Genomic DNA, 70,623 nt, shown 5'->3' on the forward strand with positions numbered 1-70,623 from the left:
CTGTATTGTTATTGACCACAAAGTTACACATCGAGGCACGGTATATTTTCTGGTGTGGTGATGACAGAGGAGGCACACACTTGTTCTGTAATGACACAGATTTGTCCCACATTAACATGTCAGAATACAAATGCTTTTACCCGCTCTGTGCTAAAAAAAGAATTATTGTTCAAACATGTGTTTACCTGCTGTTTGTGTTTTGTGATGATGAAGATGAAATAGGCCAGCAACACTCCCTGAAGACTCAGTTCAATTCCACCCCCTTGCACAAACACCTCCTCTATGCTGACTCTCTGCCTACACTTACAGTACACATCATCTGAATATCAATGTCTGCAGAGGACACATGGAAATCTGACTGAATTTACAGTCCACCCAAAACATGCCATCTAATGCAAAGTTCTGGCATTTGAACACAATTTCCTATAGAGGCTTTACATGCCACCTTCAGAACCACGACACGTTGCACCAGAGGACCAACATCTCGGACCAAAAGACACGTCTGGCCCAACAACGAGATAAAGTTACCCTTTGTGAACAGTGTCAAGTGACGAGGTAAGTACCCTAGGTAAGCAAGAGGATGTACATCTTGGCTATTCAGGTGGAATAATGATATTTACAGTATAGAGTTATTTCAGTAACATTAGTAAGATATTCAGCTTAGTGAGGAGCGAGTTCTTATATCTTCAGAGTGGCCTGAATCCGTGAAACCTAATTATTAGCTTGCTAGCTGTTGTGCTGAAGCTAGCTACCTAGCTGTCGTGCTGAAGCTAGCTACCTAGCTGTCGTGCTGAAGCTAGCTACCTAGCTGTCGTGCTGAAGCTAGCTACCTAGAACACCGTGTAAAATATGCTTTATAGCTCAAGTTTGATGGTTTCAATGGAATGTTTGAGACACAGCGAGCAAACGGCTATGACCTCAGCAGGCTAAGGCTAGTGATTAAGGTTAGGCATTGACCTCGAATGGTTAACGGTAGGCGTTGAATATGCAATTTAATTTGTTATCTATGTTGTGTGCACAGTAGATTTTGCTGTGTCGATTGGATTTGAAAAAAGACCAACCCTGATAGCAGACAAGAACACTAATATTGCACGATTTAGCAAATCCCCAAAATATGTTAAATGCTTTTATGGCATTTAATAAACTAGTTAAGGGTTGGTTATGGTTAAGCACTTACACACTTGGTTAGGGACAGACCATGATTATGGCTGAGGAACAGACTAGACTAGAATCTCCTTCAGACTGAGCAGTCATCAGAGGTTTGGTCATTTGCTCAGTATCAGAGCCAAACAAACAGAGCTGAGAGAACTTGGCCCAAAGACTGAATCCTGGTCGCCTGCCAAACAGATTGCACCGCAATTTTGATCCAATTACAGTAAGTAAACATTATTCTTGGCAAGCGCAAAATGTGGATACTGTACAGCCGTTAACATGACGCAGCTAGGACAGGAAACGCTCTACAAAAGCAAGTCTTTCAGATAAACTGCATCCATCAGATTTTTAAACTCAGAATACAGTAGAACCTTTGCTTGTAAGTGTTTGTTAACTCTTTGCTACAATACCAAAACCACAGTAAGAATCACAAATGAAACCACATTAAAGAAACAACTATAGTTTAAGCTGAGATTTGGAGCCTCTCATTCAGCCTTTAATGGCAGCTCACCAAGTTGCTCTCAGTGTGAAAATACAAAAATAAACTGCCTTTATTCATGTTGGTCCTGTAGTGGACCAACCGTTCATTGCTAATGCATGCTGGGAGTGTGTAGGAGTGACATGCTGGCAAGGTTTTGTTTCATTCAACAAGACAACTCTCAGTACTGAGGTAAAGATCTGAGCGTTTCATTAAAAGAAGACCTCAGAGGACCCAATGTTGTGAGGTTATCGAATTTCACTCCCTGCTCTGTTGACACTGTGGAGGATGATTGCACACAATACCATCCACACCACTGACGTGTAGAGCGAGAGGGTTAAGCTGTGGTTCATGTAAGGACGGCATCTTTGACACATGGTGCAAAGATCTAAATGGAAAGAAGACAATACAGAGACAGCATCAGATTCATTTTAGCTTCAGGAGTTCTTTATTCAAATCTATCATTTCTGCATTGTTGGTTTCACATTCTTCCTCCTGTAGCGGCTGCTGCTGCAGAATTATGTGATCATCAGCACCACAGACATGAGACATTCATTGACAAAAGAAAAAAAGGCTGGCACACAACTGACACACCTGCAGTGTTGGCGCTACACGGCTACCGGTCGAGCGGTCACATGGAACCGATGGGAAGCAGAGGCGGGACTTTGAAAAGTGCTGCGGGTCACAAACAGGGGTGCAGGTAGAGGGTTTTATTCCAAAGAGAGAACAGACGAGAGAGCTACAAGGATGCACGGAATGCTGTATCGAAATACTGACTGAGAGATGGAGGTTTTCGGCCCTGTTCACACATCTAGGTTGGGCCTTGAAAGCATTCTTTAGTGTTCGATAGGTACACAGCGCAGGTATTCAGCACCAAAATGCAAGAATCCATGGGCATAAGGAGGCAGATGTTGACATTTGATAGCCAGCAGGTTTTGGTTCATTCTCACATCAGTTTAATCTTCATATTCAGCTGCTGTTTTCTGTGTCCTTAACTTAACTGATGTGATCATCAGCGAGGACGTGACGAAAAACAATGAAGCGCACAAAGACGCAGTTCATCGTGTTTAGTCAAACTGTCTCACACTGCCAGGATGTCCACCCAGGACGTCGGAGTTTCTGCACAAAAGCTTTTTTGCGAGTTCATGTCATGTGACTTTTGACGGCGTCGGCCAAATGCTACGGTCACACCATGGAAGAAAAACGTATTTGTTGTAGCCAGTTCCACGTGCTATTTAATGAAAAACATAAAAAGGACCACTAAGAGCACATCGGTCATACTGTTATTCGTTTTTTAAGCGAGGTGGAATGAGACACACACCACCCATGGACAGAAAGCAGCATTTTAGACCAGGGACAATGACACTTCAGCACTAAGTGCATCAGCCATAACACATGCCCAGCGTCCAACACTCTGTTCCCAAAAAGCACATTAGCAGAAAACAGGCAAACTTGTAACGGACCCTGACAGAAATAGCCAAAGTGGAATTGAAACGCACTCACAGTGTGTCTTCACTTGGTGAACCATGAAGCAGAACAACGCAACTGGCAACTGAGTGCGAGTGCACCTTCCACATCATTCGCCCAGAAATACTTTCTTGGATTGAAACAAGACAAATGCGGTTTCGTGGCTCTTTTGACTCTACGACATAAAATGTGGATTCAGTGTATATATATATATTCTTTTCAGCCAAAATGTATTTTTTTTAAAAAAGACTCTTGTGTCGTGTATTGGCTTTTGATTATTATGAGGTACTATTACTTTGTCATGTCAGTGTATTTACAATCGGCAAATTGCTAAAGTTTGAGAAGAAATGTATGCGATAATAAATAGTTTGACTGTCTGTGTGAAAGTAGAGCACATAAAAACAAGATGTAATTTCATTTAATTTTAAACACCCAATAAACTAATCTTCTCCTACTTTAATATCTTAAACATATACAGCACACATTTTCCAGAGACTGCATGGAACACAAGTGATGGTTTTGGCAACATGCATATATGTATGTGTGCAGTTTTATTTTTCAGTATCAGTTAAGATGCAGAGGTCATTGTGAAACAGAGGAGAATCGTTGTTTTCTTTTTGAAAGCACCATATCTGCTCTTTTGCAGAGAAGACCCACGTGTCTCAGAAATAGAAAATGTTTGATTTTGAAGAGAAATGTCCACAAAAGATACAGTATTGAGACACAGAGCAGCTCCAATCTGCCTTACCACGTGTCCATTTTGAATTCAATGTTTTGTTGTAACAGTTTCTTCAGTGAGACTGGTGGATTGGCGGTTTCACTTCACACTCGGTCTCGGGGCGCCCCCTTGTGGTCAGACAAGTGAACGTCGTCTCCCGAAGGAGTGCAACAAGTGTGTGAACCATCCAACCTTGTGTGTGTTATTGTTAATTTGGCTGATCATTTCCCCTCTGCATATTTTACCCAACTCTCTTTAACGGAAATTAACTCTGGCGCTGCCTCTGGAAGTCAGCGTGTCCCTCCGAGCCTCGGGCTCCCGCCGGTGTGGCGATGGTCTCCCGTTAACATGGAAGGGGGCCCGGGGGCTCGTGCCTTTTGCCGTCCAGGATGGCCCTCCAGTCGTCCGCCCAAGACAGGAGCCGTCTCTGGGAGGGGCTGGCGGAAAGATGCTTGTTGTGGCAGGCGGTGAACAGGATGTGCTCCCACGTCGGTTTGGGCTCCACGCCTGATCGGGAGGGGACACACGTACCGCGACACGTTACTGACAACCATGCATGTTTCACTGCGTGCACACACCACTGCTTTAGGCCAACCCCGGCAGGCTCTGACTAACGCTGCGCACGCTGCGGCAGCTGCCTTTAAAAGGTGTGAATGAGGCGCCGGAGGAGACGCACGCAAATAATCACAACACCCACATGACATTACAGGAGCAGGGTTGTGTAACTCTATCTCCCATTCACATGTTCTTACTTGCTTCTCTCTTTCTTCCCTTTCAAATGTTCAGTTATGGATCTGGGAGTTGCATTTGTCATCAATATCAAACAGGATAATATTATTGCAGACTGTCCTTATGTTGATTCCAATCAGCAGGCCTCGTTGTTGTTGTTGCTGTGTTACAAGCTTAAAACGCATAATACAGTCCTCACCCAGAATGTCAGGCTTGTCGTCTATGAGGAGGTCTCCGCTGATCACCGTTTTGTCTCTGGTCAGGATGACCTGCTCCAGAAAGTCATGACCCAGATGCTTCTCTACCCAGGCATACTAGACAAACACACACACACACACACACACACACACACACACAAACACACACACACACACACACGACAAATGAGATCTAATCAGAAAAAGGAAACGGAAAAAGGAAAGGAAAGGAGTCATGTCCAAAGGGAACAGAATACATGTTGATTTGCAGAGGGCCTACCTTCTCATACGGGCAGTGTTGGTAATGTTTAATTGGGCTGGTGCAAATAAAGACATCTGTGCTGCAGAAAGGAAGGGAAAAACATATCAACATTTTTACAGATGCTTGTATCTGACAGACAGACAGACGGAAGGAATAGATTTGTTGGAGACGGGCAGCGGACCCTCCCTGGAAGGAGAAACAAAGTGAGAAATATGAGATAACACCATATGGATTTCCCTGATAAGACAACTCATTAAAAAAAAAGCCATTAATTTCCACCAGGAGAGGAAATGAAAACATGCATGTTTCATAAATATGACGGCTATTTTTAGACGTTATTCCTCTGTGTCGTGTGCCTTTGAGAACGCTCCCGGAAATGGCAAACACAGATGAATGGAAGAAGCCGATATCGATCCAGATGTAGAGGAGCCGATGTTCCTCAATGTTATAGTTGTGGATTAAGCAGCATAGGGCCGCACCGGTTAATCAAAATTGCAATATGTCCGACTACAAATTACAACCTTAAGAAAACATCACGCCTCAATCATTTCTGTTATTTCCAATGAAAATGAGAGTACTGATGTAAAAATGAGCATTCCCTCTCAACTATATCCCAATTGAAATACATAACCCTGCTTATTACACTGCTACTTACTAAATAAACCAGTAATTTGACAAAATATATTGATTTCAAAATGATTCTATTGATTTAAAAATGATTTTGTTTCTTCCGCTAAAAGAAATCGTCCTCTCGCTGTGTCCAGAGATCAGAACTGTGTCCAGAGCAGTGGTCTGTTACTCATCGCAATATTCACTAACAGGCGTGAGCCGTCTTAACCTTAAAACTGTGTTTCTTCCTCACTAGTTTCTCTGCAAATGTTCACCATCTGCATTCAAATCCAGGGATCTACCCAGATTGCTAATTTTCTTTTTCTTTACACCCATTACTCACCCACTACTTTTGAATTTGTGCTGTTTAAAAAGGCCCCAAACTCAGTGTTTTCACGCATCTCACCATGAAGTTGCTCAGAAACGTCACATGTTGCTTTTACAAACCAGTTGATATATTTTTGCGAGTGAACCCGCATCTTCAAGAAAACCTACTCATCCATCTTGGCCATCTCCTTGACCGCCTCCACTCCTCCTGGCAGTGGCTCCAGCTCTATGAAGAAGTCCTTGGACTCCCAGATACTGATGGCTTTCTCCTGGAGGTGGAAACAAACGAGCACACGGCTTAGTATCAGTGCACGTTGATCAGGTGTATGCGTGTATCCACGTGAGTGGACATGTGCTCTGAAGGGTGTTTCAATAATGACAAAGCAGGAAACTGAGATAAACATCTTTGTCCATTTCTTCACGTGTGTTCAAGTTCAACATGGACCTTGTACTCCAGTCGTAGTTCACGACCTCCTGACATTTTAGACATATTCTAAGTAGCTTTTAATGTCTTTAAAAGGTGTAGGTTTTTTCTCGTATGGGATTAAATAATGTGAGGTTCTCTGTCCCCTCAGATATTGAATGAAATTCATAAACAAAATATAAAAATAGTGGCTGAACCACAAGCTTCAACTGCAAACTCCACAGAGTGAGACCTCTGTGTATGTGATGTATTAATTACATTCTGTTAAATGTAACTATTTTAAAGGGGACCCTGGGGAACCAGCTCGTGGGACCTCTGGCTATGTACAGCGGTGGATTCCATGAACCATAACGTTACAATACCACACACGTACAACACGCGTGTATATATATATATATATATATATATATATATAAATAAATATATACATATATATGTCACTCACACACAGGTCACTCCTCAGCTGCCCGTACTGGGCTGACACCCAGAACCCTCTCCTGTCCTCCAGGCTGATGTGGGGATCGTCCGGGTACCGGGCCCGGTACTTCTTCAAGAACCCCCCCTCGAAGTCCGCCAGCACCCCGTCCATGTCGACCAGCACCCGCAGTCTCTTACCCGAGTGAGAGGAGGAGGAGGACGACATGTTTAAGCAAATCCTCGTAAAAGGGTCACGGAGCACGGGTTTCCCTCTTCCGAGTAGGCGTGCAGTGCTGAACAGTAACAACATTGTGTGACTCTCCACCGAGCGGCTGTCTCTACCGTTAACCCTCTCCAGACGACGACGGAAACAGTGGATGAAGTCCGCATGGGAGTCCAAAGTTTCCTAAATAATGCGGCAGTTTTCACCACGTGGCATTGGCTGTGTTAATATTTTGTCTTTTCGTGAAACGTTTTTGTCAGCTCGACTTTATTGATGCAGTTAGCCGCCAGAGCTAACAGTCGGTGGCTAACTTTAGCTGACAGGCTAGCCGCACAGCAGCAGACAGGTCAAATGTGACATGCCTTTGGACACAGTGTAATGGGAGCTGTTCGCGTCGGTTGTCAGTGTGTATTGACTGCCCCCCACCCCCGGGCTACTCAAAGCCTTTCTCGAACTCCCAGCATCTGTAACATCCAGCTGTTGGTGCTACTTGAGCAAAAAACGGGTAGTACATCACTGGTACTGCGGCACCAAGGAGAGAAAAGCTTAGCAGCGAGAACAAACTGTACAACAAGCTTACTCTCATCAAAGATAGCTTAAAGGAGGGAGATGGCTCACTCCGTTGTTTTGTATGAAAGCCATGTGTGGCACAATTTGCAGTGACACACTATTGCAAATTTAGAAAAGGAAAGAAAGAAAACGTTTTACTACCAATAATATTATTAATGTTATGATTATTGTTATTAGTAGTATAGGTGGAGGTTATTTCTGCCTGCATGTGACAAATAGCCTATTCTAAAAAAAGCATTTCTAAAAAAAGCATTCTACAGTGATGCGTTTGGGGACCCGTCCCTTGTACATAAAATGCATGAAGTTTGTAAATTTGACAAAGTAAATGTTTAATTCTATATATTTGAGCTGTTTTTTTTGTCTTTCGTTTGCTCTCCCTCTGTGATTGTGAATTGGTTTCAGATATTTTTATTTGCTATAAATCATAATACAGTACACTTTACTACATCACAGTAACACTACGCAAATGGAGGAAGACATGGTGGTACAGCAACGAAACAAAAAATATCATTGTACATTAAGCATGCAGTAATTATCAGCAAAGATAACCAAATTCATATTTAGTTTATGAAGGTGAAGAACCTAATGGGCTCCCATGTTGAAAGGCTGAATTAATAGCAAAGGCCTTAAGCCACAAATGAATAAGTGTGATGTTGATGGTTATCTATTTAATTTAAATTAGCTGCCAGGACTTCTCAACTTAATGCGTTTAATTTTCTCAACAGTTACATGAAGGAACTTCAAAACAGCAAGGGCGGCAGACTGTCTTAGTATTTTATAGTCTGTTAGGCAGGTGCTCTTACAACTTATAACATCTTTGTTAAAAACACGGTCAAATGTACGTCAGTTCCTGTGTTTTCCTTTTCTCTAAAGGGAGAACTGTAGTCAGAATTATACAACTGCAGCGCCTTGAGTCCCGCATGAGACAAGAACAATAGGTTACAAATTCCTTAAACAGACAAATATTAATAATATAAAAAATGTGATTCAGTACTGCAATACTTTAAGCAAATCGTGTGTCTGTCCCTTTAAGAGTCAAACGGTCGGTTCGTAGATCTCGTTGAAGTCTGTTCAGTTTTTATGATCTCGCGATAGCTTTACTTCAGTGGCGGCTGTGTGGCCCCCTCTCTCAGTCCGGACGGAGTTGTTTCTGACGTTTGAATGAAAAACAGTGCAAATTACCTCCACTTTGGACCCAAGAAATAATGGCTTCAGCCTTGGAGCAGTTTGTGAACAATGTGCGGCAGCTCTCCGCTCAAGGTAGGCTTGCTAAACTCATTCGAGTGGGAAGTGTTAGCTAGCTAGCCAGCATATGCTATCAAATGCCTTCCCGATCGCTAGGCTGCCAAACTGGTCCGAGCCCTCTTTTTGCTTTATCATGTAAACACACCGCAAAAATGACTTTCTCTGGCTGCGAGAGTTCTGTAAAGTACCACTAAAAGATGCGTTAGCACACAGGGATGCCTCGGATATCCGCGAACTTGGTGGTTCATCAAGCAAAATGTCAATATCATACTTTTTGTTTTTGATCTAGGAAATAATTTATCAGGACTGCCTACCGGTAGTCCCGCCCTAGCCTCCACGTGATTGGCTGGCAATCAGAATTAGCGAATACTATTGGTTTAAAGTCATCCGTCAATCACACTTAAATTACCTCTTGCAAGGCCTTGACAGGACACTTGACCGGCCTATTTATTTTGAAATACTAAGCCACAGCACGATGATTGTAAATCATTTTATACGTCAATTAGTTTTCTACATTTGTGAAGAATAGCCCCTTGACAGTCGTAGACTAGAAAATTGCGATTTCTATCATTAACTCGACCCCTAAAACAATGAAGAAAATGCCTTCGCACACTTGCGGGATAAGTGTTGCTGTCGACTCCTTTGTGGATTTTATTAAGTTAACCTCGTCTTTTACAACGACTGATCGGGGGAATGTTGCAATACCATTTCTAGTTTTTTTCAGTGATGCCGTCACATCTTTGTGAATAAATCCCTCTCGTGTGCCGCCACATGTGACAAAACATTTTACATTTAATGACGTTAATTGTCATTACAACAACCCCATTTAATCAGACGTGTATCAGGCCTGCCTTAAAAATTGCCATATTTAAAAGGGATCAGCAGCTGGCATTGCGAAATAAACTGCCTTAAATATGAGATATGTGTCCTTCTAAAGATCGACATGGCCATGCAAGAGGGTCCGAAGTGATTAGATCTCTCTCTCTGTTCTCCTGACCCTTCACCCCCCCCCCCCACCCCACCCCCAGGCCAGATGACTCAGCTGTGTGAGTTGATCAACAAGAGCGGGGAGCTGCTGGCCAAAAACTTGTCCCACCTGGACACAGTGCTGGGGGCCCTGGACATCCAGGAGCACTCCCTCGGCGTGCTGGCTGTGCTGTAAGTAGCCGTCTCCATCCTAATTCTTTCCATCACTGTTTGTTATCACCTGTCAAGAACCCTTTCTTCATGTACATTAAAGTCTGCTGCTGTTTTTTTATTTGTATTCTCATTCCCCCCCCCCCCCCCTTGTTTGCCTTTTAAATTCAGTGTCCAGTCATGTGTTTCTCTACTCTCCTGCTTGTTTCTGCCTCATTTATTTCTGAATTGGGTCAAGAGATTCTGTTGTTGTGTTATTGTGTCTGTTGAAGGTCATATTGTATTTTTGTGAGGATAGAGGTGGTTGAGCCTTTGGAGAAAGACACAGATAATGGGGAACATAACTTTGTTGCCAGTTTTTAGGTTAAGAATCTGTGTTAAAAACCAAAACGCATACATGATCCAGTATTTGCATCTTGAATAACGGCGGCCATCTTACTTCTTCTAAGTCTTATTGTGTTTTTTTTATTACTACAGCCTGTCTGTTGCAGGTAGCATTGCACATTTGATGTAGACACGATGCAGCTAAAAGCTACCTGTGTCATGTACAACCAATAATGTAGGCCTGAACGAACATTGTAACAAAGAAAGTGAGTATGTTGTGAATCAAGAACTGCCAATGCTTAGTTTTTCCTCATTCTTGAACGGTTTACTATAATAAAACACTGAATGCCGTTTGTTCCCCTCTGCGTCACAAACACCAAAGCTGTATTAATAAGGTCTCCTTGGCTCTCTGAAAAGTTTGTGCTCACCTCCTTCTCCGTCCTTGCAGATTTGTGAAGTTCTCAATGCCAAGCATCCCTGACTTTGAGACACTCTTCTCCCAAGTCCAGCTCTTCATCAGTACCTGCAACGGGGAGCACATCAGATATGCAACAGACACTTGTAAGTCCGGACTAAGCAAACGTCTCACTCCTAGACGCTGAGGAAGCATGTTAGTGTCCCGCTGGTGGCGGTTATGTTTTACCAGTTATTAGCTGAAACAAAAACGGATTTCTACGCCGATCGGCATGTACTCCGTGAAAACGTGAACGGTTATGCCCTCTCTTTCTCCTGCACATACTGGCTTTTTTTCAAGCGTCCGCTGGCAGCCACTAAAATGTTTTTTTTTAAGTATCAATCAAAATGAAGAACATGCTGCGTTTGTTGCAACAATGCGTGAGTCCAGGAATATGTTTGTGATGCTTAACTTTCAGTGAAAGCGTAGATGCATCTTGGACTCGTGAGCGGTGCGTTAGACTTAACTAACCACCTGAAGAGTGAATCAATAACTTCCTTCCCTTTCTGTTTCCTCTCACAGTCGCTGGTCTCTGCCACCAGTTGACAAACGCCCTGGTAGAGCGGAAACAGGTAAGACTGTTGATTCTGACTTCGGTGGGAGTGAAATTGCCCGACTAGTTATCGATACAGAGCTTTAGTTTTATATTTTCTACATTTGAAATGAATCAGCAGGAAATGTTGACATTTGACTTTAATACTAATTTAGTGTATTACATGTAAAAACCCAGTGCTGGATGAAATATGACACAGAAAAGTCTTAAGTCGCCATTAAAAAATCATTTTCTTCAGTGGTTCTTCTATAGAGATGATAACATGTATAATGCTATCTATCTGCTGTCTATTTGATTCCATCAAAGACCACATGCACAGTTGGACATAGCATATATTCATTGACAGAGCGCTACTACTAGCTCCAAAAGCTAAAGGAGCCTGGACTCTTTAAACAGTTGATGTTCACACACACATACTTACAGTATATACACACACACACGCGCATACCTTCAGATCGCCCCTACTCTGCATCAGCCCCTCAGCACTTTAGCAGCAGATCTCTCTGGTCCATGTTGTCTAATAGAGACCTGAATACGAGTGTTAGTGTTGGTCTTTTGGTGTGTTGTGTAATGTTTTTTAGCTGTCCGTGATGTTACTGTGACTCGTCCTCGCCAACATGTCCATCAATTGTGTGTAACGTTTCCTGACGACGTAGCCCGTGAGCGAGTGAAACTATTTTTAACGTCGTATGCACTTTGTTGCGAAAGCAATTCCCCCACGGGTGACAGACAAATGCTGATTTTAATCTTCATTGTCGTCTCTGTCCCGAATGAGTCCCCCATACTGCTTGTACGCCGCCGAGTCTCCGCATCCAGGAGTAGCATGTTTTCCTCTTTCTAAATATTTAAATGCATTTTAAAGTGCGGTTGCAGGCCTAGACCGGTCTCAGGAAAGCTCCGGGGGGAATAACTAACTGAATATGTTCTTCCTTCTCCGGCAGCCATTGAGGGGTGTTGTCGTCCTAAAACAGGCAATAGACAAAATGCAGATGAACACAAACCAACTTACCTCAGTTCATGCAGACCTGTGTCAGGTGAGTCGCACGGCTGTAACCCTAAATGGCCCCGTGATTTAACTGCTGCTACACTTAGCACCACTGAGCTGCATTTTTTTTGCGAGCGACGTTATGCCGGTCCTCCTTAAATGTTTCCCATCTCATGCTAGTTGAGTAATTCAAACACGGGCTTGGTCCCGGCACGTGAGACCCTCTTACGTTGTCCTCACCGCGTACCTGTCTCCTTTGCAGCTGTGCTTGTTAGCGAAGTGCTTCAAGCCCGCCCTGCCCTTCTTGGAGTTGGACATGATGGACATCTGTAAGGAGAACGGAGCCTACGACGCAAAGCCCTTTTTATGTTACTACTACTACGGTGGCATGATCTACACGGGCCTCAAAAACTTCGAAAGAGCGCTGTATTTTTATGAACAGGTAACGCTCGCACTTCCTGAAATACTTCGAATACACACTCGAGCGAATGTGCCGACATGTACTTCAATGATCACATGTGTTCTCTTGTTAGGCAATAACCACTCCAGCCATGGCAGTGAGCCACATCATGTTGGAATCCTATAAGAAGTACATCCTGGTGTCCCTCATTCTCCACGGCAAAGTGCAGCCACTGCCCAAATACACCTCCCAAATAGTGGGGAGGTTCATCAAGGTAAGGACAAGATGGAATGAGTAGTGCCGGGGCTTTGCTGTTCTGGCACAGCGCTTGCATTTCCACATGCTGATATTTAAGGAACCTCATTCTAATCTAGAACTTTGTTAGAATAAAGAGCGAGTCGCGAAGTCTACACCTAATTAACATGAATGCAGTCTAGTACAACAGTCCTGTTGTTTTCGCTGTTCGGTGTAGTGATTGAGGAGGCTGTAGTTCGTGGTGCTGTTGTGCTGCATTGTACTGACAGGCGTCTTGATTATTTTGTCCACCCTATTCATATCAATAAGGGCAAGCTTGAGGGGTGTAAATCGCAAGGTTGTGCTGTAATGCACAGCCCTTTGCTGGTTATCTAGGTTTTGTGTAACGAGTCTAGAAAGCAGCAGTCGCTTATTTTCATCATCAACGAGCAACGTCACTTCCACTCTGAAGGCAACGCGGGGACTTAAGTGACTTAATCATTGAGTTGATTGCTACGTGAACGCAGTGTGTGCTCGTGCAGTTGATCCCTTGTTGTGCTCTGGAGTAATTGTTTTTCTCTCTCTCCTCTCTTTTGTTTCTCTCTCGTCGCCGCCCTCAGCCCCTGAGCAACGCGTACCACGAGATGGCTCAGATTTACACCACCAACAACCCGGCCGAGTTGCGCGGCGTGGTCAACAAACACAGCGAGACCTTCACGAGAGACAACAACACGGGCCTGGTCAAGCAGTGCCTCTCCTCGCTCTACAAGAAGAACATCCAGAGGCTAACGAAGGTGTGTGTGTGTGTGTGTGTGTGTGTGTGTGTGTGTGTGTGTGTGTGTGTGTGTGTGTGTGTGTGTGTGTGTGTGTGTGTGTTCCACATTCCTCCTGTGCTCGCTGCTTCACGGGGTTTGAACTGTAGCGTAGAACAGCTGTAGATTTGGGTTCAGCAAAAGAGTATCGAATCGGCTGCGCTGCACGTCATTAGAAGTGACAATCATCCAAATGACGGGAACGTCCCAAAGACATGGGCGAGTGAAGGCGGACGGAGACGTCTGATGGGCCAGCTGTTCAATCGCGTTTTTTAAAAAGCTGAGCACGACAGATGTGAAGCAAGAGCTGGCTGTCTTCTCTGCATTTTGTAACCTTGCTAAGGTGCTATATAATTAAAGTTTATTTTAAAATCTCTTTTAATATCGAGTTCTGTTTTCTTTGCCTCCTGCAGACCTTTCTGACGCTGTCTTTGCAAGACATGGCGAGTCGAGTGCAGCTGTCGGGCCCACTGGAAGCAGAGAAATACGTCTTACACATGGTGAGTCAAATCCATATCTGTGATGTCTCTGCACATTGAGCATGCTAATACATGGTGGTATATTCTGATATCAAATATGTATTATTTACAATATGTTAGTTAGTATTTGATCCGCTTTATAGAACATATTTATTTATCTTTAATTTAATTCCTGGTAGGATCAAAGGTTTTAGTCTCTGACTTTCTACCAAACAGCAGTTTGCTGTTGGTCCACACTAGAGATCCTCCGGTTTAGTTTTCATCACGCTCCTCCTCCTTGTGCCTCTGTGCAGATTGAAGATGGTGAGATCTACGCTAGCATTAACCAAAAGGACGGCATGGTCTGCTTCCACGACAATCCCGAAAAATACAACAACCCAGCGATGCTCCACAAAATTGACCAAGAGGTGAGCATGTCTCTTGTCTACCGTGCTGTCTTGCTTTGCATGAAGTCCCATCATAATGACGCGTACGAACCCTGGAAACGTGTTTGTGCAGTGAAGCTATGTGTTCTGTTCTCCTTTCAGATGTTGAAATGTATAGAGCTGGATGAGAAACTAAAGTCTATGGATCAAGAAATCACAGTAAACCCACAATTTGTGCAGAAGGTGAGGAAATCAAATATATATATATAGGTTTTTTTTTTTTTTTACAAATGCATTCATATATTATGTTTTGTGGTTTCTTCGCAAATTCTCTCCTTGTGAATGCCGTTGTGCCTCAGTGCAGGATTTGCATAATTTATTCATGGTGCAAAGACACTTTTCACGAGGTAGAATTCAATAAAAAAAAAAAAGTACGAATAAATGATACAATAATACAACGAAAGAGTCGTCACTTAAACAACTAGGAGATGTCTAGAGTTCTGACTTGCTTCACTGAAAAGGCACAAGAGATTACAAAACTATCAGCCGTGAGCCTGGTTTTTTTCCGAGTTGTTGTGTGGTCCCGTCGCGTTCTCAACATGTGGCGCTTTGTGTGTTTTTCAGAGTATGGGATCGCAGGAGGACGATGTTGGTAGCAAAACGTCAAGTTATTCCTGAGGGGCCTTGGACAGGGAGAGAACGCTGCAGCCACCCAGTTCTTCCCAGGATGAGTTGGATTTTTTTTAAAGAGGAAAACAAACAAACATTCTATTGCATAAGGACTTTGGTCAAGGAAAATCTAATTGTGTGGAATGATGATAAATTTGGTTATTCTTTCTTCACAGTGTCTTGAGGATAACAAATGGTCCTTACAGAAAAAGGAAAAAAAAAAAAAAGATTACAATTTTGTCAGTGTTTTATTTATCAATGTTCAGGTTGGAGCACCACTGCTACATTAACAGAAACCACAAAAATAAAAACTGGACTTATTTGTTCCAAACGTACGTGTGAATAATCTCACTGTTTGTATTGGTTCTGCTGCATGATGGCCGTAACTAGAGGGCATTACATGAGGCAAAACACCTATGGCTGACGAGGAATAAATCTGACTGATTCTACATTTGCAACGACTGATATGATCGTGTGTCCCTCTCGCACCTTTTGGTTATAATGTAGATATCATCAATAGCAAATCTGTACACATGGACATGCCCTTGACCAAACTCGGCACAATGGAGGTGCACTGTTTTTGTTTTGTTTTTGTTTTTTCCTTTCCTTTTTTGTTTTTTTAGGTTAGATCCACTAGAGGTCGCTAGAGCACTGTATAGAGAACCGTTTTGACAGCTTCAAGAGGTGAAGTCAACAGATGAAACCAAACTGTCATGTCATTTGGGAGCCTGAGCTTTGCGATTGTGGATCTGTTAATAATAAATTGTTTAAGAATATAGTTCTGCGTTTCATGCCTTTTGTGAACTTATTCTCATCCCTTTGGCTCGACGTGTGAGGTGAATTAAATTTCCCATCGACTCTTTATTGCCTCATTATGACCCGAACGTACCTGATTGATACAGTGAAGCCGATTTATGTTCCAGCCAATGAACGTCCTCTTACAGGCGGATGTGGCTTGCCGGAAAAATTGCACCAATCACGACGCAGCACCCACTTCATAGAGGCGGAACTTAATTGCAAAAAAGAAAGTTGGCACACGCCAATCATGCGCTGCACCCGCTCCTCATTGGTCCGCCGTTATGAATGAGGTGGGTCTTCACGACACTCACTGTGTAAGCTACTGTTGAAATTCCAGTGCTAACCAACTTTAGCCGGCTTGCTAACATGTAATTCAGCGAATGTCAAGAGCGACATATACAGCGCCACTGTGGATATAAATGAGTACATGTTATTTTATTTGCAATAGAGCAATATTGGACAAGTCGTATTGATGTTTGCTACTGCGCGTGTCTCCGTGACTGCAGCCATGTCCAGTTAGCCAGAACGCAGCAATCGGTGGATAACGAACCTGGCAAGCTAGCCAGCCAGCCCGTTTCGACTGGGTCTGCGGTGAGGGATTTGAACAGGTTTCATCGCCCAGAGGACAGTAAAGCCGGGTGCCGTGGTACTACCATGAGTCCCGCAGGCTGCCCCCATGTCAGCGGCTTCAAAGTGGACAACTGGAAGCAGAACCTGAGGGTCATTTATCAGTGTTTCGTGTGGAGCGGTTCAGCCGAGACCAGAAAACGCAAGGTAACAAGTGACGGACGGAGCCCTGGGACCTAAACCTAACGTACGCCAGAGTGTGTGTGTGTGTGTGTGTGTGTGTGTGTGTGTGTGTGTGTGTGTGTGTGTGTGTGTGTGTGTGTGTGTGTGTGTGTGTGTGTGTGTGTGTGTGTGTGTGTGTGTGTGTGTGTGTGTGTGTGTGTGTGTGTGTGTGTGTGTGTGTGTGTGTGTGTGTGTGTGTGTGTGTGTGTGTGTGTGTGTGTGTGTGTGTGTTTTTGTTTGTGTGCCGAGCTGTCCCGTGCGCGGACAGTCTGAATGCCGAAGTAGTTTGGTCTCAGTCAAATACTAACCCCGCGCACAGTACAGCTTTTCCTTAATATGTAGCCTAAAAAACCTCAACACATGACAGGCTCGCCACAGCAGCCAAAACTGAAGCAAACTTTCCAGCCTATTACCCGGCGAACCCCGCACGACCGGGACGTTAAGCTGAGTGAAAACGAAGATACCGCATCAGAGAGCTGATGTGCATCTGTTCGCGTTGGCCCTGCGCCTGCAGTGGCTCCACTTCCTCCCACCGGCACACCGCAGGTCAGCATTTCACGGTGGTATTTCCTCGCGGGGGGGGGGGTAAGGGGGTAAAATGATTTAAATCAACTAAGCATAACCTCAACCTGTTATCCTGCAAACCCCCCCCCCCCCCCCCCCCCCCCCCCCAAGCAGCGACAACAGACAGATGCATCACTGCTATCTCTGCGCTGCGTGACAGGATCAATACGGTCTCACTGGTAAAGCTGTGTGTGTGTGTGTGCGCGTGTGTCACCAGTCAGCCTGTCTTTTCACATAGGTACAGTTTGTGTTTTCTGAAGAGAAGAAAGCACATTTTTATTGAGTCATACATATTGCAAAGATCCACAAAACGCGTGGATACAGAGCAGATGTGCACAATATTAGCAGATGTTGTGCTTGTATCTTTAATGTGTGTGTGTGTGTGCACTCTAATGTGCTCTGGGACGACTCCCCGTCCCCTGTCATCTGCCGTGGGATCTGTGGGAGCTGGTAGTCCAGGAGGCATGTTTACTGAAATAAATGGTGTTAAATATTTGCAGGGTCTCCTCCTGGTGTGGCGCTACATTTTTATTGATCGTGGCTCAGTATTTCACAACGATGTGAGCATGCGTCTGACAGGAAGCCCGTTCGATGGGAGACTTCCTCTAAATGTCTCTGCAACTCAGGGTTACAGATCGTTTTGGAGTTGGGTGAGGAGGGGGATCGAGGTTTTCCATCACATTCAGTAGTCCCATGTTCTTTTTCACCAGTCTATCCTCAGCTCCCAGCATTTGTTTGTGTTAGTGTGGAAGCAAAGCTCATTATGCATTATTAGCCTCAAGGGAAATGCCATGGGTTTACCCATCTTCTAATGTAGCTGCTTCCACTATCCGATCCCCCTCTGGTTCACTACACCGAGGGGGGGGGGGGGGGGGACATAACTGCATCTGACCGTTTTCTCCTATCATTTTGAAGGAGACATGTCGTCATTCTCTCTCCACTCCGTGCTGACCGTTTGGCTACGTCTGGTGTCGGCCTCAAATGGTCACCATCGACACTCCGTCTGGATCCGACTGACCTTCGGATGCGCATTGAATTTTAAGCAATCGTTCCCCTTGAGAACTCACAGACTCCACTCTCTGGTCGATCACAGAGGCGTCTGATCACACGGGGATGACCGTCGCGTTGGATTTTATTGGTCCACTGCGAAACCAGAACAGTGACCGGAGCCTCGCAGGGTAATGCGTTCAGATCTCCACTGGAAAATGCTTAATTACCCATCTTCATGTTTCATTTGCAAATAATCCCACTCCATCAGACAGTGGGAGGTTCACTTGTGTATGTGTGCATCAAGGCAACCACACAATACGACCAAAGACCTGCTAAATCATGTGGATCGGTCCCATTCCAACTCCTGAGCCGAGTGGCAGAATCGGCACCACTTTTCCTCTGTAAGTCCTGTAAAGACGGTCTGCTGTTAGACTGCACCACGGCTGCTGCCTCCAAATGGAATCATTGCAGAATAAGCATGTAATATGACTTCAGTTAAAGGTGCAACGTGTAAGATCTGGCAAGAATATTTGTTTTCAACATAAAAAAACCCAACTAATATCAAAAGAGTGAGAAGAAGTAACCGTGTTGACGTTGTGCCAAATACGTCAATGTATTGTGCTGCAATGCAGCCGACCATATCGACTGCCAATGGCACATTCAAGGTCCCTGCGTTTGTTTTTGTGTCCGTTTTATTTCGTTAAATCCAAAGTGGCAGAGTCCCTGCCGCCAGCAGCAGAGTGTGGTGGACGTACCCCAAGTTAGCTCGACTTCATCCAGCGCTATAACCCCAGCACCCCAGCACTGGTTTTGGTCCCGGTGGATTGCCCCGACTCCCCGCCCGGATCAGCAAACTCCCCGTTGCTGTCTCTACACGGGTCAGTCCCAGCGCTCCAACAGCCGGCTGTGACTCCGCCGGGGGGTTGGTTTGTGCGACTGCTGATTGAGGGGCGTCCGTTTTCCCGAAGCTGCCGACTGCTCTCCTCCCGGCGAGGTGGTCTCCCGGGTGTAAGGAGGTCAAGAAGACTGCCACCCAATTAACAAACTATGACCGGCTGTCTTGGTTTGGTACAATTTTGAACCAAACTGCCCCCACTTTGTTTGTTTGTCCAGGTACTGCACATTGCAACGTAATCACCTACATGCATGTACTGTAATTGTCCTATATCACTTTTATTTTGAATTGTTAGGTCCTTCCCATCTCCTACAGTGGCATCCTATTCTTGTCAGGACCGTACAGTATTTGGTAAAAATACCTTTTTTGTTTTGGAGGGGCTGGCCCTTTACTTCCCCCCCTGTGGATGCGGGGCAGGCCGTCGCCTTCAATGGGCAAGACGGAGGTGTTGTGTCCGGCTTGACAGTGGGGATAATGTCCTCACTTACACTTCTAACCGGGATCTTTCCAGCCCATTACCTTCTGCTGCTCTTCTCCCATAACATCCTGCCGGCAGATGGGTTGTCACCGTCATCGCAGCGCTCGCAGAAATATATGACACGGACAGAGCTTGGGCTGTCACAAGGGCCTTACTTTTAGTTTACTACATGGCCGGTGTGCTAAAGCAGAACTGCTGCATGTCCATAAGTACTCCATACATGACAGCAGAGGATGTAAGGATGTGTCGACGGACACTAATTTCTCCATGAATACTGTGTTCTCTTGGGGACCAGAGAGATGCACACTGTGCACACTCTACCACTGATAGTTGGGAGAACGAGTGAGGAGCGATTGATGCCTATTGATGCCTTTTCATAATTCATGTGCTATCTAAGCACTTATGCACGGAGGGGTGCGTGTGACTGGAATAAAAATCAGTGTTTCGGTTTTCTTCTTTTTCCATTTTGCATTTATGTCCATGTTTAGGCTATGCTGAGCAAATGCTAAAATAAATAGCAACAGAGTTTATTTTTATTAACATGTAAACATGAATATTATCTGAATATGGTTAAAGGAATTGTAGATTGTTAAATATGCATATTTGCTTTCTTGCTGAGAGTTAGATGAGAAGATTGATAGCGCTCAGGTAAAATATGAAGCTACAGCCAGGGGAGGGTTAGCTTAGCACAAAGGCAGGAAACCGGGGGAAACAGCTAGCCTGTTTTTGCAGCTTCTGTTCCTTTGGTTTGTGTGTGTGGAGTAAACAAGCAAGATGCAATGTGTTGATCAGTGAGCTGTAGAGGTGCTGGTAGGCGGATTATGTTGCCCTCAGATGGAGCCACGCTAGCCGTTCCCAGTTTTTATGCTAAGCTAAGCTAACCATGTGTTGGTTGTAGCTTCGTACATGAGAGTGGTATTACATTACTAACACACTGACTATGGATAGGTATCTCATACTACTACTACTACTTAAAAAATAAATAAATAATCCGAACCGTGCCTTTAACTATTCCTCTCTGCCTGTTTGTGTCCTCTGGACGCAACTCAATCGTACGTGTTGCACTCCATAGCTATTTCCATCTCCTTTCTTCTTCCCCCTACTCTCTTCTTCCACGCATTGCTCATTTCCTCTCACCTCTTCATATTCATGCGGCTGGCTCGTTGGCACGCCAGCTTCTCATCTGCATGCTTTTGAACCGTTGCCATCAACCCCCCCCCCCCCCCCCCCCCGCCTTTCCATCAAGCAGAGTATATAGGAGGCATGTATCAAATCACGAACGATAATCATCGTATACTGCAGTCTAGGTTGACGCATTTACACTGGATAGAAAATAATATTATTTAGATAGCAGCTGAGGCCAATAAATATGGAGCCATATCAGGGGTTGGCCCTATAAGAAATGATTGCATTTCATTATATTGTAGTTCAAGAGACTTTTTGAGTTGCATCCACCACAACTTGCTACGCAGGTCGGACCTGCCGGTACGCCCATGTGACATACAGTAGTTCCCTGCTGTGGTTGCATGGCCATTTCAATACATGGGGCCTTAGGGTATTGTGCGTTTGGCGCAACAATTCCCATAATAATTTCCTCTGTCCCCCCCCCCCCCCCCTCTCTCTCTCTCTTCCCAGGCCAAGTCGTGTATCTGCCACATGTGCGGCGCCCACCTCAACAGACTCCACTCCTGCCTCTACTGCGTCTTCTTCGCCTGTTTTGCCAAAAAACACATCCACGAACACGCCAAGAGCAAAAGGCACAACCTAGGTATGACACACACACACACACACACACACACACACACACACACACTCTCACAGAGGCATTCACAGCAGCAGACGGAGCAGGTGTGTCTCTCGGGCTGTGTTGTGCACACGGCGCCACACACCAGGCATCCGGACCTGCAATTAGCCCCCTTTTTTGCTTAAATGAGTGGCTTAAACAAAGGCTGCTAAAAGGGCTAATTACACAGCTGAGTGGCTAATGAAGACGTGTGACTGCACGAAGCGCTGACGGTTCACAAACACACCGAGCGCGCGCGCGTCTATAATTAAGCTTTAAGTTGGTTATATGAGGAACCTTTTATTTTTTTCAACCGGCCCGGCTGTGACACAGTTGTGGTTTTGCGATGCATTTAATCAAGCGACAAATAAGTGACAGCAACAGAGAGAGCAATTATCATGCAACCTGGTGCAACTTGATTGCAACACAGTCTGAAAGGCTTGTTCTCACAGGGGGTTTGAATGTCACCTGTGCATTCGGCCTCACGTGGCCCATTAGAGGTAGTAGTATGCTTTAGCGTACTTCCTAAATATTTGCATCAAACGGACGCAATCTGGACGGCTCCCGATTCGAAGACGTGGGCGTTTCGCTGAACACACTCGAGAACGGGTCGGCCTGGCTGTTTTCCCACTTCCTCTCTAACTCCCACAGGGACACGCTGGCCTGCGCTACTCAAAACGCTGCACACAAATCTACCAGATTACGGCGGAGATGATCGCTGTGTGTTACCTGATCCCACACAGTTCAACAGCTGCTGAGAGCGGGCTGTACTTGTGAAGTCTCCTGTGAATGCGAAGCAGTTTGGGGGAGGACAAAAAAAAACACAGTATTCATCTGTAAACTGCCTGTCTGGTTTACTTTGTGCAAAGAATGGGTGGTATTACAGTCGGGTGACAAGTGGAACGCCAAACACGAGTGTCTCAGTCGGGTTCCGTCTAGCCTCGGATCCAGATAAATAATCCTGAGAGCAAGAGAGTGGCACGGAGGCTTTAAAGAGGCTGCAGAACTGTGCTGACGTAATCGCATATATAGCAACGTTTGCTTGGAAAAGCCCTCAAATTAAGCTATTGACATTATTCTGGCAATTCCGTGTCATGCAGGACCTCCCAATACTTTCAATAGAATGAAGAAATTCCTAAGGGATAACACTCAGGTCTGAGCTGCGTAGAGATGTAGTGCACCGACATGTGTTCAACCTTTTGTTGTCCATAAGAACAGAAAGCAGACAAACGGCACCTTATCTTCGACACAACGACTTCATCCTGTCTGAATACATGCTGCGATACCAACTCTACGCCCAGTGGTGCTCTCGTCTTCTTTTCTCCTCGTAATAGAATTAGGCTGCTTAGAGCCGCAAGTGAAGCGCGTTGCACTGCAGTGTTTCTCGGAGGCGAATGCTGCCGCAGAGTTTGTTTTTGTGACGAAGCCTCCGTTATTGCTCAGCTCAGGAAGACCCCCCCCACACACACACCCATACCCTCTGGCGTGTGTGTTTCCCACAGAGTGTAATTGTGTGTTTAATTAGGTTAGCTGCTCAGTCAAATGCTGCAAAAACAAAAACTCGAGTGAGAAACAGAGGGAGAGAGAAAGGGACAGATCTCAGCAGACTGGTGAGGAGGTAATTAAACGTCTTTAACAAACCCTGTGGAATTAGCCTCTATTAAACCCCCGGCCCCCTCCTCCTCCTCTTCCTCCTCCTCCTCCTCCTCCTCCTCCTCTTTTCTTTCTTGTCGTTCCATCTCTTTCATCCCACTGTTTTTTAATGTGTTTCCACTCGCGGCTATTTGGTAAATGCCGTTTGCACCCTCTCGTATTGGGCTCGCCTCTCTCTCCGTCTCTGTCCTCCTCTCTTTTCGCTCTCCTCCTGTTCCCTTGGTTACCTGATGACCCAGTCGATATACTCAGAGTTGTCAAAGTGTTTCATCTGATAACGCTTCTGCCATCAGCCTCGTCTTTCTTGCTTTTCTTTTCTATCTTTTTTTTCCCCCTCCTCTCTCTCTCCATCAGTTCAGTGGAGTTCTGTTCTCTGGTGTCCTTCCCTTCCTCCATCCTGTCCTCCCCCTCTTGCTTCCTTTTTTTTTTTTGTTTCTCCACACCTGCAGAGGATGACGGCCGGGAAATGCCGACAGGCGGGTTGTCATGGCAACAGCAAACAGGTAGCTGCAGGGTAATGGAGCAGGTGAGGAGAGTAGGGAGTGGAAGGAGTTGTGATCTCCCTCCTCCTCCTCACCCTTTGACTCCTCTTGGCTCCCTCCGTCTCTTTTGGGGGGTGTCTCCCCCGTCGTTCCTGGCTGGTGTCAACAGATAAATGATATGTCAGCAGATAAGCCCGGCTACCTGGCATCGCAGCACCATGGCAACGTGGCCCGAGTAGAGAAAAGCAGAGAGACGAAGCAGTTGGCGCACAGACTCTCACCCTCTGTCAAACAATCCCTGCATCGACTCACCGCTTCGTTGTTTGTTTGTTTTTCCTTCTCCTCCTCTCCTTCCAGCTATTGACCTGCTGTATGGAGGGATTTACTGTTTCATGTGCCAAGACTACATCTACGACAAAGACATGGAGCAGATTGCCAAAGAGGAACAGAGGAAAGCCTGGAAAATGCAGGGTATGACACACGCATAGCACACATGTTCTATGTACACACACCATGTGAAAGCTGGATGATGTCGCTGGTGAGTCTGGTGGTCTAAGGGTTAAATTGAAGGATGAAATGTTTTGCGTCTGTGTGTGTGTGTGTGTCTGTGTTCCAGGCATAGGGGAGAAGTACTCAACGTGGGAGCCCACCAAGAGGGAACTGGAGCTGCTCCGCCACAACCCCAAGAGGAGGAGAATCACCTCCAACTGTACTATTGGTCAGTATCGCTTTGTCTCTTGTGCGCACACACACACACACACACACACACACACACACACACACACACACACACACACACACACATATATAAACTAGTGTTGGAGAGGATGATTGAGTAACTGCAAGGAGTTACTCAAAAAAAAAGTTTCCACTTTGTGGAAACCAAACAGAGGAATCTCTGCAATTCATCAGTTGTGCGGCGTAGCGTACGTCCTTTTTTGCCGGATGCCCCGTGTCTCGCTGGTGACGGTTTCCTCTGACCAATCAGTGGTCTTTAGTGTTTTAACTCCACCTTTTAGCATCGGTCCAGCTCGCTTGGAACCTTGACGGAGGTGGTACCAGAAAAAGTACCAGGTTCTATCTCCAACATCTGCTTATTGACAGAAAAACAAAAGAGCAAGTCGACTTGAGTCGTAACCATGTCGTAGCGTTCCATTCAGATAATATTGCAGCAAAATATCCTCAGAAAATGTATTCTTTTAAAGAATTCTTTGTACCTTGACCCACAGGGCGTTCACTTTAAGATTCAGTAAAATGTATCATCTCTGAGTCGTACAGATCATTGTGCCAAGAAACTCTCTCTGCAGCAGGTTTCCAGGCAAAAGACTCATGTTTTATAATGGGTTTAAAACCTTCAAACCTCTTGACAAAGATGTAGCTGGCAGCAACTTTGACACTTTTGATGATTTCAAGTAAAACAATTTCAAAGCTCTGAAAACATGTGATGGACATTTCTCACAAAGGCATCTTATAACGTAGCAAATAGTGAACACTGACATCCTACTGACCGTTTCACGGTCACAAACATTCCAAATGTGTCCCAGGTTGTTTCCCGTTGCAGTGTATGTGAATGACATCGGCTGACATGGACCAACGATGTTGCCTAGCAACGCAACTCCACTGAAACGGCGTACGTGGTGAACTACGGCGATAGCTCGTCAATTAGGCAAATAGTGAAGGGCTGATTTGCTGTCTTTCGGAGAAAAGCAGCAGAATCGAACGAAGCAGCGGTGGGGTGTGTGTGTCTGTCTGTCTGTCTGTCTGTCTGTCTGTCTGTCTGTCTGTCTGTCTGTCTGTCTGTCTGTCTGTCTGTCTGTGTGTGTGGGTGGGTGTGTGTGGGTGTGTGTGGGTGTGTGTGTGTGGGTGTGTGTGGGTGTGTGTGTGTGTGTGTGTGTGTGTGTGTGAGTGAGGAGAGCTGGCATACGTTTAACACCTTGTCGCAGCGGTGTGCTCGAGCACCGTTAACATCCCTGGCACTGTCTGTAGGTGAGGGGGAAATTATGGCCCCGGCTGCTCGTCTGTGAGAACAAGACCTCCAGTCTTCCTCCCTCTCCCTCCACCACTAGTCCTCTTTCCTTTTCCTTCCCCGTCTCCCCTCCCGTTTCTCCTCTCCTCCCTCTCCCCTCGTGTGTGTGTGTGTGGTTTGGTCTGCATTAATCTGACAAGGGTTTCCCCGCATGCGGTCCAACGTCGCCTCGGGAACATCACGGTTTCACTGTGAAGTGTGTGTGTGTGTGTGTGTGTGTGTGTGTGTGTGTGTGTGTGTGTGTGTGTGTGTGTGTGTGTGTGTGTGTGTGTGTGTGTGTGTGTGTGTGTGTGTGTGTGTGTGTGTGTGTGTGTGTGTGTGTGTGTGTTAGTCTTCTACCATTAACAGCATTGCAGCTTAGATGCCCCACTGCAGCAGCAAAGAAGATACGATCCGTCTCTCTTCAGCTCTTTCTCTCTATCCTCCCTCTTTTCCTTATTCCTCCCTCCCTCACCCATCCTTTTCTCTCTGTTGCCCTTCTTATTTCTCTCTCCTCTCCTCTCTCTCCCCTCAGGCCTGCGAGGGCTGATAAACCTGGGCAACACGTGCTTCATGAACTGCATCGTCCAGGCGCTGACGCACACTCCGCTGTTGCGCGACTTCTTCCTGTCCGACCGACACAAATGCGAGATGCAGAGCAACTCCTGTTTGGTGTGCGAGATGTCGCAACTCTTCCAGGAGGTAACTCTTTCCTTTTTAAAAACAAAATAATTAGTTTGGTAGAAGAAGAGGGATTAAGTGGAAGAAAGGGAATGTTCACTTTCTCACGTACACGCCTCGCTTCTCAAGTTCTACTCAGGCCATCGCTCGCCGCACATCCCCTTCCGTCTCCTTCACCTGGTGTGGACCCACGCCCGTCACCTGGCCGGCTACGAGCAGCAGGACGCCCACGAGTTCCTCATCGCAGCGCTGGACGTCCTGCACAGACACTGCAAAGGTCGGACGCCCGTGTACACGGAGACGATGCACACGATTTCAAAAATGGCTTTACACGCGCGGTTCAACATTGTTATCAAACATTTCCCGCAAACTTTTGAAAAAAGACACCCTTCTGAACAGTGTTACATATTGGGTTAAAGTGCTATTCCAACATCATTCTTCGTAAAGCTGTCACACTATTCTTTTCCACCACATTTTCGATCAGGTTAAGTGCAGCTTCTGGTCCATTTTCAGGAAATGATTTCTCTGTTGAATGCTGCACCAACAGAACTCCAAAACATGAGAGATGTAGATGTGAAGGACGCGGGAAGAATGTCACAGAGGAGGCTTTATCAGTGTAGGTGTAGGTGAGACAAGAGGAGAGCTGGTTGAACGAGTGAGATGAGAGGACGAGAAGAGAAGAGAAGCGCTGACTGACGGAGCGATGCAGAGCCACGGTGCTCATGGATCTGCATCTCTCTCTCTCTCTGCAGTGTAGAAGCAGAGTGGCTGTGAAGTTACACAGCATTGCTTTTAGTGACTCTGTGTGTGTGTGTGTGTGTGTGTGTGTGTGTGTGTGTGTGTGTGTGTGTGTGTGTGTGTGTGTGTGTGTATCCACACAGACGACAACGGGAAGAAAGCCAACAACCCCAACCACTGTAACTGCATCATCGACCAAATCTTCACAGGGGGCCTGCAGTCTGACGTCACCTGTCAAGTCTGCCAGTAAGTGCGCTCGTGTGTGTGTGTGTGTGTGTGTGAGGTTCTTCTGAAGAGAAAAAACCACAGCAGAAAAAAAATCTTTCAGACCTCAGAAGAGCCAGAATAAAGAGGTTAAAGCTGAATAGAACAAAGCCTTGGCCGCGTACGCTACGGCGTCGTCTTTCCAGTACAGTTGCATTGTGTCAACAGCAGGCCTCTACTGGTACCGTCTTGACCAATCAGCTGCTCCGGTTCAGAGATCTCGAATTCCCTGCCCTGAGGTGACCCTCCAGCCTCCCCTCTCCTCCAGTCACTGACATATTGCACCGTCAATCACTCTCTCACACACACACACACACACACACACACACACACACACACACACACACACACACACAGGGCTACACTGCAGCAGCAGCAGCAGTGAAACCCTTTAATGGCACACAGCACGTAGAGGTGATCTCTAGTTCCACCTGGTGGTCAATGAAAGCGCCAATTCTTCCATTGAAGACATTTACGGTAGCTGACTCACTGCAATGGAGGTGGAGATTTGTAATTAACAACATAATGACGTCACAAGAACATCCTTTCAGGGTTTTTGTCTTTTTCTAGATTAAGACAACATTATAAATCACATGTGTAGAGATATGTACTGTCGAGATATGTGAGACGGGATAGATTTAAAACCATTTCATCATAAAAAAAATAAGCACACAATTTTATTATTATTATTATTATTATTATTATTATAGCCGAGGACCACCACATTCTTTGTAACAAACGCAGTGATCCACACATTTGCATTGTGATGCTTTGTTGTTGTTTACATCAGGAGAAAGTTCTTCCCTGGACCAGGTCTCTAAAGGAAACCCTCTTGCCACAAGGCTTTTGCTGACTCATGAATTATTCACTCTGCATTCTCCATTTAAAATGTAAGCTGGTGCCAACTCAGCCTTTGCTGTTGACCAAGGAAACCGGACTGCAGATATTCTCGAAGCACAGAGCAGCTTACACCGCACCAGTCGCTATTTTGGGACAGAACGAGTTGAACCACTCAATCTGGGGCATATGGTCAGAGATAGTTGGTGACGAAAGTCTAGTATGTCGACAATAAGCCTCATATTCTATTAGCTTTCAAACCTGGATCAATGCCGTTCCTACGGAAGCCCAGAGAGACAAGTGAGGAAAAAAGAAAAGCGATCCATTTTCTGATAACTTGGCTTCTCTCATGTGTTTATGACTTGAAGCATTCGTGTTTTCCTCCAGGAGAGTTTTCATTTACAGAACTTGGTAACACACAATACATGTACCTTGTGTACGGAGAAATCAAAAACCCACCTGGAAGAAAACGTGAATCCTTTTAGTCCCATAGAGTGGTGTAGAAAAAGTTGCAAGTTTTCCTGATTGTCTAGTCACTTGTTTGTCCTCTACATGTCAAAGTAATAACCTGGAGTGTGTGTAGTGTCTCACCGTGCCTCCTCTGAAGTGGGTAACAGACTAGAAGATGCACACAATTAACGCACGGCAACGCCTCCAATCTGCATGAGATATGTGCAGCGTTTTCCATCCTCTCATGCAGACTCACCGTCTTGTGTGTGTGTGTGTGTGTCTTCCTCCCTAGTGGCGTCTCCACGACCATAGACCCGTTCTGGGACATCAGCCTGGACCTGCCGGGCTCCTCCACCCCGTTCTGGCCCCTCAGCCCCGGTGGGGACGGTTCAGCGCTGAACGGGGAGAGTCACACCACTGGAGCCACGACGCTCACGGACTGCCTGCGCAGGTACCTGATCGTTTTAGAAGAATCACAATCTCTTGGGTCTGAAATCTTCTTTCTCTGCCGTACAGTTCAGAAATGGAAGTCACCAGTGTAGCCCCCAATCCAGAAATAAACACGTGTGTGCAATGACAAACATAAGGCCCAGACGCACTGAAACAACATCAGCAAACTAGCGCCGACAAAGGCCGACTGTGTTTTAGCGAAAGAGTTGCATTTGAAGACATTTTAAAGACGACAGCCAACCAGCACGAAGGTTCTGCGCCTTCGGTTGAAGGAAATAACTTCCGTACCAGCAGGAGGCGGTAATCTCACTCTCTCCATTCCAGGTTCACCAGGCCAGAGCACCTCGGCAGCAGCGCCAAGATCAAGTGCAGCGGCTGCCATAGTTACCAGGAGTCCACCAAGCAGCTGACCATGAAGAAGCTGCCCATCGTGGCCTGCTTTCACGTCAAAGTAAGAGTTCGGTCTTGACTGCTGTTTTCTGGGGGTGCTGGTTATCAGAGCGGCGCTCTCGTCTCCTTGTTCCCTCCCAGAGGTTCGAGCATTCGGCCAAACTGCGGCGGAAGATCACGACTTACGTCTCCTTCCCGTTGGAGCTGGACATGACGCCCTTCATGGCCTCCAGGTGAGCCCAAACTCCAAACATAATGAGGCTCGGTACGTGTTCAGTCACACGGGATGAGGAGCACAGAACGGAACGTCACACTGCTGGAAATGCTTCCTTTGGTTTTGTTGGATTTGTGGAGCAAACGGGCGAGTTTTATAATAAAAAAAGGAATGCTTCCGCCAGCTCTTGCGAGAGCAGTTGTTGACCGAGTTTGTTCTGCGGTGTGTTTCAGTAAGGAAAGCCGGATGAATGGGCAGTACCAGCAGACCGTGGACCCCTTCAACAATGACAACAAGTAAGGCAAACACCCGGAGTCAGCCAGACTCTGACCAACATTCATTCTACCAACACCTCGTGTCTTTCTTTCGTGGGCTTTATTCTAATCAAATGCTGATTATTCATTTGTAAAGTGCCGGCAAACCGAATATCTAAGCTGAGTTGCAGTTGGAATAAATGTAACTTCTCCTGCTGTAATAATTAGAGATGTTAGCTGGTCTTTCCTTACTGCTGCACACAGGTTCTTATCACAACTACAAAAGCACCACGATGTTAATCTTTACCATGTTTATTGCAAACTAAAGGGATTTTTAAGCTCTGTTTTTTAAAATATTTTTCTGCCAAGTGTATCAGTTTGTTTGAAGTTGCAGCACTCGTGCAGAAAGGGTTCTGGCTTGTTGCATCATTGATTTCTCAGCTCTTGTTTTCCCCTCGTTTCAGGTATAGTCTATTTGCAGTGGTGAACCACCAGGGGACACTGGAGAGCGGCCATTACACCACCTTCATCCGCCAACACAAGGACCAGTGGTTCAAATGTGACGACGCCATCATCACGAAGGCCAGCATCAAGGACGTCCTGGATAGCGAAGGGTGAGCGAGACCACTGCGTCCCCTAAATACAGTTTGTGTCTCTAAAAAAGCTCTGTGACGGTGACCGTTCGCCTTATCTCCCCCCAGGTACCTTTTGTTTTATCACAAGCAGTTCCTGGAGTACGAGTAGTTCTCCTCCATCGGCGAGGAGACGAGCGACGGTGCGAGGACCAGTTGCATGGGAAAAGGTAACGGAGTGGTGAGAGAGACACAAGCCTACCTGAATCGCTCTAAACGTGGAACCACCCTTTCTCCATACTAATCTAGTTCCACTGTACGACATTCAAGAAGGAACTGTGCGCCGCGACAGCATAAGCGCAAAAGTGCAAGAACAAAACAAAATGCGAGAAATTCACGAGGGGGATTTTGTATCTCCGCTGACGGGATTGTTGCATAAAAAGTGTTTCAGTTGAATTCAGGGGAAGAAGAAGAAGAAGAAGGCAGCCGTGATAATCTCCTAGTTCAGATACAAACAAAAGGGCAGAAAGGAATTTTTTTGTTTTTTTTGTTAAGGTTTACTCGATCACAAATGCTGTTCTTCACCGTGTTTCGTGCTCGCACAGCTGCATTTACGTGACCACCCGAACATGTGGAGTCGCGGCCTTCCACAGAGGCTCTGCTTTTCCATTCGCTCTCCCTAAAGCGGCAACTTCCTGGACACAAGCACACTCGTCTAACACACCCACACTCCTGCAAATGACCAAATATTTCTCCATCGGAAGTTGTCTTATTATGCATTTATGTTCAAATTGCAAAACTTGTGTGTGTTCATGTGAAGTTGTAGTTGTCAGTCAAATACTCGGAGGAAACTTCAACAAGGAGTACACAAAGGATCTGTTCTCTTCTGCCTCTCATGCTGCTTCCAACCGTCCCGGGGAAATAACTTCCACAGTGAATACTATATTTTTATACATAATGTGATTGAATCGTTTGTTTACAATTTCTCCATAAACTCTCACGTTTTTTCCGACTGTGTTTCATTGCGCCGTCGATAATGTTTTCTTTTGCGCACGCACGTTCGTGAAACTGGCTTCATTTTATTTCATTCTTTTTTTTTTTTCCTGTTTTAAATTTGACTTCAGTCGGTCAAATGTCTTGGCGTTACAGAGGCATATCCTCCACGTTCAATATGCGTTGTCGTGATGCCGTTTCAGGTAAAGGGCAAAAAAATGAATCAAAAGGAGTACGTGTAACGGGTTCGAAGCTCGATCCCGCAGTGTTAATCGCTGGCCGCATGTTGGTCTAATTCGGTGTGTTTGTGTGTGTGTGTGTGTGTGTGTGCGCATGTGTATGTGCCCTCTAAAGGGAAGAAAAGAAAAGCTCAGTGTAGGTGTGTTTGTACAATATGTGTTATTGCGCGTAACAAGAGAGGAGGGGGAAAAAAACCAAGTGCGTATGTGCACCCGTTTGTATGCACAGGTATGTACCGTATGTTCGTGTACTGAATCAGTACTTGCATTCAGCATGCCGTCTGAGCTGGGTATAGCAGTTTGATAGGATTGTCTTTCTTTTTTTTCCACATGTTGATGATGTATGTATAAGTATACATGTACAGTTTGTATGTATAAGAGACAAAGTGGTGAAACCTCAAAGTCGATTTTTGTTCTTCTATATATCGCTGGATCCGGCCGCGGGGTTGTAATCGGAAGAATTATTGTCTTGACCCGGTCAGTCATTCCTCACACACACACACACGTGTAACTGCTGCAAGAACTGGACACAGTGATGGAAAGACACTCGAATAAAGAAAATCTATATCTGTAAACACTTTTGTGCCTCTTTAATTATTGTGTTTGATAATGGATTATGATGATTATTGTATCATTACCTCCGCTTTTCAGTTCGGTTAGTTTGTGTGGATTATGTGAACTACTGGCCCGATTTTCATGAAACTTGGTAGAAGGGTGTATCATGAATTGTATTGCCAGATTCTTGCTAATACACCAACCCGAGTACAATCGAACAGGACCCACCCTCGTAGTCAACTAATCAGTTGGTGTGGTGTAGTCGACTAAGATTTCTTATTAAGTCTTATTTCTATGCTTTTTTTTTTAATGCTGAATTAGTTGTTTACAAGAAATGTACCGACACATCTCTGGCAAACACCAGATTTAAAGCAATGCTTTTGTTTGATTATTTGAGGAGAAACTTCAGTTTTACAGAATTTGTAGATTAAATCGTCAAAATTGTATGAGTGTCAGTCGACGAAGACTTTCTTTGGTTTTCTGTCTTTGAGGACCGCCGCACTGACTACAGACACTTATAAAAACAGATGATCATTTGAACACTTTTGAACAGCTTCTCCCCAGATGTTTCTGATATCAAGGTTTTATTTTTCGTCATTGTGGGCAAAACAAGTACAAAGAGATTCTTAATCTTTCATCACCTCACACATATATAACATTGAACACACAATTAACATGCATACATACATATTTATTCCAGTATTTGCACGTACACATTTTTTTTATACGGAAACGTGATCTGTAGATGACAGTTGGCGTTCGTTCCAATGCTGCTCGGCCCTCATTGATCTCATGTTGGGGACCGTAACCTGTAGTCGCTAGTCTGCCCTTGTCACGGCCATTTGGCGTGTTGAGAGAGCTGTTCAGCCCACTGAAGCAGCGGTTTCAATATTACTAGACCAGACATGCATGCATGGCTTCTAGTCAGCAGCAGTGTTTGTGAAGTGTTCAAGTGAAACTTTTAAGGCAATGTGAAGCAAAGCGTCATTCAATCTTCATCAGTTCTTCGCTGTTGGTTTGTCAAGGCCCCGAAAACCTTTATGAGAGGCCCCTAAACACCCATGGACCCTCACTGTTGAGGATTGAACATGATCATTTTCAGTGATACTCATTACTTGTGCTTTTTTTACTGGCCCGTGACAATACCCGCAGTGTGATTGAGAATCCAATACACTGACCATCTTCTCCTGCGAGCTGAGGACACGTTTTGGCCATTGCAGTTGTCCCGTGAGACGGCAAGTGAGCCTCATCCCACTGCAGCCTCCTCCTGTGCCTCCAGTCCGGAGGTGTACAGGTTCTCCTCAGTCCAGAGAGGCCCTCGCTTTTGGATCGGGGATTTGTGGAGGACGGCCTGCTGGTAGAAGGAGAAAGGTGCTCTCAGTGGCCTGTCGTTGCCCTGGCCGAGCGCTTTCAGATCGGGGAAACAGTGGACACACACGCAGGTCTCAGTGGGGCTGGAGTCATATGATGGCTCGCGGTCTGTGGTGGGGTTTGAATTTGTTACTAAATCTGTAGGAAGACAAGAGAGGGTAGTGGGCACACATTGGAGCAAAACATATGAATCACGCGCCATGATGTTTTTTTTAACAGCAGTTTAGAGACACAAAAGTTTGGAAATATAAGATAATAAGGAAAAAATTATGTGTTTGAAGGGGAACTACTGAACATTGATATGCGGGCAACAGGACAAGTCTTTGGTATTGGAAGCATATTGGAAGTCAGCAGTCTGTCCCGGTGGAGAGCAAAAGAAGCGGTATACTCTGGCCGAAACGCAATCTTGGAACCCACCTGCTATTGTCTGACGATGAGTTGGCTGTTTATTGGTTTTAAATGGTTGTAAGCTGGGCTGCTTGTGAAACGGTCCGTTCGTTAACATCGTCTCCAACTACAGTCTCGCATCTCAAGTTGCTAATTAAACTGTAAACAATGAGCAGTGCACGGAAAAGGAAGTCTGGTCTGGCTATCCACTGGCTTCACTGGAACCCCAGATAGTTAGCTCCTTGCCTCCGGAGGCTTATCCGTCGCCAGACCGATAGCCGATGGGTTCAGAGATTGCAGCTTGACTAACGGATAAACTACTCGCTGATTGTACGGATTGGAGCCTTTTATTTGTGTCCGTGCCACACTAACCTTTGGATCTCTTCCCCGGTTGGCCAACCTCCTGGCCTGGCTGGGGGTGGTTAGCCCCTTTGGGTCCTGGATTGGAGGTTTTGGCCCTGGCTCCCCTCAGGAAGACTGCAAAGGCTAGAGACAAGCTAGAGAACAGCAGCACCATGCTCAGGGCCAGCAGGGAGTAGAGCAGGATAGTGGAGTCTTCCAAGGCTGTCGGCACCAAGAGCCCTCTGGAAGTCAGCACGATTGGGGTAACTTGAACCAGGAGCTTTGTAGTGGTCACAGTGGGTGTTGGAGCTAGAAGGTGGATGGGAAGAATATCTCTTACAGACCTTCATGGCAAAACAGCAGGTATGTTTCGGGCATTTTATTCCTCTATTGGGAAGCTAAAGGTCGGGAGATGACAGGAAACGAAGGTAGAAAGATAAGGAGCGCCATGCAACAATGGTTCCCTGAACATCTGTAACGTTGTGGTTCGTGGTTTGTGCCCTGAAGCCTCTAGGGCACCGAGCTACGTGCATTCTCCCCCAATGTACAACCAACAAGTATCTATCTAAGCACAGAAGTAAGCAGGTTGGGCATTGACCTCGAATGGTGAGGTTAGGGTAGGTCGTCAAACCCTCGATTTGAGAAAATCAGGCGAGATGTGGTTAAGGTTAGGCATTACCCTCGAGTGGTTATGGTTAGGAAAGGTCGTCAAGCAGCGGGTCTTGTGAGAGTTTTAGGGTTAGGGGGTCAGGGTAAATCTAGGGTAACCATTAAGACAAGTAGTGTCCTTCTAGCTATAGCTGCTGTATTTAGGTAAGCTGGTGAGCTAGCTGCTCGCCGTCCACAACAGTCACCGCAATTGGTATGTATTTGTAGTTAGACGACAGTTCCTCCTTTACCTCAACGTGTGCTCTGGAAACGTTGTCCACTGAGGCCTAGCCCAACAGAATATGTATGCCTCCCGGAAACAGAGAGAGTCACTAAATAATGAAAGCTCTAATCCAGGCCAGCGGGGTCAATACTCACTCTGGCAGTGCTGGTAGCACTCTGCTGGATGTCCGCCACAAACGTCAGCGCACCTCACACATGTCTTCAGCAGCATATCATAGTAGTGCCCAGCCTGTGCTTTACAATGTGCAGACTCTAATGCAGGAGAAGAACACGCGATGAATTGTAAAGATTCATTTCTGTCCATTTGAATTTCTTCTTCTTCTAAGGATAATTCTGAAGTTAATGCAGATTGTATAGTGCATCATTTACCAATGTTTTATCAATGGTCAAGGCCCCTAAAACCACTTTATTTCTGTGAACTTTGAATTTCATAAGCACCACCATGCGTGTATTCCTGTACCTCCGGCCTAAATTTATGTATGTATGTATGAGTGTACTCACCACAGTAACCGGTGCATTTGGCGTTGACTTGTGGTTGCCTGCATTCCGCCTGACAACCAATACATTCTCTGAGCAAAGCATCCCAGTACTGACCCGCAGGGCAGTTTGTACCCTGATGACCCATCAACCCTGATGACCCTCACACTGACGAACACAAAGGACAACACAGAGGTACATAGAAAGATAAGTGGGGAGAAAATAGCAGGTGACGTGTGAACGAGTAACTTTAGATATTGTAGTGTAGCGTTTATATATATATATATATATATGATATATATGTGTAACAACCTCCTGCAGTAAAGGAAGTGGGTGGGAAGGTACTGTTTACCCAACTTCCAGTCCACTATAAAGTACAGTGTATGTATACATGGGATGTGTATATGTACAGTAGCTTTCATGTACTGTATACATCCCACAAGAGGCTGCATAGAGATTGTCAGACGTTACCAAGATGATGTAGAAAGCCAGTTTGTGCTGTACTAAAGCAGGATGTCTAGGATACGTCCTTTCTGCCTCTGATTTACTTTTCTTTTGAGCAAACCTTGCAAAGTCCAGTGAATCAGAGATAAAGGGCCATCAGCAACATGCCAGCCTTGCTGTTGCTACAAAACACAAACGTCCATCCTTTCAGAAATCATGTCTTTGTTCTCGAACACAGCTCCTCTCCGCTCCGTTGAGCACCGAGTCAGCGAACTGTGAAAGACTCACAGATTTGAACGTCCTCCGCCCTTCACTGCAGTACACCACAGTGTATTTGTCACACCCTGATAATCAGCGCAACATAGAATTATCACAAACACATACTACATTTTTTACTATTATTCGAACAAAAGTGCTTATTTCCATATGGACCGTAATGATAACGGTCTCCTTTTTTCTCATGTATTTATCTATTTTTGTGCTTTCGTTATTGAATCCCCGTTACTTGAGAAAGCGTCTCATGATTGGTCTCACCGGTTATGTCTGTTATGATGTGTGGGTAAATGTAAGTAGAGACAGTCCACAGCCAAGTAAAGGCCTTCCTGGTGATCTAAGTGGGCTCACCGTGAGCCGCAGAGCCGCCACAAACTTCAACTCTTGCGCTCACACCACTCAACCATAATCATAACTGTCTTTGACAAAACTGGCTGAAGTTGAGGGTTCGATTCTCACCACGGCAAATTCAGTTGTCTGATATGACCCACTATGGGTTGAAAACATTGTTTTAGAGGCATCACTCACCTGGGGAGATGAAGATGCGTTGGGAGAATCCGTGGTTTGACGATGAGAGTGAGCTTGGCCGGTATTTCAGCATGGTAGCTCATTTGGGTACGAAGCCACTGCCTGACGTGGGACTTCCCCCTGTGTGTGAGGAGAATCCCCCCCCCCCCATCAGAACACACATACACACACACACACACAAGGTTAGACCAATATAGTGTCTAAGGAAAGTAATCACACCCCCTTGGACTGTTGTGTTTTAACACTGACTCACTGCGGATGTTCAGTATTTAGGACATTTTCAATATACTGAACTGTCAAATTGAAAAACAAATTTCTACAAATGATCTGTCAAGTGGGCCCTGTGAGTTGAACTGCAAAGAAATGTACCTTAAGGTCCACATACTTGTTATGGCCACATTTGACCTTCCCCTCGGCAATACTGTAAGTCAACAAATGTACAAATTTTCAATACAAAACGTTTTTGTATTGAAGTCCTTCCTGTGTTTACGCTCGCTTTATGTTTGAGGTCGTGGCCTAACGGAGATGCAAATCTTCTCCCAACATCATGTAAATATCAATAGAATACTTCTAGAATATCCTGCCTCCTGAGTCGCCACCTTCTACCTCGAGAGGAAGGTAACACTACCAGGCTCCATGCAAGGTGTGTGTTTGTCTTGTGCCGAATAAAGTGTATGTATGGTGGCCAAAAAGCTCCACTACTGTGAGATCCAGACATGGAACCTCCCACTTTGTATTCTACATGAATGTATTTCTCTTTACCAATTTGCTGAAACTATGGCTGACTGAGCATCCAGTCAAATATTTGTTCCCTTGTTCTCATGATGACTCTTATTTCTGTATTTTACCCTTTTCACTGAGTTTTGTCACGTCATAGCAGGAAGCATGTAATTAATCATTTGAACAACAGCTGCATTCCATTTAGGTTTGCCGGTTGTGCACGCACCAGCAGTCTTTACTGTGGTACTTAACATGTGTGCTTTTTTAAAAGTCCTATTGACTGCAAAGCTTTTCACATAGCGGTGTATTTTGAATTAAATTCACTGTCGCCACTTGATTTTCACACAGTTGACGTCCACCACCATATCATTCCTCCTCAAAAAGTGGAGGGAAATGTGATTCTGCTTATATTTTTAGATTTTTTTTTTGTTCAGTTTTATTGAAATCTTTTTACACAAATTAGCCTAAATATAATGATAACTACTATGTTTGTATCCGTCTTCAAAAAGTCCATGCTGGTAGAGCCTTAACGTACTGTGAACACAAACAGAGACCACAGTGGCTCGTTGTTACCAGTTATTAATGCGCTGGTGAGTGTGTCAAACAGTATTTTATTGACAGTTTATTGTTTCAGTTCCACACCACGGGTTTTACTTCCACACTGAGCACAAGAGTGTTTCATCTCAGCTTCAGTTCTCATGTGAACCAGGATCTTCCTGGCCATGTGCAGCTTCCTTTTTTTTTAAACAGAGCATGAACACCTGAAAAAGATTTATTTTTGTCTAATTATAGGCGCTAATCTTTTTTTCCCCCCCACTAAGCCCTGCAGTTTTATTTTCAATTCCATGAATCAGTTCAAAGTGTTCTCTGTAGCATTCATTTAAAGTGGCAGCCACATATAAAACCATTAAAGAAGTGACACACGCACTAAACCTACTGTAATTACGCAATGTGTTTTTTTTTTATGAAGTAAAGAGAGGAAATCAGAAAAGTAGATGTAAAGCTTCAGGTTTCAAACAATGCACTGAATTTGTCACTCTGAGAGTTTCGCGGAGGGCTGGCTGTGCAGCTGTTAGAAGATACCGGAAACAAGTAATTAAAGGTGTTAAGTTGTGTTTCACACCTTACGAATTTGGTTCTGCTTTGTAACATTGAAAACCATTCGCAGCAGGTGCAGTTGTGCTGTGAGTATTGAAGAAGAGATAAAATGGTCACAGAGTTACGGACATTAACGATGGAACATGCACATGCATGAACCATTCACTACTTTGACAGCTGGCATCCATTTATGGTTACAAAATGTAGTTACACTTATGCTGCAAGTCTGATGCATCAAGTCATCAAACAGTAACCTCAACCACCACATATACGTGCGCACAACATATAAAAAGTAGTCAACCATCTTTGACTTTTCTGATCAATGAGTAGTAGTTACTAATGCATTGATAGGGACATGATCCCTCACTGGCTTCCCACCCACGAGCAAGTTTAGAGATACAGCTCTCGAGAACTGGCCCTGGGTCTCTGCAGTCAACCCTGACTCCTAAAAGTCACGTTCGCGTACAAAACGCAACCCAAGAGAAACGTATTTTCTCCCGGTTTATGTGTTTCAGTGTTAAACACGTGGTTTAGCGTTGTGAATTGAACCAAAACAAACGCGCAACAAAGCTAGTCGTTGAGGTTTAGTAAAAGATCTTAGGTCAGCTTGAAATATCTATTTTTGTTACGTAACTGAAGTTGCGTACATAATGTAGAGCGCAGCGTTTAAAATGGGTCTATGGTGACTCCTGGGTGTAAGTCCTGTGTTTGTTTGACTCATCCATCCACCCTGACCTATGCGGACCTCCGCAGACTTTGCTTCAAACCGTATTTGTGACATGACGAAGAAAATAAATGTAATGCCCGGGGGGGAAATACATTTCCCTCTAAATGTAATTGACAATGCAGTTCCGTTGTTCCTGGGAACATCACTTTATAGCCACCAGGCTGCTGCAGTAACTCTATTCTAAAACCCAACGCGTCAAGTAGCCAGGAGCTCCTCCACCGTGGCATTACAGGCAGAGTAGCTGACGTAGTTTAAACAGAGAGGGAGTCCACACAGGGCCGGCGGGATTGGAGGTGGGTGGGTCAAACAAACACTGGACTTCTGTCCTGGAGACGGCTGTTTGTTTCGCGAGCGAAATTGACAGTAAACATTTCGATTTTGTCACGTCAATTGTTAGTCACACGGTAGTCACGTGCGTCGTCAATTTAACATCAACCATGCTCTTTTCTCATAGCTAACGAGGTGTTTTTGTTGCCTAAAACTAACTCATTTAATACTTAACTTTATTTTGAAGAGAAGGTATGCATGTAACAAGCGTGTATTGACACGCTGAGCCACTGACACGTGCAGAACTTGCCAAGGAAGTTCTAAAAAGTCTTTCTCCAATACACTGAAGAATAAGTAAACAATCGCGATTTGAACACTTAACCTCTGAAATGGGATGATACTAACAGATCATTATTCTGAGCAAATAAAAAAAACCTCTGAATTACTCTCAAAATAGAGCGGCCAAGAGCGACTAGCTACCATGTGAGTTGCAACAACGATCTGGCTGGGAGGAGACCAGGTAGGATCCCCCCCCCCCACACACACACACACACACACACACGCACACAGGACAAGCAGGGGGCACGTGACACTTCTACTATCACAGGACAAATTATTAGATTATTACTACATCTGGTAACTTCATCGCACATATAGGCACTTGTGAGTCTGCAGGCCTCGGGCCTCTCTTCTTACCTGGAGACACAGAGGTGAAATCTGATTGGATAAAAGCTCAACTTAAAACAAGCTGTACTGGAAGCAGAGCAACTGAGGAGCACAGTAGCTGTTATGATACATGTAGTGTATTTAAGAAAGATTATTAAATTATAAAATAGCTATAACTTTGTGATTCTGTTTAGGCTAGCAGAGAAGGCCTTGCAGGCCCTGACGGCCCACCACTGTTAGATTATTACAACGTCTGGTAACTTCTACTATCACAGCAGAAGTTATTATATTATTACTACATCTGGTAACTTCTACTATCACAGGAGAAGTTATTCGATTATTACAACGTCTTCCTGTGCACCTGGCCAAGGTTCAGCAAGTGCGTCCTCATATACTGAGCCTTCATCAGTTGAACACTCCCCCTCAAGTGCGTCCTCATATACTGAGCCTTCATCAGTTGAACACTCCCCCTCAAGTGCGTCTTCATATACTGAGCCTTCATCAGTTGAACACTCCCCCTCAAGTGCGTCTTCATATACTGAGCCTTCATCAGTTGAACACTCATTTATTCCCCTGAGAGGGCTGACAGCACATCTGTCCATCACCACCTCCTCCTCTGTCTGTGATGTTTCTGGGCTATCCGTGGAGATTGTTTCCTGAACCCCCTTTCCACATCTGAAGATGGCTTCGCCCACAGACGAGAAGCACTTGGAGATGATGTTGCACTTTTTGGGTTGTGTCAGGTGATATTCGACACGGGAGGCAATGCAGTTCGCAAGTTCTCGTTCCTCTAATTCCATGGACAACTGCACCTTTCTTGAACCGCCCCACTTCTCACACAGGTCCTTGAAAATGGACTTGTCAAGTTTTTTTTTAATGTTTGAGGATCAAAATCGACATCCTGGACTTCGATCCACGTTCTTTCAAACAGACGCATAGTGATAGCCTCGGGGTCTGCAGTGCTCCAGTTCAGATGTGGTTTTTTTAATACCCGCGAAACCACTGCCTCCACCAATACCTGAACTGACCTATTCTTTAGTTCTTCCTGTGCTGTTGCACCTGGCCAAGGTTCAGCATGTGCGTCCACATATACTAAGCCAGTTTTTGAATATTCGTTATTGAACCAGAAGAACGGATGATACTTGGGGTACATTTTGTGTGAGAAGATCTTAAAGTTCATCTCTTTTATGAAAGACCACATGTTGATCAGTATCTCAGCGTACGTGTCAGCGTGTGACTGACTACAAGATGTCCTGCTTCTGATCGCTTCTGGGAAGATAATGTGCGTCATCTTATCTGGGAAGGGACAGAGGAGGTAATCCTGAACTGATTTTGTGATTTTTACATCTGACAATGTTTGGGCAATAATCACTCTCCTTCTGATCAATGTATGACATGATTTCAACAGATTTGCAATCTGAGATGTCCATTCCTGTTGGATATATCTTCTTATATCTCTTCTGATCCATCAGAATCAGCCAAACAAAGATTTGGGCAAGAGCCTCAACCTCCTGAGAGATTTCATTTTTTGACAGATCACGCTTAATGCCCGTCATCTTCTCAATCATCTCGAGCATTAAATCCTTGACTTCCTCAACGATAATGTCAATATATTCAACCTTCCATACCATGGATGCTGAGGTCAAAATCTTTCATGCCTTTCAATTTACTTGGCCTACCCGTGTTTTCCAGCCAGTACGTCATCATGTCCCTGAAAGTATGACATTTGCCTTTGAAATCTGAATACATTTGAATTTCTGATAGATTAGGCCGTTGGGAAATGATCTCCAGTTCGCGGTCCAGTGGGGATCTGTCCGGAGATTTAGTTTCTTTTGGCCCTTCAAAGCATTCATATGACTTTGGCCTAAAAAGGATTTCAGTCCTTTCTTCCAGCTCGCGATAGGTCTCGTAATGTTTGAGATCATATTCAAACTTAGATACTTGACCCTGGAGAGACTTAAAGTACTCACTCAGCATTTCAAGTTCTTCATTCACAGGATGAAGTTTTAAATGTGACTCAGAGCCTTCATCAGGAGTGATGTCCAGATTAATTACAGGCTCTTCAGCGATAAAGGAGACTGCACATCTGTCCATCAGCACCTCTGTCTGTGATCTTTCTAGTCTATCCATGGTTTTATTCTAATCTTCAATGCAGTAAAGATTTCACGTATCTGCTCTGTGAGTGTAACACTGAACGAATGAAACCTGTTCGAAAAGTTGTCTACTTGGCTGTAGGGTAGGTACAATAACGCGCCACTGTCTATCAAAGGCGTCACAGGGTCAAAGGCGATCACGTGACGTCACAAAGGCTCGAAACAGGACGCAAACTACGGACGCAGCTGATCGTTCTGTTTCGAGCCTTTGTGACGTCACATGGGCTGCAAATTCCTGCTTCACGAGGCTTGACAGGATTCTTCTTCGTGAGTCTTTTGCGGCTTCTTCTTCTTCTTCTTTTGATTTCCCGGTAGATTGGTTGCTGTGAGACACTATGCTGTCAAAATGTTGACATGCACTCCTCCTTTGTGGACTCAAAGACCTCTTCAGACAATTTAAGGCATCACCTTGTAACCTGTGTTGGGAATTTATCCCTATTCAAAAAAATAATTGTAAGTTGCTAGACCAAACCGAGACAAACTCCTTCATGAGTACTGTTTTTGATGGATTAAGTACTTCAGGTGCAGTTATCACAAAGTTTGAACGGTCCAGACCATCCAGGACACCAACACAACGTGAGCTTGATGGAGGAGAAGCATCAGAGTGATTTGAGGAAGTACAGATACAATTATGACTTGGCTCCATGTTGAGTCACAGCGATACCAAAAGCTTCTTCACATAATGCATGTGCTCTAACCTCTGCTGAAATACTGCAGATTAACTATACATCTTTAATGATGAAATCTATGGGCGGTTGGAGGAACGTATACAGAAAGACAAATACGCATAAACATATATAGGCATAAGCAAATAACATTCATATTGTGAATCAAATATTTTGTGTTAAAAGATATACAAGAAAAGAGAAAGGTTAGGTATACACACAGATACAGTTAATTTGTTTGCGTTGCATTTCATGTTCCAATATATTTGATGGGTGGACAACATGGCAGCCCACCCCCACAGACTGCCGGGCATAGCAACCAACAGGCATGTAGAAAAGACACGTCATATGTCTGCAGTTGATGTCATATGACGTGTCAGAATATGCCTATTTGAATATGCACATTACTGCTCAAACTAAATGATCAGGGTAAAAAATCTCAAAGAGGAAGGATCGTCATCATCTGCTCTGATGACTGGATCACACCACAAGCAGCTTCAGAAACCTGAACACCCAGAATAGACTCACTGCAGATGGGTAGTCAAATTCAGAAAAGGGAAAAAGGGAAGCCGGTTCATCTGAGTAAAAAGAACAAAAGAACAAAGAATGGCCAAATCATCACAAAATGAGTCATTTGACAACCTATGCAAAACCTCTCAAAAGCCATGACTCACGTCAACAAGGATCAATGTTGATAGTTTTTATTTACACCAAATGGTAAATTATAGGGAATGATCATTTATTGTTGTTGGTTTTGGAAACTCAAGAGCTCTAGTATGTAGGCTAACTCATGTTACCCACCGGAGGACACAAAGTGAGCTTCGGGTCTGAGAGTGCGAGCCACAAAACTATTTTGTGTTAAATCGTTTTTTTCTGGCATCATTTTATTTAGAACAAGAACGATAGTCAGACTCGTCTGTACATCACAATCAGTCCAGCAGTATTAGGATTGCACCAGTAGATGGAGACAGCCTATAGTATTTGAAAAGACAATCTGTTCGGCGCAGGATCAACAATTGAGACCAACCTAATCTCTGTGTACTTGCTTTGAAATAAGCTTTCGTGCACCATTTTCCACTTCTGAATACTAATTCTGCTGCTCTACGCAGGGAGGCAGAGCCTTGGCAAGAATCTAAATGTTCTGACTTTGGTAACGTGAAGATCAAGTGCGAAAGATAAAGGGCGTTGGGCTGAGACTAGTCCCAGGGAAAGCATTGACAAGTGCATGAACATGTTTGATCATAGGATGAGAGCCCACATGCTGTGCAACAATGTTTTCCACCCACGAGGGCGTCTTTGTTAGATCAATTAGACCGTGATGTCATACAGCTATTGAGTGAATTATAGCAGCTGGTCAAGACGCATCTATTTGTTCCTTGTCATGAATTTTGTCATTCTTCCTGCGGTGTAGAGATTCTGTTTTCACCAATAGCATTCAATATGTTACTGCAACAACTTCACCTGATCAAATTTATTTGCTCCAACTAAATCTGATTCGGATTTGAAAACCACATGAAAAGTCCACGATTTTACTTTGTCAGTTAAAACTAATAGTAATTAAATCAGCTATGATCACATTTTTTTTTTTTTAATTAACGGATCACATGACTACTTACGTATGTAAAAGTGGTCGCTCATAGTGATGAACCCATAGAGAATTATCCCCCAATTCTGCATTTCCACTCGGCTCTACAGAGTGTTTTAGCGTCCTTTGTCTTCTTTTGGGGGTTTTTTCGGAGCGAGATATTTCTCTCCAGAGTTAGTGAGGATCAAAACAGAGGAAAGAGCAGAGTCAATATCAACATTGATATTCATCGGGTCGCCACAAACTCCACATGAATGATAATGCTTTGTATCTGCCAGGCGGCAAGCTCCTGGTCTAAAAAGTGAAGCCAATGCTAAAGTGCCTTCAACCTGCATTCTTTCTAATTGCCATCAGGGGGCGACTCCTCTGGTTGTATAGAAGTCTATGAGAAAATGACTACTTCTCTCTTGATTTATTACCTCAGTAAACATTGAAAACATGAGTTTGTGGTCTCAATCTCTAGTTTCAAGTCTTCTTCAATACAGCATGATGTTCATTTAGTAAATGATGGTCCATTTAGACTAAAATAGATCATGAAGTAGGTTATGCTTTAGGGCGGGGCTACCTTGTGATTGACAAGTCCGAATTGTCCATGTTTTCGTCTCACAACATTAACATTCACAGTGTGTTTCCAGTTCATGAAAGTTAATCATAACATTTGGGTCGCCTATGAATGTCTCCTTTATCGTTCGGTTGTACTTAGCTCCACCCTCTCGTGACACTTCTGGTTGCAAAAAAACAAGATGGCGACAGCCCAAAATGCCAAACCTTAGGCTTCAGAACCAAAGTCCACAAACCAATGGGTGACCACTTCTTCTATATGGTATCTGAATGTGTAAATAGGCAGCTGTTTACTAACCCCTTAGATATATCAAGCTGATAATATGTCAGTGTTCACATCTACTTTGTGCCACTGCAAGTTTAATGAAGGGAATTAACGTCCATTATGTAAATAATGGACGCCCACACTGCTAAAATTACCAATAGTGGGATTAAAACGTGAGCTTTAACCAAATTATTTCTGTGTAAGGTTCAAGTGCTGCATGAATATCCATCACGAGAACTAAGCCTTGTAACGCCAGCCTTGTTGATGTTCATTTTTCAAATTGCGCTTTGGGTGTATGAAGACCTTTTAAAGAACAAATGTGATGGTCAAGCTGAAAAACATGACTTTGTCTTTGCTTGGAGGGGTTTCAGTTTAACATTTGTGCTTTCCCATCCTGTTAAGTACAATTACCTCATGCTGTACACGTCACGTGAGCTGTGCTGCATTCAGTTTTTCCACACAAAGATGCTCGTCTGGCCCACTTGCCCTAACTTGGGTCCATGTTGTTGAGCAACAGTTTTTCAGGAGTAGTTTGATGAGTCATTTTTCTCTCTAGTTATTGAATAGGTCATAAAAACAGAGGCTTGGTGACTGACCTGGGGCGACTGTGGCTCAGTGGTAGGCCAGGGCCGTCCTTCAATCAGAGGATCGGCGGTTAGATCCCCGGCTCCGCTATAGTCCATGTCACTTAACCCCAAATTGCTCCTGCAAGCTGTGCCTGCGGTGTATGAATGGGTCTGAACGAATAGATAGTCCTGATGGGCAGGTGGTGGCACCTTGTATGATAGCCCCTGTCATCGGTGTATGAATGGTTTTGAATTGATGAATGACATGTAGTATTAGAGCACGGTCCATTTACCATTCATAATAAATCTATTGTTGACCTTACTTAGTGAGCAAAGGGCAGCGTTCGCTGACATTTATTTCCATTGACATTCAAACCTGACTCTCCCGAAAGTCTTATTTTTCTGGCTAGAAGTAGACACATTTTCCACTTTGTGCATTTAATCCTCACTGCCGTCCTCTCACCTGCGGCAGCCGCCGCCACCGCCACGATGAGACACCCCCAAAGCACGACATTCATTACAGAATGCATTTCTTGTTCTCACAGTGGGACTGAATCCTCAGCAGGGCAGATTGGCACAGCGTTCGCTTCGTGAGTCATATTGGAGGCGACTCAGGTGGGAGAGAAAATGAGAGGTGACATGAGGCATTGTTGCGAGTAGGCTCACTCGTGTGTGGAAGGTATTGGATTGAACGTTCTACTTCTACAATGTCAGGGGAATGTCTAAACAAGTTCACATTAAACCAAAGAAAACATGTATTTGATGTGATTTTGTCACTCAGGTTTTGGGAGATTATTTAGATGTTTACTTGACATGACGCATGATGAAAGTACTCAAAGACATCTACGTTCTAGCAGAATTGTGGTGTCAACCTCTCATATTTGTGGCCATTCTGATTCTGGGTTATAATATCTTTGTGTTTCCGTTGAACAGACTAAAAGTCTTTCAAAGAAATCCAATTTTATTTCGATCATTTCAAATGTTTGTCTCTTGCGTGCGTCAGAAAATACTCTCAGAAAAAAAGCCCCCTGCATTAGCTGTTAAAGCTAGCTGCTGTTTACATGTGAAGCCGTGGGTTGAAGTGTAAAGCTATCATAACACATAGCCAGAATGTAGACAGTTATGAGAACAACGTTTCTCTTTAAACAAGCTGTGACTGTTAGAGTTAGGTACAGTGGTGGTTTGAGTAAATTGCTCGGGTCCGCCTGCTAACATGTTTACGTGGCTGCTAATTTTTTGCAGATTCATATTTGCTTATTCAAGACATTCTCGCTCCGGACTCGTCAAATACTGACACTTGTGCAGTGGCCCCCACGCTTCAAACTATGAGGCTCCACATACCTCTAGCATCAGTTTTGGACACGTCATTAGTTAGTTTGGGCGTTAGTTTCCACTTCGTGTCTTTTCAAAATAAACTGCTGTGTTCACTGTAAACGTAGAGTTTACTCTGCTTTTAGGTTTACTCGCTCAACAAAACCGCTTAGATTCGGGCCACGAAAGAAATCGGTGAAGTTTGGGTTAAAATAAGAAATGTGTGGATTATTGCAATTCACGCTGTGGAAACCATGAAATGTCTGTGCCAAATGTCGTGACAAGCAATCTATTGACATGGTTCAGTCTGGACCAAAGTGGTGTGGGAACAGACCGACGTTGCCATTTTTAGAGATGTGCTGCTGACATAGCTGACAAAAGGGACTACTTTTGGACAAGGTTGTGTAACTGTTGTTTAAACAGCATGTATGTTACCATGTTTCAGTTCTTAACTATAGTAAATATTGATATGCAGTTATATGCAGCTATTAGACTACACAACCTTTGATTTGCTATTCAGCAACTCAATGCTTACAATATGAGTTAACAGTATTTAATTGCAGTAAAAGTAAATATGTGAACAGTCAAGAGACTTTTTCTTATCATAACTTTTGTGATATGAAATGGGAAGAACCTTCCTAAACAGGACTACTTGACTCCCAGGCGGCAAAGTAAAGCCAATGGGAAAGTGCCTTAAACATGCATTCTCTCTGATGAGTTCTGCTCATGAGAGTTAATTGTAACGATTTGCTCGCTGAGAATTGTCTTATTCAAAGTTCAAAAACGTCACAGTGACAGCATCCCTTTTTATACATATGTTCTATCTCTCAACCTCAGCGCAAAACGACCCTCAACACACATGTCCTCTCGCTACCCTTTTCACCCTTTTGGTTTCCTTTATTTGTGGCCTTTTTCTTTTTTTTTTGGTAAACTCATGTGTGGTCTCCCCTCTTTGTGCAACCTCGAGCTATGTTGTTACAGAATAATTGATGAGATTTAACCGTTCTTGTGTTTGGGAGTTCACAGCCCCTTGAGAAATGCTGGAATTCACAAAATCCCCTTGAGTACCATCTGTATACAACATAGTGTATTCTGCGCGATGTGTTCAGGGATCAAGGAAACATTTGGACTTCCTCCAAGGATCGCATTCCTGGGGGAAATACACAGTGAAAAAGACGTTCAAGTTGCACATCATACACATTACTCACAAATGCTACACATGCGCACCCATTGACACACAAACACACAGGTTTGACCATGGGAGCAGAAACTTGCCTGCATTTTAATTGCAGAGACAAGGACATTGGCCTGTCCATTACAATCAATGATCACATTATATTCTATGCAACAGTCACAAATAAACATCTGCTTCTGACATTATATCACACAAACATAAGCTATATAAGCTGGGGAAATATAGAACGAAAGATGATATACTCTGTTATGTTTTAGTTACCAACATGTCTGTACAGTACAAAGGCCTTTGGTTGTTTGGCTTTTGGGAGAAACCGGTCAAAATGTTGTTTTGCTGTCTATTGATTAAAGTTCCAAGGCACATAGATAAAAGTCACTGCACAGGAAAGTACATATCCTTGGCTGTACACTGTCAGAAACAAGCTTGTAAGTTACGACCAGCTTGGCTAAAATGTGGCTTAGTTAATTAAGATTATGTGACATATGTATTTTTGAAAACCCATACATAATTGTATTTCTTTGACCAAATAGAATGACTCATTTGCAGCTAATCACAACAACAAAAAGTCTAAAAAGTTGCATCCGTCGTTGCTAAAGCTGAACCCAAACTCAAGTACGTCTTTGTACCTTTTTTTCTGAGAGTATATCTTGCAAAGAAAAAGGTGCCCCCCCCCAGTAAGTGTGTAACACTGGTTTTGGTTAGTGAGAGGATACAGAAGGTGGGATACGCAGCCCTCCCCATGCACAAACAAGCAGAGGATACCACAAAAATAGTTAACATTGAACGGTGCATCCTCAGGAGTGCACGTTCTAGCCCTTCGCAAATGAACTTGTGTTTCCGAAAAAAAGAAACAAGAGCGCAAGAAGGCAGAGGTTTCCCCATTCCTCCGCTTCTTCCTCTCTTCTGTACACTATACAGTGGCAGGAACCAGACAATCCAGACAAATGCCACATTTGGCGCTGAATTGTGCCCACAGACAAAGAGCCATGAACCCTTTTTTTTTTTCAGAATACGACTTAATTTCAGAGAGATAATTAGGTCTTGATTTCACAAAATGACAAAGGAAGCAGCGACTACGGGCCCCGCCTCATTGCCTCGGCTGTCCTTTTAGCGCTACATTTACACTGTTTTTGGCACAAACCGCCTTATCAACATCTACTAAAAATCAGAATGGTCCATTAAGTCCATTAAGTATGCCCAAGTGGCCAGCGGCAATGGCAGGCATGGTTTGTTTCCTTCAGCGTGGTTCAGTTCATTTCAGCTCGTTGAGTTTGGGTGGGTGTAAAACGTGTGTCAGCTCATATTATTCTTCACCAGCCGTGCAAGCGAGAGAAAGAGAGAGAGAGAGAGAGAGAGAGAGAGAGAGAGAGACACAGCATAGGACAGAGCAAAAGTAATTATCTGTGGATGATTTGAGAATAGTCATTGCACTTCAGGCTTGAAGGCGCTTATAGTTGCAGACAAATAAAAGCTACACAGAAAGATATCGTGTATATAGTTTCTGCTTGTGGGTTTCACCCTTAAAGCCTTTGGTATTGTGATGTGACACATTATTACGCACAATCCACTGGGTCAGTATGACTCCTTGATGCAGTTACTCATAAAAGGCTGCGAGGAGCTATGGATGGCTGGGAGAGTGACTTTTGTCTTTGTATAAATTACTTGGAATTGTACCTACACGCATGCCACAAATGTCTGTGAGCGTGTGTCCCTATTGTGACCGGTGAGTGAAGATGGGATTGACCCTGCTAGCAGTGACGTCACGGAGAGAATGCCACGACAGATTATTTTCTGCAGTAGCCTCCCGGGACAAGCCCTGCGCTCCTCATTTCTTTCGATAGCCCTGATTGATGGCTTCTAAATTGACCGATACACTGGGATGAAGTGAATCTGACCCCGCAGCACATGGTGGATGACCTTTTTGCTATATAGGCGTTTGCAGTTGTTTGACAACTCTCCTGGCAACAAGATGTGGCTCCATCATGGAGGTCCGTTGGAAAAGTCACTGTGCACAAACAGCCTGAGAGCTAAAAACGGAAATGGATACAAAGCTCATTCAGTCAACGTTAACGGAGTGATAAGGTTTCCAAATTCAGGTTATTGTGACATGGTCTGTTGTTGTAGCTCCTTTTGGCTCAGGAAACACATTTTCACCATGTCCACTGTCTTTGTTCAGCCTATTAGCATGCTAACATTTCCTAATTAGCACTTTTAACACAACGTGCATGCTGAGGCTGATGGGAATATCAAGAGTTTTGCATGTCTTTGGTCTTAAAGTGCTGAACAATTCTGAGCCGATTATGGTTCAGTTAAGGGATCACTAAAAGTTATTTACAGTTCATCCTCTGGGGATCATGAATGTCTGTACTAGTTTAATTGACAATAGTTGTTGAGATATTTCTATCGGGACCAAAGTGAACTTGCCTGACTGACATAGCCACGCCGCTAGCATGGCTAAAAGACAACAACATGGTCACCTTTAGGATGTTCCACTGATTGATTGATAATTCCGCTCATCAATCTGGCATCCTAACAGCAATTAATTAGAAAGAGCACAGGGATATAGGCTACTGGAGATGTACGCACAATTAACGATGCCTGCTTATTGTTTTCACTATAAATCCAGTGTAATGAATGTCACAGAGAGACGCGAGATACATCGAGTAAAGGTCACCCGACAGGTTAATAGTAAGCTTTTTTTGTGGAATTTGGTATGAGCATACACTTACATACTTACATACACAATAAGTGCCCTTGGTTTTACTGTGTGATTAGCCTGACTATGAGGAATAGGTTGACACTAATTATTTGCTTGAGTTAGTACAGTATATGTAAAAGTACCACGGGTGTGGCGTTTGAAAGACGTCTGCATTTAACAGACTGGGAGGGGGTGATAAAAGATGCTATCCAGGTGCATTTTGGGAAATATAGGACCCATTGTCTTTGGAGCTTGACCCTGCCTGCTGCTTCGATTTTGACCACTTTTTAAAATCTATAACAATTAACGGACCGTATGTTTGGTCTAATGATGCGAATGGAGTTATTTGTTTTCATGTGTTGTGTTCTCAGTTGATACTTTACACGTTTATCTCCTTCTCTCTCTCTCCCTCTTTGACTATATGACACATATTTCTTCCTGAAATTTAGGCCATTTTTTTTTTCAAGCACCGGCGGACTGAACCAAGTGAAGCTGAGTGCAGTAACCACATTTCAACATGTATTCAAAACACAGCACTTTACAAGTAGAAATGGGCTCCTTACTATGGCACCGCTGGCATAGGGAGCAATTACTGTTAAGACCAGGACACAGTGAAGTACAAAGTACATATGATGGCTTTCACAAACATAGTTTGATGCATCACAATAATACAGAATTTTTTCACAACAGGAAATCCCGTAGAAATCTTAATTGGAGTCGTCCATGTCAGGATCTTTCCCCCCAGGAGAACCATTTTATAGGCTATATACAAAGTTAAGCTGTTTTAAAAGGGAGAAAGGTCAGAGCGGCCGCCAAGATGTTTTCCCATCCTTCCACCTCAATCAATAATCCAGGATGTTCAATTCAAGAGTTTACGGATCAATGCAGCTCCTCCCGCGGAGATGCCAGCAAGAGGGAGAAAAAAGAGCATCCTCCGTTTGTTGTGTTGGGAGGGCTTTGCCATTTTGTTGCCTGGTTGATCATGTAACACCAGGCTAATCACCTGGAATGAATAAAACATGACCACGACGCTTTTCACCTTTTGGCTTGAGGCTTCTGATTTTTTATCTTTCAGAGTCTCCATAGATAATACAGTGCTTGCTGTTTTCCACTGCATTGTTTGGCCGACTTCTTCAGCAGTATTTCCACATTCAGAGAAATCAATGCCGACCCCTTCACAGCTCTCAAAACTCCATCAAGGAGAGCGCGGATGGTGCTCGATCCCCTCAGATTTCTCTCTCTCTCTTTCTACCATGGATGAACTAGCCCCGCGGTATTTCTGCGGTGGATCCACAGCAGTCCGTTTCTCCGGTCCTGCGTCTTGCCTCGTTTTTGTCTGCGTGACAACTTGATGGAAACCTCGAGCTGGCAAGCACGTACAAAATTCGTATTTATGTTTGATTTAACATCACTCAGCCAAGAATCATTTTTTGCACCGCCTCAGGGCGAAACAGTTTGAGTTGCCTCATTAACCCATATATCTAGAGGTTTGGGCGTGTACCTTTGCTGACCTCTGAAACCCCTTCGGAATTTTCTTAGTCTTCACTTAGACTTTGTTCATGTGTCAATGTCCATGAGCTGCAGCTCATACGTCATCCTCCTGCCCCCCCGCGTCTTTGAACAGGGAGTCACTAGCAGTGTACTGCCAGCTCATCAGTCTGGAAGCCACAAGCGCCACTGCTCTGTCCCTCTGGCCTCCCTGGGTGGTGTCTGCCGCGCCTCAGATGCTGGTCTGCAGCTCGCCATTGAGCAGGGCAGCATTGTGAGTCTCCAAGTTGGCGATCATAGCGTCGTTCACCATCCTGCTCCTGTCTGCCCTGCTGTCGCTGCGCTCGATCTCGTCCAGGCCCGCCACCTTTTTCAGGCACAGGACGTTCTGAAAGCTCTTCTTGAAGTTGTCCGACAGGAAGGCGTACAGGATGGGGTTGGCGCAGCTGTTGGCGTAGCCGAGCACCACCACAAAGTCGAAGATGCTCTTCATGGCAGAGGTGGGGTTGATGGAGCTGGCGACGGAGGTGACGTTGAATATGTAGAAAGGCAGCCAACAGAGGACGAACACCGCCACCACGATGGACACCATCCGTGTCACCTTTCGCTCAGAACGCTTGCGTTTGGTGGAACCCACCCGCATCCCAGAGGACTTTACCTGGCAAAGAAATGCACTGTCAGTGGCTTGAAATCTCCCAAATATAAAAGCAAATTGTTCACATTAGGAGACACAGATATATCTTAAAGTAAACGTTTGACATTTTGGGAAATCTGCTTGTTTGCTATTTTTTGCCAAGATACATGTGGAGATTAATACCACTTTAATATCTGTCCGTCAACATGAGCTACAACCAGGAGACTGTTATCTTAGCTTAGCATGACGACAGGAAGCAGCTAGGCTGGCTCTGTCAAAGGGTAAAACTCTTTACGTAAGGTTTTTAGCTGACAGGTATGTTAGTGGTTTTCTTATCTAACGCTCTGGCATGAAAGCTAATAAGTGTGTTGTAACCAAAATGTCAAACTATTCCTTTAAGAGCTTTGAAAACAGGCTATAAAACCCCCAAACATTAAGATTTTAAAGCTTGAATGTTAGAACTGTAAGTAACATTTAAGTGCTAGCTAGCTCATAGCTCTTTTCCAGGGCCAAGCCAAATGGCTGTCAGAGGAAATGCAAACATTTTAGTCACTCAGGCACAGAGGAGAAATGTTGAAAATACGAACTCACCAGAGACATGCTTTCAATGACTAATGAGGTGGCAAAACAAATGTTGTCAGCTTCAATAAAACATTAGTTATTGCTTCTGGCAATGACACTCTGTCAGGGTAAATCATGTTTTTGTCCCTTTAAACCCACCACTCTAAATCTCTATGAAAGATAACTCCCTACCATCCACTGTATTTTCAACATTATCCCAATAACAGTTTCAACCAATGCCTGGGAAATTAAGATGTTCAAATTTCCCTAGCTAGCCTGGATAGCCTTCCAGGGCCCGTGTTCAAACACACAGCTACCCGGGCGTGCTACTGTAAAAGTCAATATTAATTCAAAAGTTTAAAGTAAGCAGTTCATCTGAATTTCATGACTTGAAAAGGGGCACAAATAGTTCCACAATCTTGTCAACGATTGGATATTTGATCAACATTCTAGTCTTATAGCCAGAAATAAAAAATATCTTGTTACCATATTGTAATGCCTCACGTGGAGGCAGACTCTCACCTTGACTATAATGAGCAGATAGCACATACATATGACTGCCAGTGGCAAGAAGAACCCTATGAAGAAGGTGTAGATTATGAAGGCCGTGGAATAGACATCCTGGGGCTCCGGCCACACGATCCCACATACGGGCACCTTGTTAAGGCCGCTAAAGATCAAAGTAGGTAGGACGACTAACAGGGACACACCCCATACGGTCAGGTTAATGAGCTTGGCCACGCGGGGCTTCCGCCATCTTGTAGACTTAATAGGGTGGACCACAGCCAAGTACCGATCGATGCTCATCACCGTCAGACAGAAGATGCTGGTGAACTGATTGAGAGAGTCTGGCAGGGGAGAGAGTGGAGAGAGAAAAGTCAAATGAGGATGTGTATAAAGTAACACTTGCAGTCATTGCTAATGCTTGTTCTTTTTATTGAAACAAGAGGTGTATTACGTGTGATAAAGGCTGTTATCAACACAGCTAGGATGGCCAACACTGTTTGAATTGCAGCTGAAGTCTAAAGATCCATAATCTTCCCTTCGGTGTTGTCGTACTCGAGATCGGTCTTTGTCTTGAGACCGGTCTCAAGACCACTTTTTCAAGGTCTCAGTCTCGTCTCAGAATCGACCACATTTTTGCTTGGTCTTGCATTGGTCTCCGAAAAAGAGGACTCGTTTGCTATCGTCATTACTGTGATAGCCCATTGAAAACAAAGGAAAATTCTCCTCTGCGATGCCTTTTGATTCATTTATCAAGACATCTCTCATGGTACACTTATACAGACACACGTGTGCAGTGTATGTGGAGATACAAGAGGTGGAATCTTTATTTGTTTTCTGAGGGTGTTTTTTATTGAAATGTAGATCTTTCAGATTGAATCAATTATGGTTTGCATGTTCCATATTTTATCACAAGTCTTGGTCTTGTCTCTGTCTCGATACAGTCTGGTCCTGATCATGACCTGGTCTCGGATTAGGTGGTCTTCAATTCAACACTGGTACACTTAATGAAACAGTTAAACATTGTGGGAGAACATGCTTATTTAAAGATGAAGCCACAGTCTGGAGAACATGGTTAGGTAAGAGTATTTCCCAAAATGTGAAACTGTGAAACTTTGTTTTAAAATTGAGACCACAGCAGTTCGTGAATTCATGATCATTTCCCTTTTGAGGAAGCCAAACGTATTTCTTTGCTCCTGTAGAACTGCTGCCTCTTTCTCAGGTTGCACCTTTAGCTCCTCTGCTTGACACTTACCAACAGTCATGATCAGCCTGCACAGCACCTCTCCAAAGGGCCAGTGCACCAGGGCCAGCTGCAGGGCGATGAACGGCAGGCTCATCATGCACAGGACATCCGCCACCGCCAGGTTCAGGATGTAGATGTTGGTCACCGTCTTCATCTTGGCGTAGCGCAGGATGACATATATGACCAGGGCGTTGCCGCACAGCCCCACGCCGCACACTATGAAGTAGATGAAGGTGATGACCACGGAGCTGGTCTTGTCCTGGTGAGACTCCCTGGTCTTGGAGATGTTCAGGTCCAGGTCGGACTCATTGCCCTGGATGTAGCTGTCATACAGGAGGGGCTCGGGGATGGAGATGTTTGGGGGGGTCGGGAGAAAGGGCCACTGATCCAAGGCCATGATGGCTGAGAAGGGGTTTAGGCTATCAAAGGGTTCCAAGTGTCTAAAGATGACAACGGGTGAAGATGTAAATCATAAAGGAGTTGGGAGAAGGTAGAGATTATTGGGTTTGAGATTACATGCTTAAAAGCATTGATGTTACCATGCAAGACTGTTGAAAAGAGGGCAAAGGGACTTCAAGTTGTTCGATTAAACGGAGGAATTTGACACTTTGGGGTCTAAGGGTTTGGGGCTCTGGGGATCGGGATGACTGGGGATTTTCATTAACGTGGAACCACAAGTATCACATCCCAGCGTAGAGAAACAGAAAAAGAGCAAGAGAGATCTATGGAGAGAGAGAGAGAGAGAGAGAGAGAAGGAGAGAGAGAGAGAGAACAGTAAGTTCGGATGACAAACAAATTATTGCTTCGACAAATATTAATAGCCCTTTAAGATCCATGGCAACAGTCGCAAGGTGACTAACTGCATTCACGTCTTCAACATGTCTTCTAACATGTGAAATATTGTCTCTAGAGAATACTCCAGACATGTCCTCTTTACATGTTTAGTTATTGTTATCCTCAATACTACTACTTCCTTTCACGACAAGCATTCGGCAGACAGAGACACGGAGGAGAGGCCAAGATGCCATTCCAGCCATGTCCAAATTGTACATGAAGTGCAGCCGTCTTTTTTTGACAACGCTTTTGCACGGAGTACGATGTCTGGATTAGAAATTTCACAAAAAATGTACGACAGAACTCAGCACGACTAGCAGATATTGTGTCTGAGGTCAATGACAAACTATCAGCTGGCTCTCGACTGGTCATGATGCTCTTATCATGCTTTCTAACAGTGCGAGACTATAAATCCTACTAATGCTATACGCAGAGCCAAGTAGTCCAGGTCAGGCGTGTGCATACGTGTGTGTGTGTGTGTATGCGTGTGTGTGTGTGTGCGTGCGTGCATGCTTGCCTCCCCCACGTATGCATACATGCAAAAAAAAAAAGTACGCCTGAGCGAGAGCATGATCAGGGCACCACGCTGAAGACAAATGTTGACTTTGGACGGTCCACTCTGTGCTATACTGAGGGATATCATTGGGTACTCGTAGTTGTTGAAGATGATGCACAATATGTCTATATGTGGTGAATGTGTGTGCACGCGGAGGTTAGACAACTGAGGATTGTTGTCATTTTTATCAAAAAAACGAATCAAAAAACGGCCATCGGTAATACCAGAGTCAAAGGGGAAGCGTTTGAAATGTGTTTCATCTGCCCATTAGTCAAAATAAAAATAAAAAGATATTCAATGACAAGACTAAAACACTCAAATATAATAATTGTCACCAATTGGGTTTGTTTCAGCACTGTCAAGATAGATAAGTCTGGCAATGTAGATTCTTCCATCTCGACATGCATGGTTGCACACATTAACCATCTGTTTGCTGCGGCAGTGTTTTGCAATCTGCAAAATCTGCAACAGAGCCTGATTTGTTGAGCTGCCAACTAACCTAAAATGTAGTTATTCCAAGATTCTGCGCCGAATTATAGAGGCAAAAATGATCTCCACGCTGTTTTACGTTTTCCCACCTACATCCTCGGGATTTAAAGGAATTCAATTGGACGCAAATTACGTCGGTTTTTTTTAAAGTTACAATCAGTGAAAACTACTGACTGTAATAAAAAAGAAAAACGAATTTAAAAATTCCAAATCCGCAAAGAAATTCTCCTTTAAACACATTCCGGTCGAGCTCAATTATAGACTAATGCACTGTGTGTGTGTGTGTGTGTGTGTGTGTGTGTGTGTGTGTGTGTGTGTGTGTGTAGGGGTGTGTGTGTGTGTGTGTGTGTGTGTGTGTGTGTGTGTGTGTGTGCCGGAGACCTACAGACAGACCGAATTCAATCTCCACTAATGAATGATGAAAAGGGTTCGTAGTGTTATTTCCTAGCAGGGGGGGGACATGCTCATTACTGTGCCAGTGTGGGTATTATTTGATAACATCTTGGAGTTTAATTATCAAGCAAGGTAATTGCATTATTAAAGTGTAAATTGGGGATTTGCTGCTCTATTAAAACTCTTGTGGGAAAGTCTAGGCTCACAGAGACTCGCATAAAAACATGAACTGCAGGATGGGTGTCAGGAGCTGCATCTGATCTCAGCGCCGACTGCGCGAGTAGATGAAGTGCTGCCAGGGAAACAACAGCAGCAGCAGCAGCAGCCTCACGCTGACCTGCAGGTTTTGTGTGATGCATGTCCAGCTCAACAGGAGACTTGCTTTCATTCACAGCAAAGTGGAAACCCCAACAGATAATGTCTTCAGCGGGTGTCGAACTTTTAACCTCTTGTTTGAATGGCAAATCCCCTTACTCACTATTAATTCAACTCTCCCTGTCAATCCGCGTGGTTCTCTACTGTGGTTTATTTCCTGGGATGAAGGAGTATACATCTACCCTCCTCTGATACTGACAGGCAGGACTAGATCCCAGAGAGCGCATGTTGGGGGTTTTGAGGTCCTTTTGAATCCGTTAATTGAATGTGGGTGGAAAAAAACGAAATAACCGCTGCGCCATAAATGAACGTGTAGCCTACTTCTTTGCAAACCAAAAAAATGTGTAACTTTTATCAGATGAAATAGACATGACTATGTATCAAAGTGCGCAACAGCAAAGGTCCACACAGAAATGCCAATAGATGAGGACACATTTGATGAACACAAAATGTGCAGAAAATGACAATAGCATCACTTACTTTTAAATTGAAAACAGAAAACTTCCTTTTCATATCAAGTCCATCGTGGCAAAGAGTCATTCGACAGAGAACACGGAGTCCACCCGCTCCGGTGCGGCGCTGACCTGCTGGAAAGCTGCATTCCGCGCCAGCCTCTCCATCCACCTGCTCCCCGGGTATTACGCACGGCGCCGGCGTTCAACCGCCCACTCGTCACCTTCGTCAGAGCTTCGTGGTTGTACTACGTCTCTCAGGTCATTTTTTTCCCCCCCCAACCTCCAAGAAATAATCCGCGTTTGTAAACCGAAACTTTGAAAATCGTGTGTAAGAAAGAAAACGGTAAAGCCGCGGTGCGCTCTCAGCGCGTTGCGTCCACGGAGAAAGTCTTGGCAGCGAATCCCCTGTGACGAGTCATCAGTCAGAGCAGCAAGACGGACGACCGCACCAGCGAGAGAGAGAGAGAGAGAGACAGACAGACAGACAGAAAGAGAGAGAGAGAGAGAAACAGATCACTAACGTTGAGCGCGTCACCCTGTGTGAGTCGGTGTCCGCGAATTGCTGATTTGGAGTCATGCAGAGTTGTTTCTTTTTCTGGTGCCATGTGTCATAAACAGAGCTTTTTAATTTCGCCACAAACTGTGCTCGCCAAGCAGCAGACCGTTTTTTAAATGTGCGAGGTTATTAAACCAAGTTAGAGGTGGAATGTTCACATATGCTTACCTGGACTTTCACAGCAGCTCTGCATCAAAAGACGTTGTTTTCATGGCAGTTTGAGATGCAAACTAAATATTTGCTGTATTCTTGCAGAGCAAATGCAGAGAGATTTTTAAAAAAAAAGAAAAAAGGACGCCACACAGAATGACATCCAGGCCTTCCACTTGCAGATCACAGTCAGTAAGGCACGTTCTTGTCAGCCAAAAGCAATTACACTGGTATCTGAAAGATGAAGCCAATTCAACAGCCCCCTTTTTTACCGTCTTTATAGAGGAGGAGTAATGAAGCAAGTGCAGATGGCGGGTATCTTCCACGACCTCTCCGTGAGAAAAATGTCATGCCACTTCTCTCATGGCAGCACAAAAGTGCTGCTATTATTACGACCAGCTGTTGTGTCAAAGATTAATAGTTCTGTTTATGTCCTAAATGAGTACTGAAGCTGCTCAGAGGGGTAAACAAGGCTTTGTGATATCAGTCAGTATTTCTTTGCAGAAATCGCCATCTTTGTAAACCGGTGGACAGTCGGGAGGGCTCAGGTGTGTGTTTGCTGTGGTTTGAGGTCAACAAGTTCTCTGGGCGAGTTCACTGTGGTGTGTCACTGAGGACCACATCAGACCTGCAAGCGTTTCAGGTCAATTTTTAAAACGATCAGCGAGGCCAAAGTGGTTAAAGGAGCGATGTCAGCATTGTAGCATTTTAGCGTTATCAAAGGGTTGGCTTGACATTTTTGGTTTCTGGTTGGCTCCGCTGGTTGCTGCGGTCTCCTGCTCTCCTGCAGCCCACGTTCGTTTGTGGTGTGAAAGCGAACGAACCACACCAGAGTACGCTTGAAAGGAGACCGAGACCCACCTTTTCAAGTGGGCTTGGTTGTGATATTTGGTCCGCACCCGGAGTTTGATTGAGAGCTCTAACCCGCCCAAATGAGCCGCACTAACCGAGCCAACAGACCTGGGTTTGTTCTAAACCAAACGATATTTAGCCTTTCATCTCAAAGTCTAAGGATAAGTGCAATTATGTCGCTCAACAATGTGCACCGCCAGAGGCAAATTTGGGTCGTATCGTGTGCCTCCATTGACTTGGTAGGCAATCACGCTGCTCCTAAAGTTCGCCTTGAGATAAGGAGTATGTTTTTTCAGAATATGGTTGGGAAACAATCAATATTTCGACAACAGTGGATGCTGAGAAGTCATAGTCATCGCTCCCTACATCTGTAAACCCACGAAGCGGTGTCAGACAGGGAGAGGAGGAGAGACAGGGAAACAGGGTTTGGGTTTGACAGCAACACAATCATTTTCACCATTAATTTCACATGTTCATGTAGCTTATTTCATGCTAATAAAACTCATTTTGCAATGCCTGAAACTGCGTTGCGTCACACAAATGAAGTTGCTGTACACGGTATCAGCAAAGCAGAGCTCAAGTCAACAAAATGTCATATTACTACATAGCTTTGAACGTCATCGGTCAACAACTCTCCACCTGCCCCTCAACTCTGACACCAGTCTAAGTCAACATGAAACCTAGTTTGGAGGGGAAAGGTCCATTTCAAGATAAGGCTTAAAAAGTTCAAACTCGGGTCTTCTGTTATTATTTTTCTTAGTCCTTCCCAACGCAGAGTGAGCGATACATAACCGCAGAAATGCTTCCATTTTACCCAGCTACAGGCAACATGGACTGGACTTTTTGTTTTCTCAATTAGGTGATCAAGTTCATGCTCGTGAACTAGGTCCGTCAAATCCGTTTGAACAGATCCAGGACAGCCACTGACGGGAGGACTGTCTGCAGCTGACGTGTTTATTCTGCTGCGTGGACAAGGTGTTACTGGAAAGAGCGAAGCAGCTAGAGGAAAGTGTCGAGCCACATTTGTCCTCCCCTTATAGGCCTAACGCCTATAATGCTGTCATGTTTTCAGCTGGCATGCCTTTGCCTCCTTCCCCAACCGGCTCCACATACATTTCATGGCCGCCGGCAAACTGAGCACACAAACACCATCTCCAAAGCGTGACTGATGCGATGCTGCTGCGAAACGTGGAACCTTGACCCCGTGCTTGTTGTGAAAGTCTTCCAGCGAGGATTTAAGCATTGTGACATGATCTATCTCCTGTTTGTCGCCTTGACTGCTGGTGACGGCGCAGTACTGAAGTGCATACACGCGGTTGAGGGTGCTTTCACATGAACTGGATTGCACGGCACGGACAAATGGCTGGTCCTCAGGGTCAAAGAGCTTTGATTATTTCTTTGAATACGTTTCTACCTGAGTTCCCTTCCCTTCCCATCCCCCCCGTGACGGTCACAAAACCACAAAAGAAGAACTTTCTGGACGTTTTTTCTGCCTCACATTAAAGTTTACATGCTTTCATCTTATACCTATGGATAGATTATGACACAATAAGCCCCCGGGCACAGACATGTAAAAGACACAACTGTGGCATTTGTAGTCGTTTTGTAATCTCTACAAACAGACGTATGTGATTGCAGAATCTGTTGGCAACGGCACAAGGTTTTGGTATCGGAAGTATTCCGGTTTCCGTTTGTAGTCCGAGTAGTATTGACCAATCACGTTTGAGTGGGATTTGGGTGGATGCAGGTAAACGGTCTGTGTGGAGAGCAAAGGAGGTGGAAGGAATCACCTTTTTTATTTTATTTATCCGCATTCATGTGATTCAGTAGATCCACACTGACAATCCTCCTCACAGATAATACGAAAAACACAACAAACCGAACAAAACTTCAAAGCAATCCAAATGAAAGAAAAGTGAACTAAACCTGGACTTATAGAAACCTCACATTAGTGTTGATGTCACGACCTGGCTCTGACAGCCATGACCTAATCAGGGAGACGCAGACAGTTAACGAGTTGATTGTACATAACAAGTTATCTAATCGCAATGGTGGTCGCGAAGGAGCCGTCCTCGTTCCTCCACGGGGTGATAGGAGAGCGCCCAGGTTGCCAGGAAGGCGGAGCCTTATAGTGGGAGCGCACCGGGCCCAGGTGCCTCCACTCAGGATGATCACCAACTCTGGTACCTGCTGGCTTAATAAAGGGACAAACACGTAACCCAGATAGGGAACCGTCAGAGTTGACCACATCAGTCACAAGGCTGTAGATACCTGGGTGGGCCAATATGGAACAGCACTGAAGAGGTTGAATCACATCCACAGCCAGAACAGCTTTTTCTATTTTACCCTCCATGGTAAGCTTTGGGGGGGGCCCTAAAAGGTTCATTCAGCCCACTAGCCTCTCCTAATGGGCCACTAGCCTATTTTGACAGATATAAAAAATGTCAGAAAAAATTCGTATTAATGACTGTGAACCACCTGCACCTACAGCTCCTGTCCTCACAGCTCACTGTTCAAACATGTTGAGTGTTGAGTCAGAAACCTCGGTGTGCTGTTTGATTACATCTTTGATTTAGAATATGATATTAGCAAAACCATCCAACCGTGCCTCCACCATCTCAGGCTTTTACTTGGATTTTTCTTAATGGCTTGGCCCTTGATCTTCCTCCTTATCAAAATGCACGCAGACTGAGATCCTTTTCAGCAACCTGTTGGCTGTTCCCGGTGCTACACTTAACAGGTGGTGGAGAGGAGGACACTGAAGAAATTCTTATCCATATTGGATAACCCGGATCACCCTCTCCACCACCTACTGCAGGGACCGCGGAGCACTTTGTCCAACAGACAGATACAGGAGAACATTCCTGCCTACTGCTATAAGACTCTATAACAAATCACCTCTGGCCAGATCATCATCCTTCAATTGACTACAACACCGCTACACTGTTGTTGTTTGCTGTTGGTGATCCTTGCACTACTGTTTTTTACCTAGTTAGTTAATTTAATACCATTCTATTTTATTGTATATACAGTACTGTGCATTTTTTTCTTTATATTTTCTTTGAATTGATTATATTCTGCTCTGTTATCTTATTTTATTGTTTATATTGAGCATCTTTCATATTTTTATGTAACTTCGTTTGCTGCTGCTACAAACAAATTTCCTCCTGGGGATGAATAAAGTATCTATCTATCTATTTATCCATCCATCCATCCATCCATCCATCCATCTATCTATCTATCTTAACTTAGGGGAACAGAGCTTTTGCCTTTAGGGCACCCTAACTGTGGCTACCAGAATGCATTGCATGGCTGCTTACATAGACAATGAATGGAAAGCGTGGAAATGAAAGATCTTGTCGACACGTCGGATTATAATTTAGTCCTAACTTGCCACCCAGTGATCATTTTGTCAATTAAATCTTTGACTAAAAATAAAAGATGATGGCCTGTTTTCACAACACAAAGGAGACTAAAACTACAGTCAGCTTTGTTAGTATTTAGAGACCATATTTATTATTTTGTCTCTGTACATCACCTCAATGGTTTGAAATTCAATCATTTGTATGTGTTTTCAGTCCGCACAGCTTTAACTGAAAGGCATTGGCAGCAACTAAAGGAAATATAATTCAAATACCCACATTTTACTAAAACTATTATACATTTTCATCACTAGACTAAAAATAATCAAGATCAGGAGCCAAAATGAATTGCCAACATGTGTGCATGTTTATGTTCATCTTTATAAATAGGCTACATGTGTCTCACTTTTGACTATTTACTTGATTTTTTGTTTGTAATGGCTGATTTTGAAGTGCAACATAAATACATTCATTTGTCTATTCATATAGTTGTGTTTTGCATTATTCATTCTGGATGACGGTGCTCATACAGATCATCCACACAGAAGAACCAGTGGACACATTTAAAATGCTTATATTCATATAAATGCAATGTGTCAGGTCACCATTAGTATGTCCTCCTCGTCAAAGTGGAGAAATGTAAAGGTGAATGTAAGCTTCTAAAACAATATTTGCAGTCTCAAGTGCAGATTCAGCTATTGTCAAAGTCCCACTTAAAAAAAAGAAAAGAGGTGAAATGGAGTTGAAAACAATTTAGCTGCATAGCAGTTGAGAGGCTCTAGACATTCAGACACCACAATTACTGGCAGAAAAATACCCGGAATAATAGGTTGTGTGTGCATGTGTGTGTGTGTCTTTTGTTGGACTCAAATTTTGTGGAAAGCTGCTCTGACAGTATGACTCTCCTCCTTCTGTATGCTCGTCTTATTGTGATCTAAAAACGTGCTTTTTTTTCCCTCCTCTCCAGCCCGGTGCGTTGGTGTGTCTGAAAAAATGTCGTCTGAAAATGTGTTCTTTCAGCCTGTGGCAGGTGATGGAAAGTGACTCTGCTGTCTTGTTTTCAGTGGAGAGTTCATTCACCCGAAACAGAGAAGAGCCTTGATCAAGATCAGCGACCACAGGGACCTCAGAGCGGCGGGGCGGTCCATCAACTGGAGACAGGCGAGTGTAGGGTTCGGCCATGGCTCGGAAGCAGGAGCAGCTGTCTTCACTGTTGGATAATAATAAAACGATAAAAAAGACAAATCTGCAATAAAAACAGCACAGCACATTGGGAATAATCGTGGCATCAACTCCATAAACATCATAATCTTAAATCTGTGTGTAACAGTGGCAGCATGCGGTGAGACACCAGGTCGATGAGCTGGAATTATTCACAGCAAAAGAAAATTACTATTCTGTGCACATTTCAGTTGGCAGCGGGCCAGCAGCCTGAATCTAACTTTAAACATTGTTGTCTCCGCACTCCATAGGCAAAATTGTGAGCTTACATAAGAAATCTCCGCTCACCCAGACAACATATTATGATACACCTGCTGACATATGTTTCGGGCACGAACCTCCGAGGCTGATGATGTGACTCATCCTGAGATGACATCCTGCTGCGTCATCCCTGTGGTTGAAATTGCGGGCTAAACATGTCAGCTGGCGCGTGTTTTCGATTGGCCTGCGGGGTTAAAAACGCAGTGCATGAATGTGAAGTATCAATTAGCTGGACAATAGGCGTATGCCATGGCTCGGATGGAGCACTATAGTGATCCAAAACCAGAATCCATAGAAGGTTGTCAACAAGCACAATGGTACTCAAGATCAATAGATGGATTGCTGGGAGCTTTTAAAGCCTTGTCAAGCTGCAGGTAAATAACGGTGACATATTCTGCTCTTGGGTGTCATGGTGATGTGCTTTTATTTTGTTCTTTATTTCAATTCATTCTCAGCAGAACAGTACATCACATGTGGCATTGTAGACGAAAGGCACAGTCAGTGGCAAGACCAACAATTTCCTCTTCTTCTGTCATTATTAGGAGCTGAACTGTTATAAGTGTGGGCAGTGGTTCAGACTCTTTTTAGCTTTCATCTTGTTGCCGTGTTCTCATTTTGCAGATGAGACGACATTCAAATTGATAAATTGACTTTACACGTGAGATATTTCTTTTCTAATGGGCTCTAATCTTGTTCAACTTCATCATTTCATGTTTTTAATATGAGTGGGATTTTAAATTTTGCTGCTTGTGATCAGTGCCCAGGTGGGCCAGTGCTCACATTGAACTCTTTGGCACACCGCGTTTTTTTTTATTGCACAGCGGCACTTCTCACAAGCTGCCAGTACTCTCCTCTGCCCTCTCCATATCAGGCTCTAATGGCCCTAAATGAACTGCATTACCAGTGAGGCACTGGGGGCACCACGTGACGCTCGCCTGTTCTCGTTCTCTGTTGCCTGCTTTTCGCTGTCGGCAGGCTGGTCGACGTAACGTTGCATTGGCCTTCCAGTAATGTCGACCAAAGCGAGCGTGAACAGAGTCAAAAGAGCTTTGAAAGTCAAAATCCTACGTTACTGAATGCAGGACGGGGAGCAGCAAGCTAATGTTAGCGGCACTCGTAGCAGAGAAGAGCCCGTTGAACGTTAGCATCAGCAAAACAACCTGCGGCTACCGCCACCTGATACCGCAGCCAATGACTGCGTTAACAATAAACAAGATGAATCGGAGTAATGGGCCTTCGGACCAATGGGCAGTCCCCTATTGGTCCGAAGGCCCATTACTCAGAGCCCACTGCTCTGAAGGTCCATTGCTCTAAAAATACACCCTCTAGAGATACTTTCCAGACTCCGTAAGCATATTGCTTCGTTTAACAGATAACATATCAATCATAACGTGAATTATTGCGTATGGCTTTGTATGATTCATAAAGAAGGACTTCATTTTGGCTGATACCTAACTTTAACAGCTCTTCTGTGAGCTAAGATAGTTAAGCAATAGTGGGCTTTAGTTTTCAGGACAGAAGGACGTCCAACTACAGGCTTTCGGTCCACTCGAACATTTTTTTCGAACTATTTTGGTTTTGGAATAATGAGCCATCGGACCAAAGGCATGGCACGTTGGTCAAATGATTGAATGCAGTATTTTTGCTCCCAGAACAACTGGCTCAGTGTCAGAGACAGATACACATGCAGACGCGTGGATCAGGGGAGAAATGGCACTTTTGGTCCACTTCAATCACAGCTTGCAATCATACACATTCTATTGTGTATGTATCACTTTGGTTGGCTGATTACACTTGATTATTTTGTTTGATGAAATAATGAGAGAAGATTAGGCAGTACAAATATGAACTAATTCACACAGAACAAAAACAGAAGAAAAATACTTTTTTGATCACACCTCAAGTGATAAATTGATTGCTATGTTAATTAACCTCTATACTGGTCGTCAGCTATAGCCTTCATCTTATATTGATCTTAATAAGTATGCGGCTCATACTAAAGAAAAAGAACAAACGTACTAAGATTATATACAGAGAGCTTGTATCAGTCAAGCTACAAACAGATATTTCAATGCTCAGCTGGGTCCCAAACCTGCGCGTTCTTCTTCTTCTTATCCTTAGCATTAGGTTTGGTACAGACACAATGCAAGTGGAAAGCAAGGCTGAGCAGCAAAAATCATTAGTGCGGCCCCATTATACTTTATTTAGTACTTATGAATGTATTAATGTGTAATTCTGGTTTTATGTCTATTCCTGCAGTACCAAAGCTGAGAAAAGACAGAACAAAGAAACACAGTGTATCCATACTTGCATCGGTAAATTATTCAAATCTAATGCACTGATGTTGGGAAAATTGAGTAAATTTAACTTTCGGCTTATTTCGGCTTATAAACCTCAGTGTTTGTTTAGTTGTCAGGAGATAGCTCAGATGTCATCGTCGATTGGTTGATTGACAGGTGTCATTGCCGTTGGTGAACGGCTCTTTATAGATACTGTGATCTTCCACCAATCCCAAATCCAGCTGTCTTTCACAGCTGACTCTTGTCCTGAATCTAATGACTTGTTGGTCTTGAGTTAAATTGTTGGTTTTGACTTTGAACCTGTTAGACTTACACTCTCATTGTGGCTGCTGCTGACCTTTTTCTGAAGGATCCACAAGATAATACGTGTAATAATAGTCTTTTGTTCAGCCAGAGATAAAGAGGATAAAAGATGAGGAAAAGAAGACAGTAATGGAGACACGTGGATGAAAAGATGAAATAGTATGAGTGGGAGAACTAATACAGTAGGTGTAAAAAAAACAACATACAAAGGAGGCAAAAGATTGTTTGCCAATAAACTTGCAAAAGATGTTTTATAAGACAGACATTCGCCTGTAAGCTTATTTGGAAAACTAAAATAATTTGACAAAAAGTCACCTTTCCAAACAATATTAAAAAAATTCACAAGTGCAGTAGCTCAGTGCATGTCCAAATATATACAAATGTAGGATTGATTATCACCTTCACAGAACATCATGTCAAGGCCGAGCAGGAAGTGACAGAAAGCTCCTCTGGTGTAATGACATCAACAGAAAGAAAAAGTCCCGATGGTGACCAGAATCAAAATAAGTCAGCCATGCTACACCTTGTAATACAATGCTATTGCTCAACATATTTAACCAGAGAGAACAACAGTATACAGAGTGCTCCTAAATTATGCTGAGAGGCCGACAAAGCAGTCAGAAATTCGTACAATTTCCACGTATTAAAGCTCAGAGGTGAGTCATCAAAGTTCAGAAACATCTCCAAGAAGTTTTTTTTTCCACATTGCTTGAAGCCTTGAATCACAAAGAACTGAAAACACATACTGTAGAATATGTACGGACTGGAAAAGGAATCAAATATTCCTTTAAATATAAACTTTAACCACAAGTTGGAAAAAGACTTTGATAAAACTTTAAAGGCAAATGGGTATATATAAGAAACAACATGGTTCAATGCGCACTAGACATCTGGTTTGAGTCCACCAGACAGAGCGGATTAAAAAAAAAACGAGAAATCATTGACAATGTATTGACCCAGTGGAGAGGACCCGGCGGACACAGACAACAGCGAGGTCGAGATGTGTTCATTTTGTAAGGCGCTACCTCTGACTGCCCTGTCATGGATACAAAGAATTACAAAGTAACACTTTGACAAAATAATTGTTCCTGTCTTCAAAAAGATCACCTGGAGAGAACAACTTTAGCTGCCGTGGTTGAGTTCTGTCACGCAGCGAATGACAAACAACACTGTTCCAAATAACTGCTCTGTCCCAGTTTGAGTGTTGTGTTTTTTTCTGCGCAGAACAGAAACGTGGGCCGCTGTCACACTCTGCTGTGGTTACGTTGGTGTAACTTTAAGGGTTAGCCCAGTTGGACCGAGACGACAGAGAGAGAGGCAGGCGGGAGTTTTGATTGACGTCAAGTCCAACCCAAACGTGCTGTAATTTTTAACAGTTTAATCAATAGTTGAGATCTTTCCCATGCCCTCTGAAAGCACCCAGCAAATATTTAGATGTTGAAATGTTGGCCCGAACCAAAGTGCACCACACTTGCAGATACCGTGCCACGAGATTATTGACACCGTCAAGCCTGGAAAAGAGGCGATCAGAGAAGATTTAGACAGGCTCAAAAAGTCTTTGGGTGCATTTAAATAATCTAGATTTTATTGATCTTGTTCGTTTGTGTTGAGCTGGCAACTTTGATGCTTACGCTGTGAGGATACATTTACGCAGTGGGGCTCACTTTTAATTGTATCACCTTTCAGATCAGTCAGTTTGAAAGAAAATGAGACAATCCTAGGGAAAATTGGTGTAGTGTCTCAGTGTGCCCGGGCTGGTTTACACGCCACCGCCTTCAAGCGGTTAGTCCTCTTGTGATGGAGATGCAAATCCCTGCCGTCAAGCCGAGTCGAGCCAAGCCAGCGCTGGTGTTTAGAAAAGACCTACAAGGAAGATGGGGCTCAGCGAGCCGACATCCAGTGTTTGGTAGCTTTGTTTGTGGGGAAGAGGGGAAGAAATCTCTCCTGCACATGAAGTGATGAGAAGTGTTTCCAGCTAACTTTGACCAAACATCTACTGTGGGATCAAATACCATGAACAGAAAGACCCCTGGGAAGTGTAGTGCATAAACGGCGCGGAATGACATGAACAGCAAGAGAGACAAAAACAATGGAGGATCTCACCACTATATTTACCACATTTTCTGGACAGTGTCTGTACCTTCTGACAGACTTTAGGGTGCACCAGCAGGTCATCTGCAGCAAACATTAATATGTTTTCTGCAGCTGTTTCTGTATTTAGCATCAACTGAAGAGCCTACGGAGCCTTATGGGGCCAAGTTAGACAAAACTCAGTACCTTATCACTGTGAGAGTCAGCCCATCGTCGAATCCCCATAGCACCTAAAAACAGCTCATTGATGAACCTCATTTAGTCCCGTGTGCTGCCCTTTGCGTGATCCTGGGACTGTTTTCAGTGGGAATCTAAATTGTGTTGTTCGCTTCCTGAGAAGCACATTAATTGAGATGGATGGTTTAAGATGCAGAATGAAGTGGAAAGATGTGTTTTTAGATTATGAAAACGGAAAACAAAAACATGCACACAGAGTCTTTGGGCAAGGCACTAAGCCTGTCTCATCTGTATAGAGTACTGTGACATAGAGACGCAACA

At 44.2% G+C, this 70,623-nt stretch overlaps 5 protein-coding genes across 6 annotated transcripts; 2 read left to right on the plus strand and 3 right to left on the minus strand.

The window, feature by feature from the left end:
* Positions 1 to 3,106: 3,106 nt before the first annotated feature.
* On the minus strand, positions 3,107 to 7,597 carry nt5m (5',3'-nucleotidase, mitochondrial). The gene is made up of 5 exons (XM_079182834.1): positions 6,809 to 7,597; positions 6,108 to 6,208; positions 5,022 to 5,082; positions 4,744 to 4,858; positions 3,107 to 4,322 (listed from the first exon to the last, which is right to left on the minus strand). The coding sequence occupies exons 1-5, from the start codon at positions 7,088 to 7,090 to the stop codon at positions 4,159 to 4,161; spliced, it is 723 nt and encodes a 240-aa protein (XP_079038960.1). The 5' UTR covers positions 7,091 to 7,597; the 3' UTR covers positions 3,107 to 4,158.
* Positions 7,598 to 8,653: 1,056 nt separating this feature from the next.
* On the plus strand, positions 8,654 to 16,006 carry cops3 (COP9 signalosome subunit 3). Its single transcript, XM_079182402.1, has 12 exons — positions 8,654 to 8,833; positions 9,847 to 9,976; positions 10,728 to 10,840; positions 11,256 to 11,305; positions 12,228 to 12,320; positions 12,534 to 12,713; positions 12,805 to 12,945; positions 13,526 to 13,699; positions 14,131 to 14,217; positions 14,490 to 14,603; positions 14,724 to 14,804; positions 15,186 to 16,006. Exons 1-12 carry the CDS (start codon positions 8,779 to 8,781, stop codon positions 15,237 to 15,239), a joined length of 1,272 nt encoding a protein of 423 aa, XP_079038528.1. The 5' UTR covers positions 8,654 to 8,778; the 3' UTR covers positions 15,240 to 16,006.
* A 405-nt stretch (positions 16,007 to 16,411) lies between these two features.
* usp22 (ubiquitin specific peptidase 22) lies at positions 16,412 to 32,283 on the plus strand. 2 transcript variants are annotated; one of them, XM_079182628.1, is made up of 13 exons: positions 16,412 to 16,802; positions 21,380 to 21,512; positions 24,020 to 24,133; positions 24,279 to 24,380; positions 26,203 to 26,369; positions 26,478 to 26,625; positions 27,230 to 27,332; positions 28,930 to 29,088; positions 29,412 to 29,538; positions 29,619 to 29,710; positions 29,925 to 29,987; positions 30,410 to 30,559; positions 30,647 to 32,283. In XM_079182628.1, the coding sequence occupies exons 1-13, from the start codon at positions 16,683 to 16,685 to the stop codon at positions 30,687 to 30,689; spliced, it is 1,521 nt and encodes a 506-aa protein (XP_079038754.1). In that variant the 5' UTR covers positions 16,412 to 16,682; the 3' UTR covers positions 30,690 to 32,283. The 2 variants fall into 2 exon arrangements, with proteins under 2 accessions (XP_079038754.1, XP_079038755.1); XM_079182629.1 differs by lacking the exon at positions 16,412 to 16,802 and adding an exon at positions 17,261 to 17,363.
* Positions 32,284 to 32,854: 571 nt separating this feature from the next.
* Positions 32,855 to 37,444, minus strand: tnfrsf13b (TNF receptor superfamily member 13B). Its single transcript, XM_079182222.1, has 6 exons — positions 37,387 to 37,444; positions 37,018 to 37,137; positions 35,797 to 35,940; positions 35,431 to 35,547; positions 34,435 to 34,713; positions 32,855 to 33,813 (listed from the first exon to the last, which is right to left on the minus strand). The coding sequence occupies exons 3-6, from the start codon at positions 35,918 to 35,920 to the stop codon at positions 33,551 to 33,553; spliced, it is 783 nt and encodes a 260-aa protein (XP_079038348.1). The 5' UTR covers positions 35,921 to 35,940; positions 37,018 to 37,137; positions 37,387 to 37,444; the 3' UTR covers positions 32,855 to 33,550.
* A 15,770-nt stretch (positions 37,445 to 53,214) lies between these two features.
* LOC306712917 (somatostatin receptor type 2-like) lies at positions 53,215 to 56,324 on the minus strand (the record flags this gene model as incomplete). Its single annotated transcript, XM_079182394.1, has 3 exons — positions 53,215 to 53,640; positions 54,700 to 55,025; positions 55,937 to 56,324. The coding sequence occupies 3 exons, from the start codon at positions 56,322 to 56,324 to the stop codon at positions 53,215 to 53,217; spliced, it is 1,140 nt and encodes a 379-aa protein (XP_079038520.1).
* Between the last annotated feature and the right edge of the window lie 14,299 nt (positions 56,325 to 70,623).

The sequence above is a fragment of the Pholis gunnellus genome, assembly GCF_910591455.1.
Source record: "Pholis gunnellus genome assembly, chromosome: 21".
NCBI classification, from domain to species: Eukaryota; Metazoa; Chordata; class Actinopteri; order Perciformes; family Pholidae; genus Pholis; species Pholis gunnellus.

Excerpts from the sequence above, each read along its gene's own strand:
- nt5m (XM_079182834.1), bottom strand. The coding sequence starts at position 7,090 with ATGTTGTTACTGTTCAGCACTGCACGCCTACTCGGAAGAGGGAAACCC. Across the intron at positions 5,083-6,107 it reads GAGATGGCCAAGATGGATGA|CACAGATGTCTTTATTTGCA; the intron begins GTAGGTTTTCTT and ends TCCTTTCTGCAG. Across the intron at positions 4,323-4,743 it reads CGACAAGCCTGACATTCTGG|GCGTGGAGCCCAAACCGACG; the intron begins GTGAGGACTGTA and ends CCTCCCGATCAG.
- cops3 (XM_079182402.1), top strand. The coding sequence starts at position 8,779 with ATGGCTTCAGCCTTGGAGCAGTTTGTGAACAATGTGCGGCAGCTCTCC. Across the intron at positions 13,700-14,130 it reads ACATCCAGAGGCTAACGAAG|ACCTTTCTGACGCTGTCTTT; the intron begins GTGTGTGTGTGT and ends TGCCTCCTGCAG. Across the intron at positions 14,604-14,723 it reads TCCACAAAATTGACCAAGAG|ATGTTGAAATGTATAGAGCT; the intron begins GTGAGCATGTCT and ends TTCTCCTTTCAG.
- usp22 (XM_079182628.1), top strand. The coding sequence starts at position 16,683 with ATGAGTCCCGCAGGCTGCCCCCATGTCAGCGGCTTCAAAGTGGACAAC. Across the intron at positions 26,370-26,477 it reads TGTCGCAACTCTTCCAGGAG|TTCTACTCAGGCCATCGCTC; the intron begins GTAACTCTTTCC and ends TCGCTTCTCAAG. Across the intron at positions 26,626-27,229 it reads CCTGCACAGACACTGCAAAG|ACGACAACGGGAAGAAAGCC; the intron begins GTCGGACGCCCG and ends GTATCCACACAG.
- tnfrsf13b (XM_079182222.1), bottom strand. The coding sequence starts at position 35,920 with ATGGGTCATCAGGGTACAAACTGCCCTGCGGGTCAGTACTGGGATGCT. Across the intron at positions 35,548-35,796 it reads CAAATGCACCGGTTACTGTG|AGTCTGCACATTGTAAAGCA; the intron begins GTGAGTACACTC and ends CTCCTGCATTAG. Across the intron at positions 33,814-34,434 it reads ACCGGGGAAGAGATCCAAAG|ATTTAGTAACAAATTCAAAC; the intron begins GTTAGTGTGGCA and ends GTCTTCCTACAG.